Source organism: Haemaphysalis longicornis, unplaced genomic scaffold (genome assembly GCF_048455015.1).
Source record: "Haemaphysalis longicornis isolate Haplotype H1 unplaced genomic scaffold, Haemaphysalis longicornis Haplotype H1 scaffold_2, whole genome shotgun sequence".
NCBI classification, from domain to species: Eukaryota; Metazoa; Arthropoda; class Arachnida; order Ixodida; family Ixodidae; genus Haemaphysalis; species Haemaphysalis longicornis.
The window spans coordinates 103,661,118-103,733,206 of record NW_027526295.1 but is presented as its reverse complement, the minus strand read 5'-3'; the positions used below and the strand labels follow the sequence as shown (position 1 = coordinate 103,733,206).

Sequence of the window (72,089 nt, the reverse complement as noted above, 5' to 3'; positions counted from 1 at the left end):
GTTCATTTTACAGACTACAGTGGAAAATACACAATGGGATGACGTTTTCCGGCCCTAAAAGTTCTCTGGTATCCTTCTGTCTTCCGTACTAAAAGTAAGGGGGTGGTCATCCACCACCAACAAGCGGCCGCGCTACTTCATCCGGCAGTTGTTAACTCACGTTCTGCCGTGATTTCGTTAGTAGAATTACGTGGCAGTACGGCACCTCCTGTATCAATCACAATTCCGATAAGATGTCTTGCGCCTACGCCATCTTTATCCGACGATTTCATCACCTCGGTAATGGAACGGTCTTTAGAACTTTCATCGATCGGACTAACAGTGGGTAGGCTTTCATCCTCGCTGTCAACGAGAGTGTAGGTCGTTGTAGCGTCATATTGGTTGACGGTATAGAGAATTGAGGCGCAGAGTGCAGCCGTGGCGAGGATGGCGAGGGCGAGGCAGACGGTTTTCGCCCGGCTGATGCAGTCCGCCCACTGAGTCCTCACTCCTGATTGGCGGTGGCGCTCGGACAATCCAAGGTAGCGCTCGAGTACGATGAGATAACTGGCTACTGACGGTTGAATCGATAGGTGTTCTGGATCTAGGGGCTGTGAACAGTCAGCCTCTCTCGGTGCGCCATAGATTTGAACCGAATGCGGATCATGCACGCTCTGGTCGTGGACATTCTGCTGGTCTTCCTGGGAGGCTGCCCACCGCTCCTCAAGGCGACCGCACGGATGAAAAGGTACTGCCTGCCTTCGTTGCCTTCGTATCGGTCCCGCCAATGAAGCCAGAAAATGCGAGACTCCGCTTGCTTCCTCGCGCGAGGTTCTCCGTGCTGGCTTGGAGGCTTCAGGAAGCTGCGTGTGGGATGTAGGCGAGCCAATCACAGAGTCAGGACACTCAAATCTGCATTGCATAGCTCGCACTTCAGGCAAATCTTGACGATCTTCCTGGCGCTTCCCCCAGACGTCGCCATCGAGAAATTGTCGTGTGGTTTGTTTCAGCTGCGTCATAGCCAAATCGGGCTTGTCCCCTTCTCGGTCGTTCTCAGCTACGTCGGCTGCGTGGTCGATGACGCTGCTTCGTCGCCCATGCGCAGCAAATGACGCCTTCGACTCGGGATCTGCGATGAGCTCTCGTTGTGTCTTACTTCGCCGGGACAGCGCCTTCGGACAGGAACTCTGGTCCGGTGCGGACAGGGCCAGAGGTGGCAACACACGGTGCAAAGCGCTCTTGAGGATAGATCGTCGTTGTTTCTGCAAGGCCCCAAGGGCTCCATTTGTTTTCAAATGGCTGGTGCACCGCTCAGGTGGTACCTTGAGTGAAGTCTTACTAGGTAAACCATTCTCAAGCTGGCCGGGAGGGCTCAGCTGACCCTTGTCGACGTGGCCTCGCGCAGTCAGCTGTTCTTGCGCTGGAAAGGGCTGCAGTTCGCGGACCAGTCTTTTCTTCTGCTTGTGCCCATGTGTGAGCGACCCTTTCGGACCACCTCTGGTCTTTCCACCTGGAACTCTGGACTTGTTTTTGGGATTTACTTCGGGGGACGGCGAGCCTTCCAACAGCTCACTTTTGTCCGCCATGGCTGTGGTTCTTCTTCCTCCTTTCAAAACGGCCAGTCGTGGTTATTTACGTATAGTTCTCTCAACGAGTACGGGATTGACTAAATCTTCGCAGGTCAATCTCATTTTCTCTGATAGCAATATTGTTGGTTGGAGCTAGTTAATGTAAAATAACTATATAGGGAAAGAAAAGTGTACGTTTTCGACCGATTAATAAAGGTCTGTCATAGCAGAAGTTGCAGTCGTAGCTGAAGTGTTTCAGGAGTATGTAATGAAGCTGTGGGGAGTGTGGCATGAGTTCGTTTTTTTTTTAATTGCGAGAGATTGCCCTACGGCATAACAGGAAGTTTTGAAGGCACAACATTGCACTTGTTTCACGCAAAAATCCCACAGACCGACGCTTAAGATCTGGGGGTCTCCCAGGATGGAGCGGAGGCGTTGCGTACGCGCGTTTCCTAGACCTTAGCAAGTCCACAACAGGTGTCCAACGTAATCTTCTGATGCAGGAGTCACACAGAAGAGGCAGGTGTCCGTGAACGGTGCGTGATATCGGGCAGGAGCAGCAACTGCTGGGGACAACACCACCCAAACTCGAAGCCTCCTCCCAGCGAGCGAACCCACTGGGGAGGTCAGTTCCACACGGTGAAAGTAAAGCCCGCGTAGCGCGGCGGAAGTTATCCATTTTCCACCAACAGTTCGTCCACGGTAGATACTGGAAGTGGTAATGGCCGAGGGAGGTATCTTCGGCGACAGGCGCGATCTGCCGCTGTGTGGGCAGGAAGCACGTCCCGGCGAATCCACGACGCACGGACAGGGCATGGGTAGGTGTCCATTATCGCGTGAATGCATGCAGCCAGGTTTGTACACCGCGCAACGCAACGTAAATCCCCAACTGCTGCCGCTGAGTCTGTGAAAATTTCCAGCGTCCCCCAACTGTAGACACTGTCGATGTCAGCGCCTGCACATTATGCGAATGAAATTAAGCTCTGCTAGCAGGCTAAGTAGAGCACGGAGGGTCTCGTACACGCAGCTTTGATTCTATAGGCACTGTACGAGGGAGACGTCAAGGCGTGGTTACGGCAGTTACGGCAGGCCGCCTGCGAGTCAGCGGCAATGGTTACCAGTTCTTGAGTATATCCGGTGGTGCAGTTGTGCCAAGCCCGATTGCTGCCTCCTGCGCAGAGCTGGTGTCATAAGTATTGATTGTTGCCAAGCACAAGTCATCTCCTTCATTGTTTGTAAAGTTTACTGCGTATTCCCTTTTGACTCTTGGCGAATATTTCGCAGGGTCAACTTATGTAGCTGTGTCACCCTTGCTCTAGGCTCCCCTGCGTAGTAAGAAAAACATAGGAATGGAAACGTTCCTAAGGCGGCCTGGCCTAGGTTAAACTAGCGGCATCTGTCACGGGAGGAAGGAACTGCAGGGCGGCCGTGATCGGCATTTCACTTCGCGGCTACGGAGTGACCTGTGGCCGCTATCATTTTGGTCCGTCAGAGTGCCGCCACCCTCTCCTTCGCTTTGTATTCAGCGTTAGTTTCCATTGCGGCATTGAGAGTTTTAGCTTACCGTGCGTGCGGTGCGTAGCGTGTGTACCGGGACTCGACTGCCAATGCACGTGCGGGCGCGGCGAGGCAAATCACTTATCACTGGAACAAATGCACGGCCAAATGGAAGAGAACCGCCCGTCACTGGGCATAAGCCACTCGATCTGTCGGAATGAATGCGCATATGCGCACAGGGTTACGGCACTAGGGAAATCGCGGTAACACGCTAACCAAAAAATTTCCGCTATCTGGTCGTTCGGCCGCGCCAGCGCAGTGGGTGTTTAGTCTCCCCCCCTCCCAATAGATATTCTTGCCTTGTGGGCTCTCCTCAAGGCCTTTCAGATGGTAATCTGCGGTAGCGAGATTAGTAGCAACGGTTTACCTGCATCCGGCACTGTACAGATGCCGCAGAGAGTGCACAATGTAAGCCTTCATTGGTTGGGTTGTACGTGTCCTCCGATTACCATCCTTTCCCTTTCGCTTTGTGTAGTTTTCCTTGCTTTTTAGCACTATGGGTTATGGTTGGCCATTCTCCCCGGTACGCTCCCTCTTTGTGTACACAAACGTGGCTATATTCGTAATATAGCCTCCTGAAATGCTCCTGTAGGCTGGTATCCTGTGCTGCGATTGTGGCTTCCCAATACCATCGTGGTGAGCTTTTTTTTCCTTTGCGTCGGTTTGTTTTCTCTTTGCTTTATCTCTTCTCCTTCTCCTTCGGGGCATAGGTATATACACAAGGCAGGGTATTGTTCTTCGTCTCTTTCTTTCCCGTCTTCTTTGCGCCTGCAAGCCGTGAAAATTCGCTCTATTCACGTGCTTTGCTACTCCTGAAACTACCGCGGTCAAATGGCTCCTATAGGCCTCAATAATCGTCTCTGATACATGTTTTCATCTCGAGGGACACAACGAAATCACAAGGTCCGCCTGTTTCTAGGTAAAACCAATGCTGGTGAATGTACAGGGGATGCTCGTTGGTCCCACACAATTTGTACCCTGGTTCGAAGCCAAGACCCAAGTAATGTTACTTTTTTTCTTGGCTTTGTTGTTTGAGCTGCCTGCAATTTTGCGAACCATATTCAGGTGGCAACCGCGCTTTCAATGTTGCAATAGTTGAAGAACATTGCAACACGAAGGAGGTTGAAGAGCGACTACAAGAAAGCTCACTCTTGGCAAAAATAAAATGTATGCATTGCGGGACGCCAATAGCAACACCACAAACAATATTGTATTCTTAAAATAGCCTTGGAATTCTACACTAAACTGTTGGCTTCTGCCCCTAAATCAAAGTCAATTTTTCCGTAGCTGCATGGTGTCGGTCAGCTAGGTTCCGCCAATGAGGTTGCAACGGCCCTCCAAGCAATGAAGAAAGGCAAGGCTGCAGCAGAAGATGGGATTACGGCTGATATATTGTGCCTTAGCGGTACGTGGTGCTAACAAAGCTTGCAGCCGTGCTTGAGGTCTCTAATGGGGCCAAAGGTGGAGAAACATGTGAATTTAGGTCTCCTACACAAGAAAGGTGATGCGAAAGAGTTTAAAAATTACACGCCGATCAGCCTGCTCTCCCTTACCTACTAATTATTTATCAAGGTAATCCTCCATCGCATAAGTGCCCCTTTAGACTTTCAACACCCACGAGAACAGGCCACTTTCTTCTCAATATTAGGCCATATTCACGCTATCAACCAGCTAATCGAAAAGTGTCCAGAGTTTAATGCTCCGCCGTATATGGCATTCATAGAATACGAAATTCGACTTAGTGCCCAGAAAAGCAATAACAACAGCGTTCCATGAACATGGAGTAGGGGAGTCATACATGGCGCTCTTCCGAGATATATTCTAGCAGGGCGACGCCTAACCCGTCACACTGACTCAAAAACTGTGAAGTGTGAATAAGTTTGAAATGTGAATTAAGTGTGAAATGTGAACTGAGTGTGAACTAAGTGTGAACTGTGAAGTGCGAAGTGCGAACTATCATATTCTATATACCCCTCTTCCCATCCCAACCCCAACCACCCCCTCATTGGCTATGGTCTTCCTTTCAAATAAAAGCTTCAACTAACTAACTATATACGACGGATGCCCCGTAACTATCCAGCTCCATCACACAACCGTACGTTTCTCATCATACGAAAGGGTGTCCGGCAAAGGGACACAATATCCCCCCAATTATTCGCAGCCTGTCCGGAGAATGTGTTTACACACCTTAGGGGAAGGAAAAAAGGGGTCAGAGTTAACAGGGCATATCTCAGCCACCCAATGTTTGCAGACGGCATCTTCCTGTTCAGTAAAAGCAGCTGGGATTTGCAGGGCATGCGTTGCCAATTGTACTCGGTAAGTATGGCTTCAGGCTTGAAAATCAACACAAACAAAGTAATGTCCAAATCAGCATGCAAAAAGACGAGCCTTTGAGGTAGGCAATGAAGTGTTGGAAACAGTTGGCGAGTACGTGTACCTCGCGAAAATGATACCTGCTGACCCAACCATCAAAAAGAAAGTACCCGCGGAATCAGAATCCAGATATTATAACTAGTACGCTTCCTCTGTCCCTCCAAAAGGTGGTATTCAACCAGTGCGTTCTTCCAGTAATGACGTACGGGGCAGAAACTTGGGGCCTCACTAAGCAACGTGTGAGGAAACATAGATCTACCCAACGGGATAGGGAAAGGAGATTGCTAGGGGTCACGCTGAGGAATGGGAAACCAGCCGCGTGGATAAGGGAACAGGCTACGTTTGAAGACATTCTAGTTCAAATTAAACGAAGGAAATGGACGTAGGCGGGTCACGTCATCCGCGTGGGAAACAACAGGTGGACCATCCGTTTAACAGAGTGACTCGCAATAGACCCTAAACGCACTAGAGGTCGGCCTGCTCGCTTTGTAGGAGCAGGTGGACGGAGCATGCGGCCTCTGTTGATGGAAGACCCCCCGGTCGGTTCCCTGCCCTGGCGGCCACGGTGAACCTGGAAATCCCAGGCCTGCGCAGCAAGCGGTTGATGCCCCACGGCGGAAAGCTGCAGCTGTCCCTGGCCGTTACCTGGGGTGACCTAGAGGGCCACACCATGGACTAATCGGACGGCTCCGAGCGACAGGGCTCGGCCGCAGAGGCCGACGTACTGGTGGAGGCCTTCAGGCAGGCACGGCTGCGCTTCGCCGCGTCCTCAGCCAAGGCCTAGATGGTGGGCGTAAGTCTGCGCCTCTAGCTGCTGCTGGACTAGAGCCAGCCCCTGAGCTCTTCGCCCTGCTGAGCGACTCCAGCTGGTGCTCCTGCAGCGGAGACAGAAGGGCTACCCGCGCTGGCTGCTGTTGCGGGCGTGCGCGCGAAGGCGGCCCGGCTGGCCGATAGGGGCGCCCGGCTGCGGCAGCAGTGGATGCCCTGACACATCGGGCTGAAGGGCAACGAGCGGGAAGACGAGCTTGCTGCCGCCTTCTTTCACGGTGGCCCAGGCGGCTGGGGACGACGCCCGCCTCCTTATACAGCTGCACGCGCGGGCTCGGCAGCCAAATCCGCGGCTGGAGAATGGAGAGGCCCCACCACTCATGCGGGCCCCAAGGCTGCCCCCAAAGCAGCGATCTGGCATTTTTCTGGCCGTCTTTTTTTTTTTTTTTTTTTGCCCTCGACATATTTAGTGACTTTTCGTTTCGTTTGGGTATATTTTTGTTGCACTATTTTTCGAATGGTCTGCATTTACCCTCACGGTGCTGCGATAGAGGCAGCCGCGGCCTTCCATTTATTAGGAGGCCTGTGGAGGAGTTCATAACGAGGATACCAGAGTGCCCCTAATTGTCTTGCTGAGCCCGAGCATTCACGGCTTCGGGAGCAGCTCTCACTACTACCCAGTTTGCAACGTTCGAGAATAAGAGAAATAAAAAAAACCAAACAATAAGGATGCTTTGTACAGTACGCTGAAGGCAGCCAGAAATTTTTTAGCCATCCTTGCTGCGGGCTCTCTTCAAGGTCTTGACCCTGGCTTCCCTTCGTCAATTGTGGCAAGCTTGATGCATGTATCGTGGGACATTTCCAACCATGATGTGTCAGCTCAAGGTGTGGAGGATGCGTCATTTTTGGTTTTGGGCTCTCACACTTGGCCCAAAAAGGTGCAGGGTAGCTTGGCATGTAGTGGTAAGCTTGAGTCTATTGATTTGGCTGGCTTTCTGCACCTCATTGAGCTCCTGCTGCTCGTAGTGCATCCCCTTATGGGAGAAGCTTTTCTGTGAAGGCCTTGGCTGGTAGTCCCAATGCTAATCTATAGGATTGACGATGTATAATGTCAAGTTTCTTCATTTCAGTGATATTTAGCCCCAGGTACACTGTGCCGTAGGTTATTCTAATTACCAGGGCGAGTATCATTCTGTTCCTTGCTCGTCACTCTCTTGATTAGGTGGGCTACCTGGGTGAGTGTTCCACAGTTTTTCGAGGGAGTGTCTTTGATACGTCAGACCCAGCACTCGGAGTTGTACTCAGCAAGCATGAACAAACAATAAAAAAAGCTACCGCTGTCACTAAAAAAAAAAATAGTACACAACCAATGCATTCTGACGGTGATGACATGTGGAGCGGACGCTTCGCACCTCGGCCACCAAGTGAAAAGCGAACTGAGGTCGGCGCAACGGGCGATGCATGTAACAAAGAATGATAGGCGTCACGCAGCTCAAACTCCGTGCCACACAGTGCTTCACCATCGTCGCGTAGGTCCCCTGGATCCTGCTGGTTGAGAGAGCGGTAGCAACAAGGACGGCACGTGGCTACCTGTAAGAAGGCTCCACTCCTGGAAGGCTCTGCCAAATAAAGAAGTTTTTTCTCTCTCTCTCTCCCCTGGAGCGATGGACCAGTGTCCACTTCTACTTTGGTTCACTTCTGTTACCTTTGGTGGACGGTGCGGTTTTCATCCCCAAACTGGTTCCCCAGCTTTACCCCGTCTTGGCTCCTGAAGAGCTCACCTCGAAGCTCTTGAATTGTGTCGGCCGCCCCAGCCGCCTGTGAGCCATGGACGCACCCATTCCCCAGCCCCATGTCTTCAGCCAATGACCCGCCGAGATCAGACGAGACGGGATCAGCCACAATGTGACAAAGATGCCGTTCCCCTGCCCTGTTTTCCGGCGTGTCTCCAGGGGGCATAGGTGGGCATTGCTGGCCCGGGCCCAATGTTAAGCAAGCTTGCCATCATCCGTAGTGGCAAGGGCTTCACTATATATTCCCATCTCCTCACCGTTGCACCCACTCAAGTGCTGTGACCTCGACCTGGCCGGTCCCATTCGATGAGGGTAACTTTTACAGGAAGCAGAAGTGGACACTGGCATATAGCTCCAGGGGACCCTGTGTGGCACGCACTCAGCTCGAGCCGTCATGGCTGCGTTGTAAATGGATTCCTTCTTGTTGTAAATAGATCACTCCACACTAACCATCGATTGTCTTTTAGTCCTGCCGCCATGTAACAATATCATATTAGTTTAAATTAAGAAACAAAAATTGGTTTCCATCCCTCCTTGCGAAAGTGGACATCCAGTAAAGCTGTTGCAAGCCACCGCAAATGGTGATGGAGAAGGATCTGAAATGTTTCTCGTCTCGGCGGGCTTGTCGCTTGCACTCTGCTAGTGTCGCTCTATTGTTACGTGCCACCGTGTAGGTCATTGGTCAGTTCGCATTACGTGACATTTGTTTACACTGCGACGGTTCATGGGCTGTTGTTTATGCATTTTGTTGTTTATGCATTTAGTCTGTCAACTTTGGCAGGCTTATTGTTGCCAGCATTCGTTCTGGCTGCTTACTTAAGGCTGGGTAGATTCAAAAATTCTGCTTTCAAACGTTTCTAGGGCCTCATCAGATAAAGTGTTTCAGTTCAAGGTGTATCAAGTGATGCCCTTTCATTTGGGATAGAGAGCATATACTCCGCGAAATTTGGTGCGTGTGCCTTTCATCTATCCAAGTACTTCGCTAGGAAATCCTTTTCTGCCTGGGGGTGTGACACTTCAATTGTAGCATGGTCAAGGCCTGATGCTCAGGGTCCATCTTGGTGCGATCCTGTTATGACTGAATGTGCATTTGTCATTCAGGTCATTAAGCGGTATGCATTCACAAAGCCATTTGGTGTGTGCCGCCATGCTAACCATCATTAGCACAAATTAGAACACTACAGGCTAGCGAAACGTGTTGGCGCTGTAACCTACCGTATTGTTGTAACCTACTGTATTTTTGCACGTATAACCCGCCCCTGGATATAATCCGCACCCCCACTTAGAGCCCGCCGGAGAAGAAAAAAAAATCCTCGCATAATGCCCGCACACTTGACACAGGAAAGGCTGCACCAAAGCTACTGCTCAAGCAACACATCACATACTATGCAGACAGAAAAAGCATGTATTTATAGCAAGTAGAATACACTGACTGCAAGGCAAAAGTCACGATTCAAAAATAAAATTCAGTTAGAGTGTGCCCATCCTGGTTTTTTCTTCCTTGTCCTTGTATGTTTTGCGCAATCGCTGCCATGGAAGGCTTAGTCGGTGTCACTGCGTAGGGGCTTCACAGCACAACGCGCAATTGCCGTGAGGCTGCACTAAAGGAAAAACACCGCGTAATATCCGCACCCATACTTTGCCACTGAAATTTTGACATTTTTGGTGCGGGTAATGCGCGTGAAAGTACGGTAACTCAATCACTGATCTGATATTCAACTTCGACGGACAAGGAAGTTTTATGTGTATGGTGTACAAAATATGGCAGCCCACTTAGAATAGCCCTAGTGGGGCTCCAACTCCTGTGGATGTCATTTCACTGCAAAGTCACAAGTATATCTTGCGAGAAAGTAGTCTTGTACTCACCTCTGGTACTTCATTTTCAACGCATGACACCTCTGCTGTGGCAATTAAAGAAACAGGTCCGGCAAAACGTCGAACTTTTATTTACTCTACCACTTTTCCGCGAAGAAAAGAAAAAATAAAAAAAAAAGACGCCAACAAAACAAAGGCACTAATATTAATGAAGCTAGAGACCACTGCTAATAATGATACTCATCAATTTGCAAAATAAGCACCCCACAGCTCTGAAATCTATCCCCACAGGGAACAGGCAGCTTGTATCAAAGCAGGCTATGTTCTCAAACTTTCCTCAACTGCAATGCACCGGCAAGGTCACATAACCTGGCAACCCCCTCCAGCTAAATGCATTCCATAAACTCGCAGGGCACACATCTCGTTCTACTCTCACTCTATACAACTACAATAGATAGTAAGAACAGGTCATTCCAGTGCATTCAGCATCATTTGCACACTCACACTTTTTTCCAAAACTTCTCATGACTTGGTCATCTTGCGACAGACTGGCGAAACCTTGTTTGCACACGTCTGCAGACATGCATTCACAAAATGTGGCGGCCCTACGCTACCAGAAAACGTGCGACAAATAAAGAGACTACCTTGATCCAGCTATGCAGTATCAACTTGTGCAAGATGGCCGACAGATTTCCCTTACTGCTCACCGAGACGAGAAGATCCGTGAGACAAATGGAGTAAAATCCTTCGTCACACGGGTGGACAAGCACACCTAAGGAAGTTACACCGTTCGTTGATGGCCTGAAAAAGTCCCAGGAACGTTCCTTTCTTGTTTGCTTGACAGGTAAGCTTCACACAATCCATTCCAGTGTTTTGCACAAACGAACAAAAGGGGACAACGGATTGCAAGAGGAACCCAGGTACACAGGGCAGAGTGTTTGGTGCAGCACGAAATGTCGCGGGAACAAATACACAATTATAGTATACACCACAGTGCTGCAAATTAACCTCGCGTCTTTGAAGAGGCGACACTGGTGCTGAAGACTGAAAACTTGCCAAAAAAATAATTTTTCTGCACTAATCTTATTTGAAGTCCACAGGCCCCAAACAACGTACCTCCCAAAGATTATATCGTGAGTATTAACAAAGCTGTTACACTTTGAAGTCCCACTTTTTGCCTATGTTTCTATGTTTCCAAACATCTTGCCTTGTTTCTTCAGATCCAATAATTTTTTTTAACAAGGTGAACTCTTAAAAACGATATCTTAGTATTCACAGGTAGCGTCCGCATAATTCTTGTTTCATTCAAACGCTTCTGAACTTGACAGTGCAATACAACGACAAAGACAAACAATTTCTTTTCGCTACCACAAAATGTCATGCAGTCTGCTTTACAAAATATCTGTGTTTGCTGACCTGGTATTTATTTACGGTTATAGCTTTTGCTGTAGCAACGTTAAAATTACTGCTCTCGTATAGTAGTCGGACTCTCTAGTCCTTGTATAGCGTTCACACATCTGGGCAGGCTAAAAAATTTGGGCGAGAAAAAAATTGCTCAACATGCTGCACAACTCCAAGCTTGGACCTCATAGGTGAAAACTGACAGCACAATTACGGCAAGGGCATTGAAATTCACTAAATAAGAAAATTTCAATGCATATGTCACAAAAAACAAAAATCAAAAAAAAAAAAAAGAAAAAAAGTCTTCAAGACCAGTGCCCCTGTTTGAGACTTGATGAGTTTGGTGTCATTCCCCGGTATTTTCAAATGATTCAAGCTTCTCAGGAAAGACGCACTGTATTCAGCTATGAAGTTCTCCCCCGCCCTTGATTCAAGTCATCGTTAGAATGAAAAGGATCGCCGCAGAGTCCTCGAAGCACCAGCATACGTCCACTGTCAACATGTGAGAATATCACTGAGCTTCAGGTAGCGTGCTACGGCCCGCCAGCAGTCGACATTGAGGGCGTCGAGCTGTGTGCTGCCGTCGCCCAGCCCGCACGTGACAGACGCGTAGACCACGCCGGCGATGACGAGATAGTTCTCTTGAAGGAACCGCTTCGCCTTGTTTACATCGAGCAGCACCTGCGCAGCAAAATGTACACCACTCGTGGGGGAACAGAAATTGTGGGCTCACCTCTCGTTCCAATAAAAGTACACACAGATGCACACACCAAATGTTCAAATTCGAATTCAAATGTTTGGGGTTTAATAACGCACCGAAGCTACTCCTGGGCTATGAGGCGCGTTATCGCATCGCTATCACCACCAAACAATGGTGTCCATTTGTGGCTGAGTTTGTTTTGTGGCTTGTTTTAAGGGTGGTGCTGTAGGTGCACCTCTTCAGTGAAACTAAGTGATGCGGATGTGTAAAAAATGTCTGGTGTTATGCTTATTTTATAGTAAAATAAATGTTCAAACCCAGCTCCACTGGGTGAAAAGTCTATTGAAGCAAAAACAAGCCTGAGAAATGGTTCATTGTGGTGAGGACTTTGTTCCACTGACTTGTACGGCTAGCTGACAGGGAATAGGAACTATTTCGCTGAAGCAGAGTTTGTCGCAGCGGGGTTCGACCGTACAATCAAACGGAACTAGAGGACCCTCTACAATCGCCCAGTCACGTTTCGTGGCAGTGGCTTTGGTCAGAGGCCCCTAATCGCGCAAACAAGATTCTGTGACGCCAGTGGAAAATCACCCAAAATTGATTAGAAGTCACCACTGCTTAATCTGTTTTCCGTAATAATCCCAATTATTTTTTTGCACCTTGTGATAAAATCAGTAGCATTGTTAGTGGGACCGAGCAGTCTTTCCTAATGAACCAAACTTGTATTTCGTCTTCGTGGCTCCTTTAAGTTCATTACAGGTCATGAAAAATATGAAACATAACTGTTCTGAATGCTTCTCACTGGCGTTTATAGGTACGTGGCGTAACACACAGAAATGGCTTCTGAAACACATTGGTGCAAACCGTGCTTTCAAGGATGGTGAAACATTCAAAATTCACAAATATCCGAGTCAGTAATCTCGAGTTTGAATGGAATGGCACTATTTTACCTTGAATACTCCGTAGTTCAGAAAACTAACATAGCCACAAACTCACGCGTACAACACCTTGATTTATTGCGCTTTCCCTTTTCGTGCATGGACAGAAGCCTAGAACATTCGGAGCTGGCGTAGACACACACAAAACAAGAAAGGAAAATGCTGAAATATAGCGTGATTAAAGGACACTAAAGGCTGAATGCAATTTTGTTTTAACTGAAAGACCCTACATTTCATAGAACTCTATGTGTTTGTTCGACAAGCAACGAAGCACTATTTGCTGAGAAAAAAAAATCTCGCACCCCTCCGTCTAACGACAACGATGGTTGAACGCGAAGCTTTCTAGTGATGGATTCTTTGGTTGGCCAATCCCACACTGCGAATATGTGCTACTCTGGAGGTACACGCCACTTTTCAAGAGTACCCACAGTAACTTTCGAGTGTGCACTCTGTAGACCTAACATTTGGGTTTGGGTGTATGGCGCAAATTGGTATCTGCTGCTTGGCGTTCACTTTGACCATGTCAAAATGAAGCAATTGAATAGGCACCAGCTTCATAACGCAAGGGACCCAGGCTCGGGGGTGAGACAGCTGCATCAGATTTGGGAGCAGTTTTTGGAGCAGCGAAATCTCGATTTTGGAGCAGAAGAACCTTGATTTGGAGCAGTTGACGACATTTATTATGTCACCTTAGGTGCCTAAAAAATCAAATTTTTGGCAACTCAGGGGGGGGGGGGGGGTGCACTTTTTAATCAGTTTTGAACGTACATAACGCTGAAACAGCCTTTCAATAAAGTTTTTTCTACCAGAGTATCACGAGGTACAAACTGCACTACATTTTACAAACCATTTTTAAATTCTTAGGCTCTGTGATGCATAGATAGCGTGGAGTTCCATGGAAAATATCGAATGAAAAAACTAACCAATCGTAAGGCATTTTTATTATCATGCGAATGCCGAAGTTATTATTTTTGTAATCCCAGACTCGGCTTTAGGCACAAGTGTAAAGCCACGGCAAAAGTTGCGCAAAGCGAAATTACAGTCGTCGCACCCCACCAGCACTCCCATTTCAATCCCCAAGGTGCACGTTCACTACGATCGTAATTTGAGTAACGCTGGCATGTTTAGCCACCTCCCTTTTGGCATTAAATTTCACTTGAGATAGTTGAACCATTATTACCAGCGAGCATAATAGAGAGTTTTAGTATAGCGTTTTAGCTGTGGCGTTAACGTTTGCGCGCCGCTATCGCAAACGGATAACGCGTCGTTACGCGACGGTTAGCGTGCCCGCTAACGCTATGGGCGCGCTAAAGTGGTGCTTTCCGCTATACTAAATCTCTCCGCTATCGGAGACTGCTTGAACATTTTGCAGCGATGTAGCCTGCGCCGCCCCTTCTGCAGTGTCGACCGTCCCATTCCCGCCACTCGCAAGCTCGCTGTCAAAGGCAGCAATAACTCGTTTTATAACACCGCAATGAGTCTGAAGTTTCACTTCACGCACCGCGCCTCACACTCAAGGCCAAAACGCGGCAAATTCGTGGGCACCGTTTTTGATGAACTCTGTCTTTCGAGTGGCGCAACTTCCGGTTACAGATCAAACAAATAAATGTAAACCTAGCCCCCCCTCCCATAACCAAAACCACGGTAGAAATCTGCGAAGATAGCTCTGCCTGAACTAGAGTGAACTAGCATGAACCACGAGCAACTGCTTCGCCCGCCGGCCATGTTTATGTTCACCCCACCAAGATGGCGGCGCCCAGTAATGTCGTTCCGGATATAGGTTCGGGAGATACGGCGCTCCAAAAATTGCCGTTTTTTCATCAACTTGAACAAGTTTTGTCGCCTCAGTAAACAAATATTTTTATACAGGACTTTGCAATGGTTTACGATGGGAGAGCTTTAAAAACTTACGGAATATAACATGTGCAACCCGACATTGTGGCTTCCAAAAAAACTATTTCAGGGACAATTTTATAGGGGGCTTTTTATTGAATGATCAATCAATTAAATTTTTCAAACAGCATCACCTTAAGGGTGCTGGGAAATTATGCTGCCAGTAAGTGTTTACCCCCACAGAAACTGACGGGAGCATTAAAATCCTTGGCTCTCAGACTGTTTTAGAGCAGTTTGGCGCAATTTTTGCAATTTTTAAGCTTTTGGAGTAGCCTGGCACAGGAAAACCTATCTGTATCAAAACTGCGCAATATGGGCAGCTGTCTCACCCCTGCAGGCTCGATTGCGGTCACGGGAACCGTTTTTAGTGCACAAGTACTCTGGCGGCTGCTACTGTGGTTGTAACCGAGTAAGCGAAGACAGAAAGAAACGTCAAAAGAAAGTGTAGCGAAAGGGTGAGGGGCAGTATGCTGAGCCTGCACGAGCTGCACGTCGGAGTGTCTTGTGAAAGTGTGAAGGGGAGGGTGGGACGCGCTGCTATGGCGTCATCTCTTTCACTGCCTTCCCCTCACAGTTTCGCCAGGCTCATGTGAACCCCATTTGTGCGGGACGATTTGCAACAACCTGGTCGCCGGAGACTGCAATGCACTGTGAGATAACAGCACAGTAGCATGCGCTGCCATGCGTTCGCTGATCACACCATCACTTCCTGAGACGCAGAAGATATGCGCCATGACCGAGAAGACTACAGTTTGTGCTGCACACAAATTTTGCATTAGGGGGTATAGTAACCGTCAATGCATTTTTCTTTCACTTCACCCACGATAATTCATCATCGTCAGAGAAAGTTGGCTTTCCTGCAGAGCGTATTGGCCTACAATGGCATCAGTGAGGGCATTAAAGCTTCGCATTAATAAGTACATAAAGCTGGCGTTTCTTTTTCCTGTTCCCTTTCATTCTTTTGCGACGCAACCATCGCATCACCAAGTAGGAGCGAGGCACCGGTGCGGTCTGAAGCGTAAACAGTTGGCACTAGGCGCTCTCACGCTGGCAACAGTAGCTTTTACACCTCCGAGTTGTGGCCAACCGCCGAGAACGTTTCTGGCCGGGGAGCTGGCTTGGACTTGGACCAAAGGAACGAGAAATTCCTTTGAACACCCAAGCGCCCAGTCTGCCCACCTACAATGGACACCCAGACCCCATCAAGCCGGCCGCCAGCGAAGCCCCCTTCAAAAGCGACAAGCGCTGCTTCTAAAGGAGCACTGACACCAATTTTCAGCGTTAATATTATTGCACAGTTCACTTCCTTCACTCAACAGAATACCCTGGCTGAAATATGAGCGGCCTGCGACGCGAAGAAGATAGTTCAATTGGATCTCATTTATCGCGCCGATGGAGCAGCGCGCAGAGCGGCACTCAGGAAATGGACATCAGCGTGAGATCACTCCAGGAGAGGAAAAGAAGTGACGCGACAGCGCTTGTCAAAAACTCGGGACGTCACTTCATGCGCGCGGCTTCACGAGCGGCGAGCGGGCGCAACACCCTCTCAAGCGGGCGCCGGTGACGTCGGCACAAAGCGGTGAGGTCAGGCAGGGAGTCTGTCATATGCGCCGTTCTGGATGAAAGCGCGGGAATTAGAAACAAATGATTTTCAGGCCGTTCAATGTAATTCACTATCGCGCGCTGAAGTATTTGAAGTGCTGTTTCAGGTTGGCCAGACCATTAAGCATCGATAAAAGCAATAAAAGTGTAACATAAAATTTTCGTGTCAGTGCTCCTTTAAAAAAAGTAACCCAGTTGTCCCCTTCGGCTCCCCCAAACTAACAAAGGCGCCACAGTAGTGCCTCATCCCCCACGGCCTCAACACAACGCCACCGCCATTGGAGGTGGAGCGAGCAGCTTACCTCTGGTTGGGGCTTCTTGGACAGCCTGGCGAGGTGCTCCAGCAGGGAGGCAGTCCCGCAGAGCTCGTCAAAGGCTGCTGCCCAGCGACGCTCGACCCCCGTGGCGGCAGTGCCCGTATTGACGCTGAACACGAAGCGGGTCGCCTTGTTCAGCAGGCCCACGTTGTGCTCGACAGCGTCGTCAATGGCGGCACTCGCCCGCGCAATGTCGTCCCACGCAGAGGACCTGAGAGACAATGGTGGCACGCATGCAACGGATTTTTATTACTTGCCAATTAAACAGAGGTCTTTGAAATGAAGAAAGGTAAGTGACAACAGATCCTGCCGCTTCACTGGCAAGCACTTCCTCCACAACCAAGCATGTGCTGAAAACGGTGCAATCCAAGCTCAATGCACACGGAACTGACAAAGCCATTCTTTTTACTATCCCATCATAGAGTCAACTGTTTGGTTGATTGAATGATTGTGAGGTTTAACACATTTAAGCTACACCTGGCCTACGAGGCGTGCCGTAGTGGAGGGCTACGGATGAATTTTGACCACCTGGGAATCTTCAACGTGAACCAACATCTCCACCAGGGTGCCCGGAAAATTATTATTTTAAAACCCTCACTTTTCCAGGTTTTCCCAGACTGCTGTAGAGGTGGCAACATATGTAATACAATTAGTGTAGAACACAAAGCACTGTTTTATTTAAACAGTGCAAGCATAACTTATTTCCCCCAAATTTGAGCTGCTGCCTAGAGTGTCTATTATTGCACAAGGTCTGTGTAAACACAAATCTGCTCTTGCTCTTTAAGAGTGTCAGCCACTGCATAACCGTTCTCAAAGCACACCTCTTACTTCTTAATAAGAGCGTCTATTTTTTCTTGCAAGATGAGGACACCAAGCAGCCTTCACTTCTTATCTTCTAGTTCTTTGACAAGAACAGCCACTTTTTTTGTTCTTCTGAACATGTTATTCCCTGTGTCTTTGTCTTCTTTTTCTGCAATTCCTCCCTAAAGACCCTGAAGGAATTGCAAACCATCAGCACCATCTTGTCAGTAATTTCAACTTTGTCCCCTCAGACTGCTGCCAACACAGCATTGTGCACCAGTCGTCATGCTAGGAGTGAGTCTTCTTTCATGTTTTCCACAAGGCATTCTCAGTTGACTGAGAAGCCTTTCTTGATTGATTGATTGTAGGGTTTAACGTGCCGACGCAATGCAGGCGATGAGGCTTGCCATAGTGGAGGGCTCCGGATTATTTTGTCCACCTGGGGATCTTTAACGTGCGCCGAAATCACGTGCGCACAAGCGTTTTTGCTTTTCGCCTCCATCAGAAAAGCAGCCACCATGGCCGGGAATCGAACCTGCATCCTCATGCTCAGCAGCACAACGCCTTAGCCAGAGAAGCCTCTTTCTACGGCAGCATTGCTGTCAGACAATTAAAGGATGATCTTGATAAAAGACGGCAGCTTTTTGTGATCATGCAAGCAGAGATCTAGCCACAGAACGTCCAGCTTGTTTTTTCCTGTCAAAATTTTTCAGTTTTCCCGGGTGAGGCTCAGTTAACAGATGTGTGTGCACGAACGATGGGCTCATTCTGCTTGTAAACCAATCGGCCACTGGTGCTCTGAAAGCACTTCAAGTGCAAGGGTCAGTCATTTTGGACCAGGCTCCGGAGACAGGAACCCCTAGTTAGTTCATATTTCAATGGTGACCTCTCCACCACCTTTTGAATGCACACTAACAAAGGAAACACAGCCTTTCTTGAATCGGAGCAAGAGAGAGAGAGAAAAGACTTTATTGATTAGAAACGGTCCGGTGGCGCCGATGGCGTCATCCGGGCCAGCCCTAGGAGCTTCAGGTCGGGCGTCCGGCGCTCGGCCCCAAGGGGCTCGCGCCGCCTACCCGCTGCCTCTCCAGGGCCTCCCGGACGCACTGGACGACTAATTTCTGGGTGTTATAGTCTGACGAGGTGATGGCTCTTCGCACTGTTACTGGTAGCTGTCGGATGCTTGAGGGTGCGGGGTCTTGGGGTGTGCATAGTAGTATGTGGGCCAGCGTGCCGCGAGTGGCGCGGCAGACGGTACACTCGGATGTCTCGTAGATTGCGGGGGCTATGTGGCGGCCCAGTACTGGTGTGAGCACAGAGTCTGTATTTGGCGATAGAGGGTCCCCTCGCTTCGAGTGAGGTTGGGGTGTGGGGCCGAGAACCGTCTCCTGGTGTCTCGGTACCACCGTAGTATGTGCCATAGTCTTCTAGTGGTGTAGGTAGCGAGTAGGGCGCATCTTCATGGGATCTCCGTCCAGGATTCAAGGGCGTGGGGGGAGACCTCTCCTGGGGGGCCGCCCGACTGGTGAGTTCGCGAGCAGCCTGGTCCGCAGTGATGTTGCGGTTGCGGGCGCGGTCTACCCCGGGGGCCTGCTCCTCGTGTGCGGGGAACCATGGCAGTCTCAAGGGTCGGGTGGTAGAGCCTGGAGCGTTGCTGAGAATTCGTGCCGCGATTGCCGCGACAGCGTTGGTACCGTAGTTGCGTATGGCCGATTTTGAGTCACTGAGGATGACTGCGCAGCCGGGGTCGGCTGCGGCGAGGGCGATGGCGATTTCTTCTGCTTGCGCTGGTGTGCTTGCTCGGAAGCTGGCCGCGGTGACTGTGATGCCTGTGGTCGCTGTCATGACCGTTGCCGCGTACTGCCCGGGTCTGGCGTGGTATGCGGCCACGTCTACGTATCGTGCACTCTCGTCATTGGCGTACAGTCTACTGAGGGCTCTAGCCCGGGCTTTCCTACGAGCGTCGTGGATGCCCAGGTGCATGTTCTTCGGAATGGGCGTGATGTGCAGGCGGCGAATGAAGACCGGGGGTAGAAGTTGTGCTTGCGGTGGGGGGTCGTAGAGAGGCCGGAGTCCTGCCTTGTCGAGGATGTGGCGACCGGTGGGCGTGCTTGAGAGGCGATTTAGCTGGTTCATGCGTTGGGCTTCAGCAATCTCGGCGAGTGTGTTGTGCACACCCAGCTCAAGGAGGCGGTCCGTTCTAGTGCATCTGTACAGTCCTAGGCTCTCGTGGTATGCCTGGCGGAGGGCCGCGTCTATGCGGTGGCAGTTTGGGTGCCTTGCAGAGTTCGTTCTTTGCAGCAAACCCAATGTCAAAGGCAGCTACAGGTACACAGTTCTCGGGTTTTTCCCAGGTAAACCTTCAGTAACTTCTTTCTTTACCAATTCTTGCAAGCAGCGACTGTAGGATGGTCTTCACTGCCATTGAAAGGAAGGTAACCACTGGCTTGTTGGTCTGGAATTCTGCCAAAAATGGTTTCAGTTCCTCATAAATCGACAGCACGAAGGCTAGCTCTGCTGGCAACAGCTGATCACCAACTGCATTCACAACGGCACTGTAGCTGAAGCACATCGTCCACTTGTATGCCTTCACAGAGCACTTTACGAACTTTGCCAAGTTTTGAAGAACTTGTAATGCCCTGGTGATCACCCTCCCCTTTTCGAGCTACCTGACTCCACAGAACTTGAGAGGAAATAGTGCACTCCCAGTAAAGTCGATGTAGTCGGCACAACAAGCAGGTACACGTTTGAACAGGCCATAGCTGCTGTGAAGAAATGCTATCACATCCCAGCCAGTTACAGCGTGGCCTGCTTTGTACACCACATTCATTACATGCAATCCACAACTTCCAGTATCTAGGATATTGCGACTCTCATCTGATTCCTTCAGTTCCTTCTTCAGTTACCTTAACAGCTTCATGTTCACATTAGGCCCATCCATTGAAACTTGTAGTACCTTGGCTTGCTAGCTCGATCTCTTCTGGGGCCTTCCTGAATGCAACTTCCCGATCCTCCGCACAGGTGTGCCCCAAGAAGCATGAAGTGAGGTACTGCATTTTCAGTGTCATCAGTAGTGTCATCTCAATATCGGACAAGCACATCCATCTATTGCTTCTGGGCCACTCTGTCTTGCACCTTGTCAAACGAAACGACTACGAATGGCACACAGGCAAGGCTTGATAGTAGCTTATTCTGAAACTAAGGCGCAACACCATTGCAAATTGTATACCTCACCCTTTCCTTCCCAGCTGAAGTTCTGGGGCGACTTCACATCCCGGAAACATAACAGGGAGGAGTGCGGCCGCCGCCACTGTTGACCGAAGGAATCCATGAGTCGCAGCCATGCTTAAGCACCAAATTATCTCGACCTTTGTCACAGCACTCTTCAAAAAAAAAAAAAAAAAAAAAAAAAAAAAAAAAAAAAAAAGCCCGCTTATTGATGTTTTTGCACTTGTGGTGGCTCCTCGGGTGCACAGGTGCAGTCTCCACTACATTGGGCCAAAAAATGTTCGTTGCTGCCGTTAAAAAGGATAACATTCCAGTTTGCGAAGCGCTTGATTGAGACTTCAAAGCAGCAAGATGCTCTCTGCTGGACGTGTGACTGGAAACTGCCGTGTTTCCCATGTTGCTCAAATAAAATGTTTTGCTACACATTGTGCTCCGAGTACTGCAAGGTTTAATCCAGGGCTTAATCCAGCTTGCATATTCCGAAATGTTCGAGTCCGTCCAGTCCGGATGAAAGGAGCACTTTCTTGCTACCAACATCGTCACTGGAGATTTCCCTTGCGAAAATACGATGCAAACACCACAACGTCGAAGGAAGGTTCCACCGTTCCAGAAACACGACTGAACAAAAACAACAAAAACGTATACCCAGCATACCCAGCTTGCACTGCTAAAGGTTGCCAGGTCCCCAGAGAAGAAAGGCCATACTTGTCAACCCTGCCACTGCTAGAAGCCCCGCTGGCTTGGATCGAATTTGTTCGTGTTGGCTACTCCCTTTGCATCGATTCGGGTGAGCTGAGTCCGCACTCCACTCTACGCAGAATTTATTCCTTTTTCACTCTATGATGTTTTCAAGTCATTTTCCCTGACTGGGTTAGCTTTTCGACAATATTTCCCGACGATTCCCCGATTTTCCCCGGAAGATAACATTCCCCAGACAAGTCCCGGTTTTCCCAGCTGCTAGACACCTTGTTGGCACATGAGCGTTTCCGCTTTCTGCCTCCCCCAGAAAAGCAGCCACTGTGGCCAGGTTCGAACACACATCCTTGGGTTCAGCAGCACAACACCTTAGCCACTGAGCCACATCAGCAGGTGCAGATACAACATGTTCAATGCACACGAAAATGACACAGCTGCCCCTTTGCTATCCTATCACAGAGTCAACTGTTTGGAGACCACTACCAGCTATAACTCCAAACAAAAAATGCATGTGCAGATGGGTTTTCTTTTTTCCCATAATCCCTCTAGGAGAGCCTCTTGTTTCCTGTTGGAACCTGGTAGCAAGGTGTGAGAAATAACGTGTTCAAATACTACCAGAATGCCCAGTGGAACGCCCACTCGAGATTTGGGAGACACATGAGACACATCAGATGATCGCTTCTGCGAAACAGACGGGTCTTGCTCGCTCAGACCACAGAAATAAAAACAGCAGCAGTTTAGCACTCTCGGCAAATGGTCCGCGACGTTTCTTTATAGGATTCAGGAAATACATTTACACTAGCATGCCCACTTACCAGTTCTCGCTGACAGACAGGCAATTACAAGCGTTCGAAAAAAAAAAAAAATGACCCTAGTGCATGTCGAGGTAGGGAAAATTAACATTGACACTCTCTGCCCTCATGAAGAACAAGTTGCGGGGAAAAAAAAAAATGTAAGACTCGTTTGAAGGGGCCATGAAGACAAAATACGACTTTGTTCAATTCGAAAAAGAGAGCCCCGGGAAACTCATTCACCTCCATTCCATACATGACAGATGTCTTTTTGAACAAACAAACAAAAAAAATTACACCATCTTCCCGTGGGGAACCCGGATGAGGATGCGAAGCATCGTGGCGGTTCCGTGTGGTTCCATTGTGTTGCCGTTATGTTGAGTGATCTGGTTTTTACTAGCGCCAGAGGGAATTCCGCGTCCGGGTCCACACCGGTGGCAAAGGCACGCAAGTGCTGTTGTGTTACGGTGAGTAGGTGGTGGTTCTCGAGGCGCCGAAACTCGTCCATCATGTTCTTGTCGATGTTGTCTCTGTGGTAGAATCGGTAGTCTCCGTCAGCTTTGGTGAGGTAAAGGTTGTTGACATTGGTGCACCGGCTGAGAGCAATGTACACGCCCTCCTCTTCGCAGCTTTGTCTTCTCGTTCTTCTTCTTCTTCGGCGGTTCCCCTACAGGAAGATGACGACGGTGGTTGAACGCGAACCTATCTCGTGATGGATTCTTTGGTTGGCCAATCCCTAGGGGCATCCTGCCACAATCAGCATCAGAGGTGCTGCGGACGGGGCTGGTTGAGTTGCAAGGCGCGTGGCGCTTCCCGCCACAGCTTTCCCACGGGAAATTCAGCATCCCCCTCTAAGTTTTCAGTTCGTCGTTTCCGTTGACGTGCAGCTTCGCGTACCTTCGTTGTATCAGTAGCTTCTTGACGTAGTTTGAATGAGGATTTGTAGCGTCGAATGAGAATGAGGAATGAGGATTTGTAGCGTCGTGGGAAGAGCACCGCGTACCTCCCGTTGCGGCCAGAGAGTTGTGGGATCGAAACCGGGCGCTGCTAACTATTTCTTTTTTTTACAGTGTAGTATTGCGGAGCTGTGAATGTAAGGAGGAGAGTTGCGCATGCGCAGTGAGCGTGTGGACGGCGCCGCCATCAACGACGGAGGACCAGGCGAGCCTAAGAAATGCTCCGCATTTAAAAAAAAATATGAAATATTGACGAACTCTCAAATTTCTTGCTAGAGATAAGCACCATCGGCAGGAGTGACGTATTGTGTGCCAGTACTATAAACATTGTTACCAGGGTGCTAAATGCATGTTACCATCCAGGTGATATGATCAAATGCAACTGGATGCCCCACTACAATCACACAGTCATGTTTCTTGGCAATCGCTTACGTTGGAAGCCACAAATCACGCAAGGTTTTGTGACATCATATAGAAACTGCCGAAGGTGGCTGGTGAGTCACCACCGCTTCATCTGTTTTCCTTAATATCCCCCCTAATTTTTTGAAGTCTGTGTGATAGAAATGGTATTCTTCTTGGGACAAGGCAGTCTTTTTAACAAAGTAAACTTGTACTTCATCTTCAGGCCACTTGAAGTGCTCACGATCTACCACTACAAACATGCACCATGCTCTTCACTACCAGAAATGGGCTTTCCTGCACCGCACTGGTGACATGCAGCCAACGGCAAGAGGAGCCACACCTCCATTCAGCGCAAAAAAGCCGAAAAACAGAAGAAAGATGAGAGAGGAGAGAGACAGACTGTGCCTGCTTCTTGTGCAAAATGAAACCATGGATCACCAGCATCAGCAAGCCCAAAACCACACTCCAATAGGCGAGTGGAAGGTGCGTTTGAGGAGCGCCTCCTCTTGGCATAGCGCCCCATCCGTCCTACTGCTTCTCTTTCAGCATCCCAATAACGTGGCTCACTACAATTGCTCTGCTCAACTATCTCTGGATCAGAAAGCCCAGCTACATACATACACAGTGCTTAGATTTTCAATCAAATGATGCACCAAGCATATCTTTTTTATGCTCGTAATATTCCTTTTTTTTTATATCAGACATCGGGAAAACACAACCTTGTTTCGCTTCATCCCTCTAGGCACAACCACAATAATGCTGTCTTTAAGGGGGTCCTGAAATGCCTTCCGCCGATGCATGGATGTACATGTAACCAAATAAAGCAATGTATTAGCAATCTCCTCCTGCAAGAACTTTGTTAAAGCGATGAGTATTAGCTGAGAAATCGTAAATCAAAAACCGCGAATTATCGTCGCGCCGTATTTCCTCCTCCTTTCAACTGTTTCTTCGCTGTTGGCCTCCCCTCCCATGATGCTCCGCTCCTCAGCGGTGACGTACTTCCGCTATTGCGCTCCCACAGACTGCCGTCTGCTACGGGCCAGCTCTTTCGGCTTTTTCATCTCTGTAGACACCATGGACACAGGCTGGAAAAGCGAACGAATGACCTGGCCGCATGTGTGCGGCCTGGCCTTGCCCTTTCGCGGTGTACAGGCGTCCACAGAATAAACCGGACCAAGCGAGCGGCGCGCGATAGCTATCGGTGCGACACCTTCCGGCCCAGCGCCTGCTGTCGAGATAGCGGAGGGCGCATGCGTATCCCTCCCTATAGTTTGTGCATGTCAGTTTCCTTGACTGCGGCTGCAGCACTCCGTTCCTCTCGAATGCGACGCGCGGCGGCGCCTTGCGCGGCTCGCCTACCGAGCGGGCGTGATGCTTGGTAGCGGCCGGCAGCGTGCGCCATGCGCTGATGCCGCGTAACTGTGCGTTCATCTGAGAATGTTTGTTCGGCGCTCTTTTTATCATTTTAATGACTACAACGCAAACTGGCGTTGAAGAAAGGCTGCGATAAAGATTCACACATGACTGAACCAGTGCTGGTCGTTATGCGACAAACACAGTTGATAGCAAGAACTGAATACAGCGAAGGTTTATTCGGTTCGGAACAAACAAACAAAAAAAAACATCGGTAATTGTCCGAGTGGTTCCCCTTATTATTTGTGTGTGAGGTTTCCGTCGTTTTTGATAACTTCACGAATGCGTCGGGGGAGCGACTCATAAAGCGACTTTATGATTTCGGGACGGGGGCGCAGGCGTTCCCATTCATCTTCCACTGCCTGCCACAACTCGTCCGCCGTGCGACCGCAGTCATTTCGTTTGCCGAGATTCATCTTCATAATCCCCCACATATTTTCTATCGGATTTAGGTCTGCCCCGCACGGAGGCCACCGCAGCTGTCGCACCGCGTGCTCCTCGAGCAGTGAGCTCACGGCTCGTGCTGTGAAGACAGGGGTTCGGTCCTGTTGCAGGATGAAGCACCCGTCCAGGACGTAGGGGAGCAGACTTGTCGGAATGATGTTACAGTACTGGGAAGTATTGAATGGCCCAGAAATTCTGACGAGGGGTCCCAGGCCGTCCGCACTCATTGCGCCCCATACGCTGACGGAGCACCTCCCACTGGAAAGGACGCGTTGGATGTAGCCGGGCTGGTATCTAAATACCATCGGGCTAAATACAGATATACATTCAGGAAAGATATCTCCGAGAAAAGATATCTTCGAAGATGTTCGGAGGGTATACTAGATAAATCAATGAAAGGACATTCGCCGTGTTTGATAGTTTACATCGATTGAAATTACTGGCACATTTTTTTAGCGGGAGGCTGCACCCCCACTGCCACGTAGGCGAGCAGTATCCTGTATAAAATTAAGCATCAATTTCATCCTCTTTCCACATCGGGAATTACAAAAGCCCCGTTAGCCGATGCGGGTTACCTGAAGTGTTTCGTAAAAAAACAGTGACAAGAAACGCTTAACAAACGGTGCTTATAAAACTACGATTAAAACGTTTCAAATGAACCCAGCTGAATAAAATTTACAGGGACATTGTATATTGGTTGTATATCCTTCCAATGGGTGACATGGAAGGAAACGCATCATTGCTTTTCGATAGCAATTCACTCACACCGACAGCTGTGTATTTCGGTCTATTTTTCCGAAGCGAATAAACTCTTTCCTTCCTACTTTCTTCCCTCCTCCCATCTTTAAACCGCCTCTCATATGCCGCACGAGAAAACTCGAAATTAAAAAAAAAAAAAAAACATCGCTGTTTTTAGTTCTATCAACTGTAAACTTCCGCAATAAAAAAAAAAAAAAAACTGTGTGTTTGTCGTATAACGACCAGCACTGGTTCAGTCATGTGTGAATCTTTATCGCAGCCTTTCTTCAACGCCAGTTTGCGTTTCAGTCAATAAAATGATAAAAAGAGCGCCGAACGAACATTCTCAGATGAACGCACAGTTACGCGGCATCAGCGCATGTCGCACGCTGCCGGCCGCTACCAAGCATCACGCCCGCTCGGTAGGCGCGCCGCGCAAGGCGCCGCCGCGCGTCGCATTAGAGAGGATCAAAGTGCTGCAGCCGAAATCAATGAAACTGACATGCACAAACTCTAGGGAGGGACACGCATGCGCCCTCCGCTATCTCGACAGCAGGGGCTGGGCCGGAAGGTGTCGCGCCGATAGTATTCGCGCACCGCTCGCTTGGTCCGGTTTATTCTGTGACCGCCTGTACGTAGCTGCAGGGCTGCAGTTGGTATCGGCGGCGAACTCGCAGCCGCGTGGGGAGAATCGTGCGCTCGTTCCCTTTGGTGCACCGCGCACTGTTTATCCAAAAAGCGCGGTCTCAGATGTGGCCCCGCTGGTGCCAGGTGTTATTTTGCGGTGGTTGTAATTCCTACTACAGGCGGCATGTGAAAAAAGACATTTTCAACCGACACAGAACCCGTGCACAAAACGCGCCGGATCGGATCGCTTTATCAGCGGCGATGAACGTGAAGGCGAAGAGCAAACCAACGCTGCACTCGATCAGCGAGAACCCGTGTTCTGACAAGCTGCACCCATGTGTTGCATTCAACACTGACGGGAAAGCGTTTGTTTGCACTTGTTTGGATAGTCGTAAAATGTCCAAACACTCCGGCACTCCGCTAGCAGATCAGCCGGCGAGACATTTCGGAAAACATTTGACAGATGGCGCCGTATGCATTAGTGTGTCGCTACCAACGTTTTTAGATTAGGTCAGTTTGCAAACTGCGCCTCGAGAGGCGGCACCATTTTGTCGCCATTCCGAGAGGTGGCGCTGGCATTGCGTTGAGATCTAGTTTGGGGAGCGAGGCTCGCCCCGGCCATGTGTTTACGCTGTGCTGTTGGCGCATCGCCTGTTCGTCACGTCTGTATTAACGTATTATCTCTGTGCTGTTATCGTGCATACATATTTTAGTGGATATCTGAAGTGTCGGTGCGGTTTGTTGACGTGCTGCGCGCCGGGCTGCCGTTCGGGGTATGCTTCGGAAGCGGCCAAGTCCGTGCAGCGGCATTTCTTCAAAGCGCCGAAGGGTCCTGACGGATTGAAGGCGTGGGAAAGCGCGATTCCGCAGAAAAACTTCAAGGTTAGGCCGTAAACATACGTTTGTGACATTCACTGTGAGCCTTCAGACATCGTCAACTGTTACGAACACGCCGTGAACGGTCAAACTGTAAGGATACCGTAAGGCAGGTGGACTCTGAGGGACCGGGCGGCGCCCCGTATTTTCCCTGACATACCTGAGCATCTGTCGCCACCAAAGACGTCAAAGTCATGCCGAAAACCACCCAAATGGATGAGGTTCCACCTATATAGCGTCCTGCCAAAATGATGGGTCTTTGCGCGAGGAAACTCGCGTAAGTGGCGCGAGTGGTGTAGAAAGCGCCGATGTCAGCATGTACATTGGGAACTGAGCTGTGGTTCGCGGTTATGCAGGAATTCAGCAAATGTCCGACATTTCAATCGTAGAATGTGAAGGCTTCGCCTACCCAGGTACCCTCTACAAGAGGTTTGCTTGTTACGCCGTGTAGCTACAGCGATAAAAATGGGAATATTCACCCTCAGCTGACAAGGCAGAAGAATTTAGAACATTTATTCGCTACATTGTTGCTAGAGATCAGCCCTTGGAACAAATGTTACCTGTTTCCAGACGTTTCATCCGCAACAACTGCCGTGAAAGGGCATGCAGTGTGTGTGGCACAACATATTCACGGTGCTGTCAGATCAGATCCCAACCCGGCGCGGTGGCTAAGGCGCCGTGCTGCTGGGCGGAAGGACTCGGGTTCGATTCCCGGCCACGGCGGCCGCTATTCTGATAGAGGCGGAAAGCGAAAACACCCGTGTGTTCGAGATTTCAGCGCATGTTAAAGATCCCCTGCGTGGTCAAAATTAATCCGGAGCCTTCCACTACGCGCTCCCGTCTACTGTGTTTCTTTGTCCTCGTCCTTTGCACTCTTTTTAATTTTCTTGAAGCCATGAACCAACTCGCCCAAGAGCGCGCGTCCCGTCTACTGTGTTTCTTTGTCCTCGTCCTTTGCGCTCTTTTTAATTTTCTTGAAGCCATGAACCAACTCGCCCAACAATCCATTTTATTAAGTTATCTTCCACTACGGCACGCCTCATCGCCTGTGAAGCGTCGGCGCGTTAAACCTCTTATAAATCAATCTGACTAGTCAAAACTGAGAAGTGTTGCTTATCTGCAGATTGCAAAAAGAAACGAGCAGGAAAAATCAACGCAGAAGACACCATAAGCGATGGCTCAGCGGAAACACTACCAGGCTAAACGCTTTCAAAAATCGGCATATCAGGACTACAAGAAGATAAATTAAAGTTTCTGTGACCCTAACAGATAGTCCATCAATCAGATTTACGCATCAACAAAAAAGAATGGCAGTACGACAAACATTCTCATCCGAGAAAAAAACGTGTCAAAGAAATAAAAAAACACTGGTTTAATAATTGGTTCAATATTCTTTGTTAACAGCGAAGCTGTTTAACAAATCGTAATTTTTCGTGTGCGCAGATAAAATACCAAGAATTTGCTGAGCGCGTACGCGTCAGCACTTGGTTTCCAATCGGCTCAATTGATCAGTTTTGTTGGGGTTGTAAATATGTTCTTGTGAAAACGTACCTACTGCATTTTCTTACACAGCATAAATAAAAATGTCGAGGCGTCTTTTCTTGATTCCAAGTAGATGGCTGACTATTGTAGGCTTTCCCGCAGTTTCAGAAGTGTAAGACGTGTTCGAGTATGCTTTAAACATTATTGAGCTATAAGGGATCCCGTACTGGGGAAAAACTAAATGGAAAAATAAATAAATAGAACGGGAAGCAGCCGAAGACAAGCGGACTGTGCAGTGTTTGCCTTGCCTTTTTTTTCTTCTTAAGTACAGCTTGTTTCTCGTTATAATGTCGATGAAAATGTAAAGCTCTTGTCACTAAAGCGTAAGAGTAGAGCGAAGTTGGATTTCGCATGTCAAAGAAGAACATTAAAGGTGTGCGGTGGTCGTTCACCGGCGCCTTTCCAAGCAAGGAGTAGCAGACGACGCGCCGAGACCGATCTCAACGCTACCGCAGCGCCACCGCCTGGTCGGCGACAGCACCGGCCCGCGCCGCGGTGCTTGGAAGCCCGCGCTCTTTGCCAACTGACCTAATCTAAAAACGTTGGTCGCTACGCAAAACTGATGAGACGCTCTACTAAAACTCCCATCGCGGTGTCACGTAGCGGGACGCAAAAATTTAGCGTTTAGCGTATGCAAAGGCCACAAACGCTGTACTAAAACTCTATTAGCAGCAAAATAGCGTGCGTATGTGAAACCGCTTGCGTTTACAAAGCTGCACGCCGAGCGCGTACGTTTCAAACCTAGTGACATCGTTTAAATACACTGGCAAGCACAGTGTAACGTAGTCAGATATCAACCGTATGCTCAGGCGACAAGCAAGAGCTTGTTTTATGTGGGGCGGAGATTGCGCATAAAGGCCCGTTCGCACTTGCGACGAAAGCGAGTGAGAGCGGCAGGAATTCCGTCGCTTTGTCGCGCGACGATCTTTTTTGTCGAATGGTCGAGACAAATTTTGGTTGCGCGACAGAATTCCCGTCGCTTTCGCTCGCTTTCGTCGCAAGCGGGAATGGAAAGTTCTGCCGCTGCCGTCTGCTACACAGCTCGGAGGTAACCGCGCGATCTGCTCGGGCCGGATGAACGCGCACACTCCCGCACGGCAGCGCCCCAAGCGGCAGATGGCCGCGTACATCGCTCCCGGCGCCCGCCTGGAGCCCGCCCTCGGCACACTAGCCAGTATATTTCAGGCACTATAATGGAGGAAAGATTTTTTGCTTCCGATGAACCTAGTTCTTTGCCCGTGTTTTTAAATACGTGAAGTGGTTAGCACGTTGTCCTCACGCAGCTCTGTCTCGTCGTAGCATCGCTGATTGTCCGAACGAAGCTTGCAGCTAAGCCAATGCAGCGACCGAAGCTGTGCGTGTGTGTGTGCATCGCCTCCTGTGTGTTGTGGACGCGTTCGTTTCGCGATGAAATGCGACATTGTACTTCTGCGGGTGGATAGTGCTTCCCATGGTCTGGATTATCTTTCTCGAACGACGTACCACTCAACCTCGCATGGGGTATGTGCAGTGTGCCTGGCTAAAAGCCTTCTCGCTTGCGCGCCAGAGTTGTGACTTGCTGCTCGTCCCCGCAAACCGGGTGTGAGGTGAGTGCCGTATTTACGACGGGCAGGAGGAGGCAACTCATCGTCTGTCAATCGCGCTTCAGACTTGCAACGCATGTTGTGACGTTGCGTTCGTTCGAAACGCATCTCTGGATTGTTTTGAAGTTGAATAAAATGTACGCGTCAAACCCGGGCATTCGGCTCAGGGCGTTCTCTGCGATTGCACCAAAGAAGTGCCACGGGACTTTCTTTATGGTACGTACTCACGTAAGATAAAATCCACGTCGTGTTATGGCCGTGTTGCATTCAATACAAACGATTAAGCGTTTGTTTACACTTGTTTCGTTTTTCGTAAAATGTCAAAGCACTCCGGCACTCCGCTGGCAGATCAGCCGGCGTGCCGACGCTGAGCAGACGACTCATCTCTTTGCCGGAAGTGCGTGAAAAAGCCGCCCAATAGCAGGATGTCTAGCTCATGACGAACATCTGGGAATCGATGATGTAGACATGTGAAGATGGCGGCGTCCAAAAACACGAAGGAAAGGGTGAGAAAAAAGCGACAAACTTTGCAACAAAAGTGTGAGCTTTCCGCTGCGCGTAAAAGAGTAATACTTGGCACAGGTGACGTTGGCGACCCAATCTAGCGATTGCGCTAGTTCATTTAGTGTGCTCAAAATGCCTTTCAGGGCCCCTTTAAGGGACCCTGTGACACTCTTTGAGCAGTGCAGATAAACCTGCGTGACGCTTAGAATACACTGCTAGGAATACCTGAGCCAAATATTACACCTGCACGTGAAGCAGTGAACTCTCAAATCGCTTAAAAAAAACAGGGGAAAACCAACCGCGCTCATTTCAATTTCCCTCATGCGCCACTGGCACCGCTGAAATAAAGTCATTTGTGCGGTGGTTCTCTTATTCGCTGTCACTGGTCAACTTCGCGGCTTATTTCTCGCATTTTCCTGTGATGATCCGCCATAGTCGGCGCTGTGCACCAAACCTGTACGAACAAGTTTTGGCATTTCTTTTGTGTTTTGAGTGCGCGGAGTTTGAATAACAAACTCATACTCCCCTTTCAACCGGACCACTCGATGACAAATGTTTATTGCTTCAAAAACGCCCTACCAGCCTGAGTGCGCACTTGCGAGTAGGCAGCCATGCCTGCTTTTTTGTGGCACCAGACCGGGAATAGACCCCTCCATGTTGAGGAGAAAAGGAGAAAACTCCCTGGCCTCTGATATATCGAAGGCCACCAAAGAGAACACCACGAGACACCCCCCTCTCCGGGAGAGCGTGCGCAGCTTTCACCACATTTTCCATGGTTGAGTTGAGAGGGAACGATTATGCACAATTTCTCATCGCGCGTAGTTTCGGTGATAGTGAACGAATTTTCACAATTCGTGCGGGAGGAGATTGCTCCAAGTAGTGGATGGCAACTGCTGCAGGGTCCCTTAAAACAAAAGGGCACTGACACTGCACACTGGCAAAACTAGTTTGCCCCGCCATGCATGTTCACCATGTGCACGTTTAGTATCACGCACCTGGGTCAATTTTGGCTATGGCCTCAACTCATTTCACACATTTACATTAGTCGTGAAATGCCCTACGCAGAAAGGATTCTTGTGGGGGACGCAAGTGTGTTTTGAAAGTAAAATTCACACACTGTTGGTGCGGGGAAAGGGATACATGAGCAAAAGGTGGAAGAGGTGTCATGAGGGCATGCCGAGAGGGTTCACGGATCAGGCTAGATGGGGCCAAGTGGTTTGCCCTATACACCAATTCTTTTTTTCCTAGAGCTGACAGGAAGGTACATGAAACTGCCATTTACAGCTTGTTCAAAGGAATTGCGCTAGTCATTTCGTTTGTCAGAGTATGCAGTTATACCCAAATTACACTAATTCACTGGAGCACGTGTGATGACGGTCACCACATGAGATGTAAGATGCCCTGTAAAAAATTTTATACCATATATAAAGCTAACAGTAGCAGGGCACCATGCCGTAGAAAAATTCTGCAAATCCTCTTAAACAACCCTTTTATTTTTATAGATGTTAGTTACTGAAACATGGCTGAGAAACTAAACTCGAGTTTTCTCATTAAAATTTGCTAAATATTAGCTTCGATTCACAGCTATTCAAACAAACTCGTTCTTCACCTTGTATTGGCTTCGAAAGCGCAAATCGCTATTTGCACACCCCTAGAATACTTGCTATCCATATTTGACATTTGTACATGACCGTGCTTTTTAAGTGCACAGCACTTGAAGGGCTCGCCTCGTCGTCGTAGCTTGCTCACTGGACCCAAGTAGAGCCACACACGGCGCTCCGTCGTCGTTGCGTAACCCAGAGACTTCGAAAGCCAAGCAGTTTATCAGCTATAAGGGTTTGAAACTCGTGAACCGCTGGCGCTTGTCATGCATCTCTCTGCTGTTTAGCACAAAGAAAACTGTAGGTACATTTCCGGCAAAATATGCAAAATTAACCGGCGCATTCATTTAATTAGGAACGCTCGTTGGGTTGGTTCGTACAATAGTAGGCGAAAAAAAAAAAAAAAAGTGGCAGTGCATAGTTGGCACGTGTGGGAGGAAGAGCACACAAAAAGAACAGAACTCTCGCTGGCGCAGTTTCAGGCAGGGGGTGCGCGAGCACTGCGAAGGCGGGAAATTTGACTTTCATTGGGTGGTAGCAGTGAGCGGATAACGGTGCTACAGCCCATAATGGTGAATCACTGCTCTGCACTTCTGACAGCTTTCACATTGAGTGGAATGGCTTCAATTTTTTTCTTTCATGTCTCACTGTGCCCATTTTTTCTACTTCCTTTCTTAAGAAACACTTGTTAGTTGCTGCTACGTATCATTATTGCTACATGCTTTCACTTTTTAACAGGTGCAGCACAATGTCTGAACCTACCCACTCCTGCTTGGACCACCGAAAGCCTGCAGTTTTGTACGCCTGCAGTTTTGTACAGATAAATTCTGGAAGCCACACGCATTTGCTGGTGGATATATAAGAAACAGTTTTCACAAATATACAGCGTGTTTCCTGCCTAACAGCACTTCTCCTTGTTTCCACATTGCCCAATTCCTACGCTCAGTGAGCACCGGCAGCCACGGAACCACGATTAATTAACTCTTTCCTGCCCACGTAAAAGCAGCGATTTTGCATTGTCTACAAAATAAATTTTTCCTGATGCCAAAAGAATATAACACATATGTGCATGGTATCGAAATACAAGAGGGAAAAATTTCCTTTGGAAGGGCTAGAACAAGACTAGAAGTACAGGAAGACCATTCCTGTATTTATTTGAATACAAGGCGAGGTTTTTTCCAAAATTCTCCCGAAGTCGCACTTTGCTTTGTATTCAAAGCTTGGTATGGCGATATGGCGATTTCAGTGTGCAGTTTTGGTCTCCGCCCTTCACCCATTTCCAAGCTGCCAAAAGAGCCCGACAACTCTGCTGTAAATGTAGCAAAGGGATTTCAGAATAAAAGGCATAAGATTTTACACACGCAGGCTGCAGAAAGTAATTACTGAGTTTCGGCAGTTACAAGTGTATTGAATAGCTCGCAATACAGCAGACACCACAGCAGCAGATGCCTCGACCATGTCAACAAGTTGAGCCAGCAGTAGCCGATTCAAGCTAGTAGTAGCACCAAAGCTTGTAAACAAGTCAGGATGCCATTTTGCATTTTTTGTTGGAGTGCTTGGAGTCCCTGCTGGAAGATTTTCTTCCTCAGTGCCTGTTTTTTATTTATGCAACCAGCACAATGGCAAGCTGTCATTGCCACTTTGACGCAGCCTTCAAAATAAAAGTCATGGCAGAGACGGATGACACTGGAAGCTGCGCTGTGGGTCGCACGTTTGGCGTTCTGGAGAACGTGCGTCACTGACGCTAACAGAAGATGCCTCTCGACCATCACGAAGGTTTAAGTCCACGGTTGCAGCCGATTTGCTTCTTCTTCGCTGCCGCAACGACCTGCACTCAATCGTTGTAGCTTTAAGTGTGAGCTTCTTTCATTGTAAGTGATAAACATTGGACATCACCTTGGAGGGGCATACGCTATGACTTGTCTTTCTCGTTCTGATCAAGTGTTGCCACGATTACGGCAAACGCTAAAGGTTTAAAGGTCTTTTTTTTTGGCCAACCTTTTGGCCAATTTTTTTGAGCGGTCGCTGCCAGGCATGCACACACGAGCGTTCGGCAATTTCTTGGTGTTGTATTAACTGCCAGGCGGTCGTCGCGAGGCCCACATTTATCAAGAAATGACAATTTCTTGATATATTTATCTGCGGACACGAAAAATTGTGATTTGCTAAACAGCTTCACTGTAAATATCTTTGTGTGCAGATAGTTCATGAATACTTGGTGTCTGCTTTGCTGAAAGGTAAGGAATTTAACTGACTTCGTTCTTAGTTTATGGTCTTATATTGGTAGGAATAGTACTTTTTTTTTCTTTTTTGGCTCTCCAAACTGCACCCCTGCCTTATAATTGAATTAATATGGTAATTCAATCAACAAACGAAATTAGATTCTGAAGACACTGTCAGTGCCGAAAAATGGGACGTGAGAATACACGGGAATAAATCAGACCATTCAGAACCAAAAATGGACTAGGGCATTACAAGGCAGGAATGGCCTGGGAAAGGTAAGAGAGGCCTTGGTCTTGCAGTGTACTCAAATGGGCTGAAGATGATGACAACAATGATGTACTCTAGCCACATCCTGTACATTTAGTACAGTGGCTGGAATAGCAAAGTGTGATTACTGGCATGCAGCGCCTGCAAGGCGCTTTGAGGTTTCCGATAGGGATCCGCGAGGGAGTGCGCACAGTCGTTTACATGTCGCCGCTTTGAACAGTGAGAAGTAGCGCTTGTTTCTTGTGGTGTAGCAAGTTTAAATGTGCTGTAATGCCACGAAAGCAAAGCCACTGTTTTGTTATGGGCTGCACTACAGGGTACAAGTCCTGCAAAAAGAAACTGCCGTTTGGCGTTCCGAAGGACCCGTCCATACTGGCACAGTGGCGACGAGCAATACCGCGCGCTGACAAGCAGCTCCAGGAAAACTCTGCTGCATGCAAGCTTCACTTCGACGAACGGTACATCTCCCGGCACATTGAACACAATGTGAATGGAGGAGCTGTATTAATCGACAAAGACAGGCCTATGTTGCTCCCAAGGGCTGTGGCCATGCAGTTAGTTCCCCAATCTTCAAAAGTATTTGTTGAAACAACTTCCTCCGAGCAGGAAATGTCCAGAAAGAAGCACACCCACAGCCCCCCCTAGCAAGAAGAGCGCCAAGGATGGTGACCCACCCAAGTGTAGAGTCTGAAGAACCCTCGTGTTCATTTTTGATCGAGAACTTGGCCCTACCTTCAGCTGCATGGGGAAAGCACATGCTGAGGGTTTCACCCCTAGCTGTGGCTTACAGCACATGTCGCACTGCGCAAAATAAGCACGTCCTGCTCGCGGACAAGTTAGTTCTGCTTTATTTGAGGGTGGGCTGTGTCACACACGAAGTGTTTGTCAAAGGGGTGAGGCAACACGACGTCACATGTGACGTCGTTGCTACTCAGAAGAGTTGATGCTATTATCTGCTCAGTTTCTGACTGTCCACGAATTTCCATTTGTAATCAGTAGTAACAAGGTTCTGCTCGCTGACAGGGCCATATCGAGCAAGAAATGCTAGGACGTCTCCACTGAAGGCAAACCATGCGTTGTGTGCAAGCACTTGCGAAAAGCGCTTCTGAACCAAAGATCCAGAAAACGTCGCAGCCAGAACGAAGCAGCACATTTCAAAGTGGAGAAGAATGCTAGCACAAACCACTCGTCAGTTGAAAGCCAGGCTCTCACTGTACACGCAGACTATTAAGAAACTCAAGCAACAGAGCAGAGAACTTGAAGAGAGCGCCCTCGCAAACAATTTGGAATCCCTGCCACCAAAGCAGAGACTTGCCGTAATGCGATGCTTTCAAGCAGCTCACCACAAATCTGTCAAAGGAGTGCGGTACAACCAGAATTGGTTGTTGGAATGCTTGATAATGCGCATGAAAAGCCCAAGTACGTATGAGCATGTTTGACGGGAAGGCATACTGATGCTTCCAAGCTGAAGCTGTCTGAAGGTGTTCATGTGCAGGTACAAAAGTGGGTTTGGATTCAACTATGCTATCCTCGCAGGCATTGCAAGGAAAACAAAATTCACGGGTGAATTCAAACGTCACAGCGGTTTTATTGTCGACAAAATGAAGCCGTCCGAGTGCGTAAACATTGGTGCTGGAGGGACAGTGAATGGGCTGGTCGATTTGGGAAAATTCACACTGGAAAGCGACAAGCATGTCCCCTGCGACCATGGTCTCAAGATCATGTTTCAGCCTGTTGCTGGTTCTTTGATTGATTGATTGTAGGGTTTAACGCGCCGACGCAACGCAGGCGATGTGGCGCACCGTAGTGGAGGGCTCCGGATTAATTTTGATCACCTGGGGATCTTTAACGTGCGCCGAAATCTTTAAATCTTTAAATCTTTAACGTGCGCCAAAACCGTTGCACGCAAAACGGTTTTGAAGAATGCCTGCAAAGACTGCTTTGATGAGCTCCTCGCTTCTGCTGACCAAGCCGACAAACAGTTGGCAAGGTTCACCAAGTTCTGCGACAATGGGGGTCGTCTTTACCCCTCCAAGGAGCTCTTCTCATTTGTGGATGCCCTCAAAGCGACATTTTCTCTATAGTTCAGCTACAACGAGCTGCAGGGTGAGAGCTTAGACAACCTTGCTTCCTGCCTCCAGAAAGACGCCGTCACAGTAGGATTTCCACGGCATGGCCCCAGCCTCACAAATCAGGCCATCAAATTCTTTCTGGTCACCCGGCTGCACTTCTACATGAGGGCATTGAACAAGAAGAAGGCATCTTCTCGAGAAAGGAAGAAACACCTAAAGCTCAGTCCCCTCAAGTAACAGCCGAAAAGAATCAAAGGCTGAAAATGCTTTTTTCCAAGTTCCTGGTGAGCAGTCCCACAAAAAGTGCTTGAATTTGTTTACACACACAAACAAATCTAGCACCTAAAGTCAAAGTTCCCTGAGCAAAGAACATTGATGGCTTAAAAGGGTTTGTAATTTTGAATGTAATCTGACCCATTCACTAAAAGTGATCACTTTTTGTTTATTTTAACAAGTTCATCAAAAATAAAATGTATGTCAGTTATACCAATCAAATTTTTGATAAGTGTCAGAGCCAGCTGGCTACATTCGGCTGTTAAAAAGGGCGCCCAATCGGTTCTAAACTTTGATTATTCTAGCTCTCAAGTGAATAGGACACTCATTGTATAGCGATTTGCACAAGCACAAGGAATAGCTATCAAATAGCTTTTGTCGTTGTCGTACTGCTTGCAAAAACAATCATACTCCGCACTACTATCACCGGGCTGGGGCTGTCCGCCGCCGCCGCCACAGTGAACATGTAAGCGTGCGACACCGCCATCTGGCGGTTTTCCTCCAAGGGCGTCACGCGGAAGTGGGCGTGGTCATTCACTTGCCTATTTTAGCCACTGTACCTTTGGTAAGACAATGCAGTCGCCAAGCGGGCTCTGCCAAAATACCCCTGCCGACCCAAGGTACAACAATCCATACCAGATACAGTCTTCTACAAGTATACACCCTGTCTATTTATGACACATTTTTAGAACACCGTCTATTTAGAACACAGCGGTGCACTGAGTGCGCACAGGCTAATAGCTTCTGTCTCTGCAGATTCCGGAAATCATGAGCTGATTGAAAGGTGGAACCTGGACGACGCAACTACCGCAAAAGTGGGCTGCACAAGGCTATCGAGAGACAAGTGAAAGAAGAGCATCTTGGTCCGCCTCCTACGGCGCATGCGGACCAGGCAGCGACGCCCCCCCGTCTCCTACAGAACGCCCGACGCAGTGGCCAGCAGCTTGGTTCTGATTGATTGATTGTAGGGTTTAAAGCGCCGACGCAACGCAGGCGATGAGGCGCGCCGTAGTGGAGGGCTCCGGATTAATTTTGACCACCTGGGGATCTTTAACGTGCGCCGAAATCTCGTACACACGGGCGTTTTTACTTTTCGCCTCCATCAGAAAAGCGGCCGCCGCGGCTGGGAATCGAACCCGCGACCTTGTGAGCTTGGTTCGGAAGCGGTGCACTGACTGCGCACAGGTATGTATGCTCTTGCAACACATTCCCATTTTTGTACCGCTGCCGAACAGAGTTGTTGTGTCTGTTTTTCCTAGTGTGATTCACTGTGCTGGGTACCTTCACTGCAATGCGAGGAAGATGAGTACTCGCGGGGCGAAAAAGGTAGCTGATGGTGGCAAAGTTAACCTTAAGCAAGAGTTTGATGATTTCTGAAAGGAGATGATTGATGAGTTTCGTGAGCTGAGAGATAGCGTAAAATATTGCAGTGACACTTGCAATGAGGTGACAAGAACGAACAAAGATGTGCAAGCTATGACGAAGGAAATAAAGGAACTAATAGCCAGCAATCAAGCATTGAAAAAAGAGAACCGCAGGCTTACGCAGCGAGTGGAAGAACTCGAGCAGCACAGCAGAGCTAACAATTTAGAAGTAAAAGGTATACCAGCCGACCAGGATGCCCAAGAAATGGTTCTGAAAATGCCTGAAATAGTTGGCGAGCCAGTCACTAAAGACGACATTGATGTGCACCACAGGGTTCCTACCGCGAAACAAAACAAGTCAAATATAACTACGCTTTGTGCGTCAAGAGAAGCACAACTCTTTTCTTTCCAAGGCCAAAAAAAAAGTGGATCACGACAACTGAACTTGGCTGCACCGAAAAGGCTCCCATTTACATAAATGAACACTTGACGAGGCAAAATAAACAGCTTCTCGGTGCCACGGTTGCAGAGAAGAAACAAGCCAGGTGAAAGTACGCATAGGCGAAAGACGGCAAAATCTTCGCACGCAGAGAAGATAAGACGCCGATGCTCCGGATTCATGCCCTAAGATGCCGAAAAGATTACTTTGACCTCATGAGCCCCTGGCTTTTTCTTTATAGGGCAGTGGGACCTTCTGATCTGCAAACTAATGAAGTGCAGTAAAGCTTGATGTCGGGCTAGTTGGCGTAACATGCTTTTGAAGGTACGTTGCGCTTGTTGTGAACACAGTGACGGACACTGGAAAGTATGTTTTTTTTCCCGTGTCTGTCTCTGTGTTCACAAGTGCAACGTACCTTCAAATGAAATCCAATAATGCAAAAAAGAGTATTCGCATTCTTCATGTCAATGCGCGTTCATTAGAAAACAAGGACGAAAGTCTTGATCTATTAATTGAAAGTTCTGGCATCCCATTTGATACAATTATTGTTTCCGAAACTTGGTATACTAACCATTCCATTCCTTATTCCTACCCTAACTACAAATGTTTTGTTTTGAGTCATCCAGATCAGCGTGGCGGTGGTTTACTGTTATTAATCAAGAAGATGCAGACCCCTCAGATTGTTGAGGAATTTACCGTTTCCAGCATAAATTATGAAATGTTAACGGTTCTAGACGGTTCAAAAATGTTTTCAGTGATTTATCGCCCGCCAAATGCAGATCCGCAAGCTTTTTTTTTTTTTTTTTGAAACGTTTCTAGATTTTGCATCTATTAACAAATACTCGCTTTTTCTTGGAGGTAATTTTAACATCGACCAGATAAAAACATCCAAACTGGGAAACAAATTCTTATCTATACTTGAATCGTATGGTTTTAAGGATGTAATTACTGTCCCTACTCGCATAACACCATCATGTGAAAGTCTTGTCGACCTCATTATCACAATACAGTCTACGCTCGTTACAGCGGATCCGGCAACAACGGACTTTCGGTTACAACAGACCATTTCTGTTGGTTTGTCTGGTCCCCATGCATTTTAAATGGAGTCCACTCCGCCCACAACGGACCTGGCTAGAGCAGACTGTGACAAGTGTGTGGCGCCCCCCATCCCTGATATTTGTTGGCCGCTAAGTTCAGTGGCCCCACCAGGCTCGGTGGGCAACCTTGTGTGTGGCCGGGCAATAAACACCTCCGAGCACGGCTGCTCGGGGGTCAGTCACCGTCACCACCAGCACGCTGCATGTCGTCTCTCGGCTGGAGGGTACCCCTACCCTCCCAGGTTCACGAACGCGGGACTAAATCGTGACACTGGCGACGAGGATGGGATTCGTCGCCACTGACGCCACTCGTCGCCACTGACACTGGCGACGAGGGAAGAAGCCCGCGGAGCGGCCGAAGCCACCATGAACGCCGCCACCGAGAACGCCGAGACACCGCCCCCTCAAGCCAGCCGCCATTACGCCATGCCGCTGTACGGGAGGCTCGAGCCGTTCGAGGGTGAAGGGTCCGCCTGGCCGGTCTACGAGGAGCAAGTCGGCGTGTTTTTCCGGGCGAACGACACACCCGAGGCGAAACAGCGCGACATCTTCCTGGCCAGCTGCGGGACCCGCGTCTTCGCTCTCCTGCTCGACCTGCTCAAGCCGGCCACGCCGCACGAGAAGTCGCTGGGTGAGCTGCTCGCGACGCTACGCTCGCACTACAGCCCGGCTCCGTCGACGTTAATGGAGCGTTTTCGCTTCAATAACCGGAGCCGCCGAGGCGGAGAGACGCTCGGGCAGTTCGTCGCAGCGCTGCGAGGGTTGGCGAGCGGCTGCGCCTTCGGGGAGCAGCTCGACTCGCTGCTCCGGGACCGTTTCGTCTGCGGCATCAACGACCCCGCCATGCAGACGCGACTCCTGGAGCTTCCCGACCCCTCGCTGGACGACGCCGTGAAGGCAGCGCTGGCGATGGAGGCTGCGGCCAAGGACGCGGGCGAGCTAGCGCGTGCGGCCGGCGCACCGTCGGCGGAGGCGGCGGTGAACAAGATGGCGGCACGGCATGGCAGGTGCGTTCGCTGCGGTGGTGACCACCCCCCTTCACAGTGCCAGTTCGCGGAAGCGGAGTTCTTCGCGTGCGGACGAACTGGGCACATTGCTCGGGCGTGCCGAGGGGGGACGACGGCGGACGGACGGAAGCAGCAGCCGGCGCCGAGCACAGGTTCCGCGCCAGCCCACGGCCGAGGGAGTCGGCGCAAGGGTAGGCGGCGGGGGCGTGCGGCAGCAGCTTCGGGTGCAGCGGCTAGGCTTCACGCCGTGGCCGAAGACCCGCAGATTTTCGACATGTGGCACGCGGCCACAGTGCAGCCGCCGGTGCCACCATACTGGCTGACTGTCGAAGTCTGCGGGCGCCCCATCTCCATGGAGCTGGACACAGGGGCCAGTGTGTCGGTCATGGCCGGGAAAGACTTCAAGCGCACCTTCCCTGGTGTGGCCGTCGAGGCGTCGGGCGTCATGCTGCGCAGCTACTCCGGACAGCTCGCCCAAGTCGAGGGTCAAGCCCAGGTCAGCGTCCGCCTTGGCGACAGGGAGGCCACCCTTCCCCTGTACCTGACCAAGGGGCCGTCACCGACGCTGCTGGGCCGGAACTGGATCCAGGCGTTGGGCGTGAGGCTGCCGGAGTACCAGGAAGCAGTGCATGCAGTGGCAGACGTCCCCGGCCTCCTGACCAAGTTCGAGGCCCTGTCCCAGCCCGAGGTGGGGACATTCACCGGCACGGCGGCAAGCATTGAGGTGCCAGAGGGAGCACTGCCCCGTCCAGCCCGACTGCATGGACGGCGTCATCGAGCAGCTGCTGCACCGGCAAGAGGCCGGCACCAACGGCGGCGGGGTGCTGGGCACCAACGGCCGCCTGCTGCACCTGGTGGTGCTGAGTGCCAGGGCCAGCGCCCAGCAGGTGGCGCATGCTATGCGGCAGGTGCTCCCGCAGGGTTTCCGGCTCGACGACAAGGCCCAGTACGCGCTGGTCGTCAGGATCATCATCGCCGGCGACGTGGGCCTGCCGCACAACTTGTTCCGCACGGAGCCCCACGGCTGCCTGTGCGTGTACACCAGCCAGCCGGAGCTGAAGTACATCCGCGAGAGCCTCGAGAAGACCCTGCTGGCCAACCTGGAGCAGGAGGACCGGCTGCCCTTCCACGGCCTGCCCCTGGTCATGGTGTTTGCGGGCCAGGGGGACTGCCTGCGCGAGGAGGGCATCAACCGGGCCAAGAGCCTGCAGTGCCCCTTCGTGGACGACGGCGGCGGCCTGGACCCCGTGCGGCTGGAGCAGGCGCTGTGCGCGCTGGTGGAGAGCATCGAGCGGCGGGCGGGCCGGCTTCACATCTACCAGGCGCTGCCCGCGGTCGCGGGGCCCCGGCTGGACATGCGGCTGATGCTGTGCATGCTGTGCGGGGACCCGTACGCGCCCGAGTAGGTGCTTGCGCCCCTGCTGGCGCAGCCGGGCTGCCTGGCCACGGGCCCGCTGCACTGCCTCAGCCTGGACTCCTTCAAGGGGAGCCAGCTTCACCGACCGCTGCCAGCACAGCACCAGGGGCTGGTACTACTCGCGCCACTGCGGCACCACGCGCAAGTCCTTCGACACTGGGAAGGCTGACAGCTGGTGCGAGTGTGACACAGGCAGCACCTAATGCTGCCACAACGGCCTCGACACCTGTGCTCCGGCGGAGTGAGAGGCTGCGGAGACCTCCGGACCGGTACTCGCCGGGGGGACAGGTGTTGTTTTGTGTTTGTGTAGGACAAACAAACTTGGGGGTGAGGGGTGTGACAAGTGTGTGGCGCCCCCCATCCCTGATATTCGTTGGCCGCTAAGTTCAGTGGCCCCACCAGGCTCGGTGGGCAACCTTGTGTGTGGCCGGGCAATAAACACCTCCGAGCACGGCTGCTCGGGGGTCAGTCACCGTCACCACCAGCACGCTGCATGTCGTCTCTCGGCTGGAGGGTACCCCTACCCTCCCAGGTTCACGAACGCGGGACTAGATCGTGACACAGACTATCGGCTACAACGGACTAAATTTTAGGCGAAAATTGTTTCGACTGAACGTTTATAGCGGACTTCCGCGGGGCTGGCACCCGATGTGCTTTTTTTTGTTTATTTTGGCGAGAAAACTATTATGTCTGGCAACATTGCTGGCAGCCGGGTCGTTGGCGCAGCCAAGCCAAGCCAGTGCCAGTGGCTTTTTTTTTTTTTTTTTTGTGCGACCAGCGGCATGAGCGGCAAAGTAGCTGATTTCACTGTCGGGTAAATTAACGTAATTAATGCTGTTGAACATGGGGAAAAACAGGCCGACATCGCCAGAAGTACAGGCCTGTCTAAGCAGAGTGTCCGCTCTACGTCAAGAACAAGTCCGCTACCGATAAATGCGACTCCGGTGAGATTGAAAACAGGGCTATCGAATACTCGAAGTGGTGCACTCGGAGGCGAGTCTGCCCTCGTCAGTTTTTTTATGTAATAAAAAACTCGGGTTCAGTGAAGTTCGGCTTTTATTATTCCCACGCATGCATCTTTCCCGTTCCGTTCGGTGAAAAAGGTAAGAAATGCCTCAAGTAGGGGTTGTTTCCCATCCATTGTGTGCAATCTGCCGGTAACCGTGCGCAGTCCAACTGGTCTAACTTTCGATTTTACAGCTGTCCGTCATCAGATTATTTCATTACAGCTGTTTCAATGACCAGAATAAAATCGCTAAAAATGTGGAAGCTGCCTTGAGGGAACGTTAGGCAGCGATCCGATTTGTTTGACGAACAGTTTCGAGAAAACCTGCCTCATCGTGAGGGGATTTAAAAGAGCCTAGCTAATGCTGATGGGCACGACTGATGTTTTATAGCTGGTTTATAATTGCGCCTAGTTATATTCTTGCTTTATTTGCTCAGCTTATTTTGTGTCTTTACACGCTTGACCGCATGCGCTAGGCCTTTTCGAAGTGCCGGTGCTAAGTTTTGGAAACGGTGTTTACGCGATTCTTTGCGCTCGCGCGAACACTGTGCAGAGGTGCTGCAGGCGTGTCGAAAGAACAAGGTGTATGTACTAGGCATGCAATATCGGTCAAAGTACCCACTGTAAGGCTCATAACCCCCCCCCCCCCCCCCTCCCCCCCGTCGGATACTGCATACTTCGGCTATAGCGGACGTTTTTTTCCGGATTCAGAGGGTCCGTTGTAACGGGCGTAGACTGTACTGGTAATTTCGTTGGGAACAGTGGTACTCTAGCATATGAAATTAGCGACCACCTATCTTTGCGATGATTCACGACGATAAAGAAAAGATAGCGGAAGGAAGGCCTCCAGCACGTTATCAAAGCATAACTAGTGTAACACTGAACTCATTTCGTAGGGATATCCTGAATCATGACTGGAATGACGTGATATTAAAAACCGACACATACTGAATGTACAATGCTTTATTGTCCGATATTGTTAAGATTTATAAAACGCACTTTCCATAGATAACTGCCTCTAAGCTCAAGAAGTGTCGCAAGCCTTGGATAACCAACTGTTTTTCATGACATTAAGGCAAAAGGACTCAGAAAAATGGCGTATTTTCTAACAATGCCGACACAAACTGAATGCTAAACTACGAGCAGCAAAACTTGACTACTCTTCTGCCTATTTTGACTGCGTTTCAAACAACACTGACAAGTTATGGAAGAGGGTTAACTTACTTATACGACCGAACGTTGAGACACCTGTTCAAAGTACAACAGTAAATAATCACATTGTTAAAGGCAAAGAGCTTTCAGATCTACTAAATACATATTTTGTCTTGGTAGGCGACCCAGGAAGCTGTCACATAAGCAATTATCTGCATCTGCATAGAACAGCAAACTTCACTAGCAGTATGGCACTTTTTCCCACCAATGAGACTGAAATCATAAATGCTTTTAAGGGATTTAAAAATTTCAAATCAGAAGATTCTGACGATATGCAGATGGGCCCAGTTAAGTATGTTATTGACCTTCTAGCTCCGATTCTGAAAATGTTGCACAATTTAGCTCTAGAAACTGGCTCCTTTCCTTCTGACATGCAAATAGCAAAAGTTATAGCAATATATAAAGGCAGTGACATAAATAACGTGAGTAACTTTAAACCAATATCTTTTTTGCCTATACTGTCCAGAGGTTTCGAAAAAATAATAATTCTCATTTGAGCGAGTTTTTTATGAAGCATTCACTTCTTTCCACTGATCAATACAGTTTTCAAAAAGGCAAATCTGCCGAACTAGCCTGCTAACAAAAAAAGCTTGCTAACAAAAAAAAAAAAAAAGAGTACATTTTAGGTGCATTTGAACGAAAGGCTGTCGTGCTGGGGTTGTATATTAATTTTTCTAAAGCATTTGATTGCGTAAATCATAAAATACTACTATACAAATTAGACCAATATGGTGTACGTGGAAAGGCAGACGAACTTCTGGAGTCCTATGTAAAATATCGGAACCAGTATGTTAGCCACCCTAACTAATGTGTCCAATCTGACACACCAAGGTGTCCAATCTGACAAGAAACGTGTAACCACCAGCGTACCTCAGGGGAGCACTCTTGGCCCTCTTCTATTCCTGATACTATGTCTAAACGACATTTTTCAACCTTCAGATGACACCCTTTAGATAGGCTATGCAGGTGATACATCAATTATGTTGTGTGGGGTAGATCAAGATAGCTTAATATGCAGGGCCAATAAAATTCTAGAACGGATCTCCAAATGATGTGAAGAAAACTTTTTGAAAAATAATAGTACCAAAAAAACGCAGGCAATACTGTGCCAAGCAAAGAATACAGCCTTAAACATAAGATCATGGATATATTTAAATACAGATAATATTGAAATTGCTGATTATGTTAAAATCCTTGGTGTTATATTTTCTGAAAATGTAACATGGGATTTGCACGTTGAACACGTACGCAGCACATTAAAGTTTCTGGAATGTTAATCAGAATTGCGACGTTTTTCCTTTGGCCGTAAAACGAGTTTTATATAATGGACTATTTTTACCCACGCTCAATTACTGTCATTTAGTCTGGGCAACTACATCTAAAACAAACAAACTAACAGTGTGTCAAAAACGAGTGATACGAATTATTGTTAACGCCCCCTACAATTCTCATTCACTATTTTTTTTCCACTCATACAATATTACCAGTAGACTATTTTTTCGAATTTTGTCTCACCTGTACATATCGAACATGCATTCGAATGCAAAATAAGCTGTTCACAAATTTATTTAATCTTGTCGAACGCCACTATGAATACAATACCCGAGAACAATACCCATGGATTCAGCGTTTGTCACACATCCTACGGATTGCAGTTGTTATAACATTGCACTGCTTCCAAACAACTTTTCGTCAACGGATATTGATATTCCTACGCTGCCGACTCATTCGCTACTTATGCATTTTCTTTCTGTTTACTTATCTCAGAATAGGTAATGCATAGTTTTTCTTGTTGCAGTTTTGTTGTACTGTTTTTTTTGTTATCTTGTCTTATTTTTTCTCTCTAATTCTTTTTCAACAAAATGTGTGAAATGATGGTACATTATGTGCATGAAATACCCATTATTTACTCCATAACACAAGCTGACCTAATTCTTTGAGCTATGTTAAGCATACTTTTCTCCTTTATTCTATTTTGTAAATAAGCATATGTGTATAGATGCGGATATGTATATGTATGTGTGTTTGTATTGCATTGCCCATAGTTTTTTGAAAATCTGTTATGATGTGTTTTACTTCATATTCACCAAAACTTCCACTTTGTTTTTTTTTTCATTGTTTTCCCAAGTTGGAAAATACTTGTTTGTACAAAATTGCGTGTACTCAAGACGCTACGCAAAAACTATTGCATATTACAAAACTGTACGGGACAAAACTAAATGGGGGGTCTTGGGCTCCGGCAAGCTGCAAATGCGCAGCTTTTTCCCTTTTGCTCCCCTTCTCTCTCTCAAGAGAAAAATAAAGATTTGATTTCATTTGGTCGGAATGGAATGGATTCCAGCAAGAAGGCTAGAATCCAGGCTAGAATCCCTGCTGTGGGAAATGAGAGTCAGGGTGAGACGATTCAGATTAAGCCTTTTCCCGGCACCTCAAGCATTCATATGTGCCCGTGCGGTCTGGTTACGCCCATAGGAGTTCCTCACGCACACTGGTAAAAGTGGCAAAGGCACTCTGAAGTGATGAGATGATGATTCATCAGAGCTACCACACATCTGTGCCCAAAGACGTGGATACAAAGGGCCCAAGCTGGGCAGAGGAGGGCGCACCTGATGGTCATCTTGGAGAGGAAGGGGTTCCGGGCAAGCATGTTCTGCAGCACGCTGATGGAGCTCTCCGGGATGGCGTCCGAGCTCTTGATGTGCACCTCCACCAGGCTGCGGCGGCACTGGCCCACCAGGATGGCCAGCAGCTGCGCCGTCAGGTGGTCCAGCCGGGGAACGCTCAGCGTCACCTGCCTGCAAGGCATGACGAGGGGGAAAGATGGGGGAAGGCGTTGAGGCTCGAGCACCCACCTTTGCATCGCAGAACACTGCCGCGAGCCACGCCTTCTGTTCTGTTCACTTGTGTGTTTTGTTGCCAGCGGCTTGGCCATGCCCAGCTGTCTTATCTGTTTTCAAAGGGAAGCGTGTCTTTCCCTCCCTTTATTTTGTATGCCATGCAGAAGGCTATTTGATTTGATAGGGAGAGTGTGTCACCCTGTTGTGATGGGACTAGGATGTTGTTCTTTGATTGCCAGTGTGTTCTCAATCTATAATTCGATATTTCTGGAAATAGTAACGCGGACAGATAAATGCCTGAAGGGCAAGCGACACGACTTTCAATTCGCCGTCACTCTACTAGCGTGTGTGCTGCTCCTTCGCCGCTCCTTTGCCACTTGTATTTAGTTCTGGATTGTTGTGGAGAACAAGTTCACTCCAGTAAACCTTGTTTACTGGAGCGAACTTGGCCCTGTGTCGTTCTTGGCTATGTGACAATACGATGGCATGACGCCTGGTTGGTCATTGCACGTCACGGCACAGTCCTTCCCACAGGCCGTTCGTATCAAAACCCGCGATTCTATTTCTAGGCTATCGAGGCCGAAGAGCGGAGTTATTTCAGCAGTTGGTAAAAAGAATAGGAGGGGTGTTCAAAGTGAACCACTAGATTGCACTTGGTGCATACAGGAATGCCAGGATTGTAAATACCTGACACTAAAGGTTGATGTACTAACGGTTCGACAGTTGACGTGCGCAACTGCTGCTGCCCATGTTTCTTATGTCTCCCACTTATGCTACGAGTGCAAGTCAAACCACCATATAACAAACCTTGAAATCTAACAATTCTTTTCATTTCTGGCTCTTCGCCCCACTGAAAACCATGTGTATTTTTTCACAGTGTCTGGAGTGCCATCCGACGGCAACTGAACATTTAATGCTAAGGTTGGAGCAAGACAAGACATCTGCCGTTGTGCTCACTTATTTTTTTTTTTTCCATCTTCAGTTCAAATTTTAGTTTTTATGGCTTAGGTTAGTTTTTGTAATTTCAAATGATTGCTTTTTCGTGTTTTAGTTATGTTAGCTTAGGTTACATTAGGTTCGGGAGACTGATGTGGTGCAGCATTTTATTTACAAAACGCCAGTGAACATCACTTTAACCCTTTGAGGGTCACGGCCCACAGCCGTACATGTACGGCATTGGCAAACACTTTCAAAATAGTGAATGACGTTCATGCATCGCTTGTATCTTTAAAAAGCGCGCCTTTTTCGCCAACTTCTCTTGCTTGGCATGTGCTGCCACATTGCGGAAATACGTCAAATTTTTTTCTTGCACCGATGCCTCTTCTTTTTATTTTTTAATGATTTACTTCAGCGGCCCGCTGGCGATCGCTTGTGCATCCGCTAACGAGGGGGCGCGCTGCGTATCGCCCACCGGGTACCTGGGCACCTCTCGCTTCTTGCGCCTGCCACAGACCAAGGTCACCTGCGAAACTGATGAGGCTCTTTTCTCGTTTTCTTTTGGCATTTTATGAGCGGTGCGCCGCCTCTATCGCTCCCGCATCCGGCCGTGCACGCCGGTGCACGCCGGCGCACGTTGGCGGGCGTGCAGCAGCTGGTTTCGTTATCGTCCTCCGGGCGCTTCCCGCTTTTTGCGCCCCCGAAACTGATGTCTATCTGATTTTGATTCACTGAAAAGGTGCCGGCTTGTTACGCTCTCATTTTTATTTAGAATTTTTCTTGAGTAACGCCGTAATCAACCACATGTATGTAACAACACAAATTTTTTTGTCACTTTACGGTCACCCAAAAAAATTTTTTATTATTTTTTCTCGATATAGATTCGTCCGTAGAATTTAAATCAGTAATAAAAAAATCGACCCTGGGAGGACGCATTTGGCAAAAAAATTCGACCCACAAAGGGTTAATGGAGTGCTTATGTATAACAGCATCGGACGGTCCTGCAGACACAGCATAATTTTTTTTTTGCATTTCACCTACTTATAAATTTTTTTACCACACTTTCCATGAAACGAAGTCTCCGCACGTGTATGCGTACCATTGTGACGCACGGGTACCACATTTTAGGCCACGTGCCACGCTACAGCCAATGGCGTGCACCCCAATGTTGCGGCCACAATAAAAAACTAGAAATTTTCCCCACACACCATTTCCCGGCCACTTGACCCCATAACACAACCTTCCAGTCTTTACAACTATGCAGTATCACACGAGCTACATCGCATTTATTCTGAAAACGAACATACATACAAGCAGTTCATCCCAATTTCATTTACCCACACACAAACCATGCGTCAACCCCTCTTAGGGGCCATGAAGACAAAATACAAGTTTTGTTCCCTAAAAGGAGTGCTCTCTCACAATAGCAATACAAATTTTATCACGAACTTCAAACAAATACTACAGATATTAAGGAAAGCATGCAAGGCAGTGGCAGCCCCCCAGCAACTTTCCCGCGATTTCTTTCATGTCACAGGATATTGTGTGATTGCCGGCCACCCACCTAAGCCACCACCAAAAACATGACTAGGAGATCGTAGTGGGGCCTCTAGTTCAGTGTGACCAAATCACTTGAATGCTAACGTGCAGTTGCCAAAGTGATAATTACGTCTTTAGTGCTGGTCCCTATTACGTTGCTTGTGCCCACAACACGTCACTGTAGAGCAAAAGCTAAAAGTTTAATGTTTCGTGTATTTTTTTGGTTAAAAAAAGTGTTTCGTGCTGGAATGGAGCTGAGTGAGTGGCCCAAGGCCAGCCAGTTCTTTTAAACTGAAGAAGATCGTATTTTGTCTTCACAGACCCTTTAAACCAGAAAAAAGGGCACCTAAAAACCTCACTGCTATATGGCTAGGTACTTCTACCAAACTGATCACCCATTAACAACCGCTAGGGTTAGGTAGCTGCCCCTTCGTTTGTGTCAGCGGCAGCACCCGGTATTTAATCTTAGGCACAATTCCACTAAAGATAGGATACCGCCATGTCCCCGACTGAACAGAAAACTTCACTTTGAGTTTACTTATCACCGTAAGCCAGCTACAACAGAAAAGAGAATGCAATGGCAGCTCTGATGAAGCACGTGTTACGAAGCGCCATGCACTGCAGTGAAGCAGCACTACAGGGAAGAATCTGTCTATCACCAGCACCCCACTTCACCCTTAACCTTTTCACTGTGGGGAGTTGCTGGCCATTATGCACCCGCCCTCCCTCCCTGTTAGCTTGGTTTCAGGAGTATCAGGGAATAAGCACAGCTATTTGATTATGACTGCGCCCAAACATGACGCGTCAAAACAAAACACCGTGGGTGAGAAATCCCCTTATTCAATGGTTCGCATAAAAAAAAAACAGGAAAAAAGATGCAGGACACGAAAAGATGGAACAAAATTGTGCCGCTAGTTTGCTGCGCACGTTTCCCGGACGTCAGCCCCACCATTTCAATATCAGAATCTGATGCTGTGGAACTGACCCCTTCCTTGAATGAGAAACTCTCAGAATCCAAATCCAAGCTTGGCTCATACTCGGAATCGGAAGAGCCATCCTCCAATCTGCAGTCAAAGGCCCCGCGCGATCAAGCCATCCAAAAAGTGACCACACGCACGGAGGGAGCACTTTCAGTAGCCCGCACAATGCACAGAAATGGATTGATTGATTGATTGTAGGGTTTAACGCGCCGACGCAACGCAGGCGATGAGGCGCGCCGTAGTGGAGGGCTCCGGATTAATTTTGACCACCTGGGGATCTTTATCGTGCGCCGAAATCTCGCACACACGGGCGTTTTTGCTTTTCGCCTCCATCAGAAAAGCGACCGCCGCGGCCGGGAATCGAACCCGCGACCTCGTGCTCAGCAGCGCAACGCCTTAGCCACTGAGCCACCGCGGCGGGTTGCACAGAAATGGAACTTTGTGAAATCAAGAAGACAGATAGATATGAAAAGTGGATACAACATGGATACAATAAACTCGCTGCTGACAGTGGCAAGCGAGGGCGCAGCGAGTAAGCGAAAGCTTCAATTGAGTCCTGTTTCATTTATTTGAGAGGCAATGGCACGCGACTAACTTGAAACGCTGTAAGCAGACGCACGAACAGAAAAAAAAAAAAGTACAAACTTGCGGCAGATGGCAGAACACCCCTTGCATCCGCAATTGCACGCCCACCAAGGAGTCACTCAGATAGACAGAGTAGAGCGCGTGGAGTGACCACACTTCCCAGCAAGGATGGGTGGGCCCCATCACTCCGCACTCTTCAATATGCGTTTCAAAATAGCATGGTAGTGCAATTACAAGCTTTTAACAAGATTCGTCAGATGGCGCAAACAGTCCAGGCACACCAGCTTTGCGCTTGGGTGCGAATTTTTAAATGCGCAATGGAGACCATACCGGTACCGTATTTACTTGAATCTAGGAGATACCTTTTTTAAAAAGTCGTTGACCAAAGTCGGGGGTCGGCTTAGATTCGAGGATGCGGCTTTCCTGTTACCACTACACAATCAGCGCCATCTCACGACCACAGGCTTGCAGGTTTGCAAGCTCCATTTTGTTTGTTTGAATGTTGTGAACCCAGCTCTCAGCATTCCGTGCTTGCTTGCGTTTGTTGCCGCATGACCTCGAGAAGTGCCAGTGTTCGTAGCACAATGGCACCCACCAAGCGGTGCCACTACACCGCGGCTTTTAAGCGGATAGTCTTCGTGGCCAAGACAACTTCAAACCTCCAAGCACAGCGCGACTTCGGAGTCAATGAGAAGAATGTGCGCCGATGGCGGAAGCAGCGGAACGAACTTTTCAACTGCACTGCCAAGCGAATGGCCTTCACAGGAACCAAGAAAGGTCGACAGCACGAAGTGGAGAAGGAAGTCGCTGACTTTATCTGGCAGCACGGAGAGGGTGGAATGCCTGTGACGACGGAGATGATACAGGCGACGGCGGGGGAGATCGCAAATGTACAAGGCATTGCGAGGAGTCAGTTTAAGGCCAGCAGAGGCTTATGAAGCAGTTTATGAAGCAGTTTGGGTTCGGGTTCACTCGCTTTATGAAGCAGTTCGGGTTCAGCCTGTGACGGCGAACGTCTGTGTGCCAAAAGCTACCCCCTGACTTTGAGGAGAAGCTACGGTAGTTGCATTCCAGCGCTTTGTCATCAAGAAGCGGGTGGAAAAAGAGTACCAACTGGGCTAGATCGGTAACGCCAATCAAACCCCGGTGTATTTTGACATGCCTGTGGCCTACACCGCGTGAATGACAAGGGCACGAAAGAAGTGAAAGTAAAAACTGATAGCTACGAGAAGCAGAGCGCCAATGTGATGATGTGTTGCACGGCCGATGGGCAAAAGCTGCCACTGTACATTACTTTTAAGAGGAGTTGTGCGAGCCCACGAGAATGGTTGGATGAGTGGTGCCCTCGTCGAAGATTGGGTCAAGACTGTTTGGCAGCGCCCATGCCGGTGCTCTGCTGTTTCAGGAGTCACTCCTGGCTCTGGACTCCTACCACAGCCATTTGACACACGCCGTTAAGTCCGTGCTTTTGGAGGGAAGTACGGACATTTTGGTAATACCCGGCAGCATGACGAGCCAGCTACAACCGCTAGGCGTGGCCATCAACAAGCCATTTAAGGACAGGCCGCGGAAGCATTACGACGAATGGCTGACGCTGTAAGATCAGCAATTGGCACTGACCGGGCGCATCAAGTGTGCTTCGCTCAGCCAACTGGCAAACTGGGTTGCCGTGGCATGGGACGAAATTCTGGCCTTCTGTGCCTTCCGGCCTTCTGTGCAGGCCTTCTGTAAGTGCAGCATCTACAATGCACTGGACGGAACTGAAGACAGTGCGCTGTGGGAAGAGGACAGCGATGACGACGACGACGAGAGAGCATTTAACAGGCTATGACAAGTGCGCAAGCATAATAAAGTGCATGTTCTGTACTCGGGGACAACTTTCTGTGGCAATGGAGAGAGAGCTATGGGGGGAGGGGGAAGGGGGAGCTAACTGCTTTGTGTTACTGCGCCAAAGTAGTTCCTTCCCAATAAACTGGTTTCAGTTTCAGTTTCGGCGTGACAGATGCGCATTGTTACAGTTCATTTCTTCGCATGAGCTCTGTGGTTGAGTGTGCTGAACCACGATCACCGGGCATGCAGGAATATTGGCGTCTCTTTCCCCATGCTTCATTTGTTTGTAAACACAAGCCAATGCTTTAACCGAAGAACTCAGACCGACCGTGGACGATGCCATTAAACTCTGTATCGTTCAGGAGCGAAGTGAATTTTCTCAGCGCTGCACTTTTGATGGCATGCAGTGATTTGTAAACTCTTCTGGAGCTCAAAACTGGGCAGCACCACCGATGTGTAGTGCACTTGCAGAGCACGGGTGCGGTATACCGAAAGAGCAGCATGCACACACGCTCGCTTACACCGGAAAACTGGCTATCCGAATGGATTGCGGAAACGGCGGAGAGTCCCAGTTGCATCAGTCCCACTTGGGCGTAATCTTTGCACACCACTTGCTTCGTTTGTTCGGACAGCGAAGCTTCTTAAAAATCCTATGCGGAGAATGAAGTGGCGAGCTGCCAAAGCAGCGGACAAAGACGCCATGTTTTTTTTTTAATTTGTTTTCTGGAAGGGAACCATAGCGACCCCAGTGGCAACAGCTGCAACCAAAAAAAATCTGAAAATTTAAAAATATTGCTCTTGGCTTCACATATTCTGGCTAATAATTTGGTGGCATTATCAACCCAAGGCTAAACATAAGAACTATATGTTTTTGAATTGCCTATGTTGCCGCCAAGCAATTACTTTTGTTGAACTACTTCCAGGTGTGTAGTGAAAAGGCGTAAGGGGGGGGGGGGGGGGGGGGGGGGGGGGAGGAATGCAAAAATGTACCGGTACGTCAGTGACAGCAAAAGGGTTAAAGGGATAGAGAGCCAAATTTTTTGGAGTATACGCTCTCTATCCCAAATGAAAGGGCAGCACTTCAAGCACCGTGAATCGAAACGGTTTTCCTGATAGGGCCCTGAAACGTTTGAAAGCGGGATTTTTAGACCCACCAGACTTACGTATGCTGCCAAAACAAATTCTGTCAACCACGACAGTGAGCTGTGTGGCAACATACTTTTAAGTGTACGCGAGATGTAAAGAGGTATTTAAAATTTCCCCGCATTTCCCCGAGGGGAAGAATGTGAAAGTGCGAATGCACGAGTTGAATTTGCGCGGTTCGGTAATGTTCGCGAAAGAGAGATCACACACACAACTACAAAGAAAGAAAGATGCATTTATTCACAGACACCTATTTGTGTTGTCGTTGTACTTGATTGCTAGAGCGGATCTCAGCTTTGAAATTTCGTGTCAGTACTCCTTTAAGCGGGTGCATTAGCCCTTCTCACGCCCGATTCCTGGCCAATCCCCCACGTGGGTATGTGCCATGCCAGCGGCCAGGCAGCGCGCGCTCATCTCCCCCCGTTGCCAAGGAAGACAAGGAGATTCCTGGCCAATCCCCCACGTGGGTACGTGCCATGTCAGCGGCCAGGCAGCGCGCGCCCATCTCCCCCCGTTGCCAAGGAAGATGAGGAGCGCGCGCACCCGCAGCTGTTGTTATGTGGACGGACGGCGGTCGCCGGAATTCAGGGTCGCTTATAAAGTGCATTCGCACTTAAAACTTGTCCCCAACTAAAACAACAATGAAGTGCAGTCTTCCTTCCCATTCCTTTATGGGGGTGTTGAATCACCGAAAAGTGCCAATATCTTGACAAAAAGGCGTCAAAATTCTTCCCTCTATCAGAAAAACAGCTGTCGCAACTGGGACCGCATCCACGTCCTTAAAGGAGTACTGACACGAAATTTCAAAGCTGAGATAACTATGTAAAACGCTTCCTTTTTATCAGGAGATATCTCCCAGCAAGTTTGAACAGCAACCGTTCAGCGAAACATATTTAAAATCCATTTTAATCTTCGCCCGCACGAGAAAGCCCAGAGCGGGCCAACGTGACATCATCTGCTACGTGCCCCAAACTGCCGACGTCGGGGCTCCCGTGACGAAGCCGACGCGCTGGCTGTGGTTGGCGCGCGCTGCTCGGGCGTGTGTACACGTCATGGTTTTGGGACTGACGTCATGCTGCCCGGGCCTGTGGGGACGGCGAAGACCTCAGCCGGTCTGGGCGCGCGCGTGCGCTCGCTCGCGCGCGCTTCCAGAGAGGCAGCGATACGGCAAGAATGGTGACGCCATGTCATACATGCTGTCATGGCGGCCGCTCGGCGTTTTTTTGTCGAAACCGAAACTGGCACGAATAAACGACGCCGTAAATGAATGTTTACGCTGCGCTCGACCGTCTAATCTGTCATTCTATGATTAGTGGGCTGTTAGGCACGCATAGCAGTGAAAAAAACGTAACATAAAAATTTCGTGTCAGTACTCCTTTAAGATCCCGGCACAACGCCTCAGCCACTCAGCCACTACAGCAGGTAACAGCCGTTTTTTTTTTTCCCTGTGGTGATATTCGGTTCCCAGACGGGTGCAAGCCTCGTACTTGCGGTGTGACCAAAAAAGCAAATTAAACACACTGATAGACCATTCACTGCCCCAATACTAACCTAATAGACAGAAAACGTTCATTATTTGTAGAAAGTATGCAAGGAGATGACCTTACAAGACATTTCACAGTAAAAAAAATTACTGTTCTTGGCAAAAAAAAAAAAAAAAAAAACATTACACCAATGCTGAGGCTCAGGCCATTCGCATAAGACCAGCAATTCTATCCCCAGGCTATGACGCAACACAGTGGAGTTGTTTCAGCAGTTGGCGAAAAAGAATAGGAGTGTTCCAAGTGAACCAGTAGTCTGTACAGAAATGCCAGGATTGCAGCTATCTGGGAACAGACTGCCGCTTTGTTTCTCACGCTGGCCACAGAGGTCAGTTAAATTGCCGCTTTATAAGATCTCCTCATCCTCTCCTGCCTACCGCAGAAGAAGGATGATGATGATGGTTGGGTATTAATGGCGCAACGCCAACTGGGGCAAAGAGTGCCAAAACAGTTGTTATATATGAGAGATGAAGACGTAAACACTAAAATCGCTCAACAATAACAAAAGTAAGATCAGTGAAAGACAATGAGGATGGCTGGTGTAGAAGGCCAGTTTGTGATTATGCGTGGTATGAAATTAGGTCTAAAAATTTTACTTCCGCTAAATAGTTAAAAATGCGCTTGACAGAAAACACGGGATCATCAGACAGGAAAAACGCTGGGTGACCACAGAAGAAGGACAAAGCGGAAGAGGGGAGGCAAGGATGACGCACCTGAGGCAGGGGCCCGAGGCGAGCGCCGCAAAGATCTCAGACAGCGGCACGGAGTCCTCAGAGTCGTCATACGCCCGGCGCACGTCGAGGCGGAAACGGCGCAGCCCCTGGCTCGCCTTGAGAGCCGCACAGAGCGCATCACCCAGCTCGGTCACGTTGGCCACCTCGTCCTCCATGTCGTCCTCAAGGCCGCCGGGGCCCCCGCCGCCAAAACTGGCGCCCCCGCCCACGTACTCGACGGTGAGCGAGCGCAGCGCCCGGTTCGAGGCCAGCGTGGCGTACACCGACCGCAGTGCCTCTCCAACGAGCCCCCAGTGGCAGACCTGCACGTCGGTGGCGCACGACAGGCCGCACGCCAGCGAGGGCGACACCGATGCCGGCAGGTGCAGTGACAGAGGGAACTGGGCGCGAGGCTCCAGCTTCAACGTCTCCAGCAGCACCTGGTCATCCCTGCAAACGGGAGAGGGGGAACCGAACACTGATTGCGGTGTTTAATGTGCCAAAGCTACGCAGCCGATGAGGCACATCGTAGTGGAGGACTGCGGATTAATTTTGACCACCTGGGGATCGTTAAAGTGTGCCAAAATCTTGACACATCATGCTTTCGCTTTTCAACTCCGTTAGAAAAGCAGCCACCGCAGCAGGGACTGAACCTGCGTCCTTGGGCTCAGCAGAACAACGTCTTAGCAACTGAGCCCCCACAGCGGGTACAAAGCAGTCAGACCGCAGTCAGCTCAGTTTGCTTTGTGCCGCATAACACACTGTTTACGCCAACCACAGTGTTCAGAGCATTCCCTCAATGCAAAAAGAGTAGTCTGTAACTGTACATACATGCACGTCTCTCTGAAACTCTGTGCCTCAATAAATCCCAAGATCCAAATTCAACAGCAGTGGCCAAAATTTCGTATTAGGAAGAATTGCAACCGTCAGCGAATTTTTTTGTGTTCATTCTTCAAATTGTCCAGCCTGCCCTTTGACACTAACAAGGAGTCCGCTGACAACATGTTCTTCGAATGCCATCGTTTTAACATTTCTCATAGAAGTGTACCTGATGGTGAGAGTACCATTTGCCACTGTAAATGAAGTGTTGTGAATACTTGATCTCTGCTGAAAAATTGGCTACACGTCTGCTCGCGTTGCTGCAAATGTCGTTGAAAGATGATAGTCGTTTGCCGCCCCTACCATGTAACTGCCTCTCCTGTCTCAATCCATCTATGCAAGGCATGCAGAGTTCAATTTTGCTGCGTCCGCAGAGCTGTCACGCTATCTGTTGGGACTTGGCACTCGGGCAACAAGCGTGCGTCCTGGGCACCAGTGTTGTTTGCACTTTGCGGTTAAAACATCGCTTTCAACGCATCTTTTTTTTACGCGCTATCGCAAAAATTAAAAACATTTACTGTTAATCAAAAGAACACTGCAAAAACCAATTGCGTATTGACATTCTTCCTCAAATAAGCCCAACAGCACATTTTTGCCGAACAGGGTAGACAAGTATGGAGCATCTTTCTAGATATATTAATACTAAGTGTTTTGCTTATATAAATGTCTCGCTCAGGAATTCTTTCAACATTAACCGTGCGGCTGAACCGTGGGACAAACAGACAGATCAAAATTTTGCCATTTCAATAGCCCAAGAAAGAAAGACTATTCTTTACAACTATCCCAGCTGTGCATACAACTGAGTGTTTGCACTTGCAGCACTTGTTACCCTTACAGCATAGTGCGACTACTAGGCAGTGCAGCCTTCATCGTATCCATCAGCACACGCTAATCATCGTCCCACTGTTAAGACCACTGCCTCACAAGAGCCGCAGGCAAGGTGCTGTTCACTCTCGGGTAAAATGTTCGGTACAAAATTCAGCTTGCCCAACCAGAAGTCTGTCAGAAAACAATTCAGCGTTTCCAGAAGGTCTAAAATAACTCTTCAAACAGCCGGACTGATGCAATATAAATATTTTCCAGTTAAAAAAAAGTGGTCTCTCTCATGCTCTATTAAATTTTTTTATCCCTCATCTCGGACGTATCAACTGTTTCATATAGAGCTCTCTTTGGAATCATTGGTCACAATACTGCTGTTTTAGATGTCCGCAGCGCACGTAAAGAATCCCAAGGTAAAAAGCAAGAAATACGGAACTAATGGATTCTAGACTTAATAACAACATGCAAACCACACTTGATTGATGAGCTAATTTTAAAAAATGAGTACACAGGGTAGTGCATTCAAGGGACCTTATTCTTGAAAAAAAAAAAAAGAGACAAAAAGATGGATCGGTTTATTCACAACATATAAGAATGCTGCGCAAGGTGCTGACTTCTGGTGCACTGACAAAGACGACAATGACATTCAGCTTCTAAGCAATTCTGCTACATCCCCAGCTGTTTCGGCATTGCTGTACAACCATTGTTGCAAAGAGGTGTAGGCAAGTTCACAGCTTTCTGCATAAAATTCAAATCCTTGTGTATGGGAGCAGCCATGGCGGTGAAGTGACCACATTTTGTTTTTGCCGACACGATTCAGCAGATGAAGTGCCTGAGCTCAATTAAGTACCTGAATGCACAAATTAAGCGAGTAAGCGATTACGTGCAAACAAGGTTCTCTTCATAAATTAAGCGAGTAAGCGATTACGTGCAAACAGGGTTCTCCCCACGGCGGGCGGCAGTGTTTGTGGCCAATCGCCCACATCTATTACCACCCGGCAACCACCGCCCGTCTCTCAGGCTTCAAGTCTGCTGCACAAGCGGACAGCTTTCTGTGGCTATGCAGTGGAAGCTATGAGCACGAGGGGCCCACTACCACAAGCGCACTGTTACAGGAAAGCACGGACGCCGGAGGGAAGCGGCCACACATCTTCATGAGTCACAAACACAGGCCATGAATCTGTCGGGAATTACAGACGACATGACCTCGGTAGACTGCGAGAGACTTTTCAGCTCTAAAACTCATCTAAACACAACTGAGGAATCACCTCAAAGAGAAGACACTAAACTGTGTCATTCGCTTCGCCGTTGAAGGGCCTGATGTTGAGAGCTTCGTACGGGAAGCTGGGCCAAACTGAAAAATTGGAGGCTTAAAGTGTAGGATGTCGGGAAAACGGAAATAAACTCTCTCGCAGTGTTTCCTGGGTGGAATTGCGCTCGAAGGGCTATTATCTAGTCATTTTTCAGTATGCGCCTGTCAACTCCCCCCCCCCTTGTGTCTTGATATGTCCACCTCTGAAAATATTCTGGAGAGAACCGTGTGTGCATTGTGGACCCAAGACACAACGCTTAAAAGCTGCAAAACGGCACGCATCTGTGACAATCTTGAACCACTGCTGCTCGCTATTTGTGATCTAAAGGCGTGCAAATCACAAGTTTAGTGGCAACGTTATGAAGACACCGAGGCACCGACCATCACCGCCCTGGAGCCATCACCATAACCGCCCCGTTATGCAAAAGACAGAGTTGGAAAGGTACAGCTGTCACTAAAAGAGTTTGGGAATATTTGCAGTTGATTTCACTGCAAAGCAGTATACCTCTACCAGCCAAGAAAATTTTCCTGCCTGCATCAGGAGAAAACTCCCAGGCTAAATAAAAAACTACCTGCACCGCCGGGGATCAAATCAGGACCCAAATGCAGAAACAGAGCAAAAAACCGACGTCTTATAAATTAAGCTGCGCCCACACGAGGAGACAGACGGTGTACTCAACAAGCACAACAGCGGGTCTCTACCCCCTGTGCTCATTAAAAGCCCTCGTGTGAAGTGCACACCGCATAAAGTATCATGACAGCATTCATATGGTTTTGATTACTGGCAAACTGAACCACATCTGGGGAAATTATCAAGGCCTTGGCGGAGACGCATGAAACAACAGTGAGGGGGTGGCAGTGAGAGAGATGATGCCATAGCCGTGCCTGCCGCCCTCCTCCTCACCCTTCGCCTGGCACTCCTCTCCATTTTCTTTCCTCGGTCACTGCTGCATTCAGAACTCCGCCCTAGCGAAACTCAGGTAATGGTAGCCAGAGTCTCTGGTTTCACTCTTTGTAGAGCCACATGTGCGAATTCAAGTGACACCGCATGTATAATCATTGCGGGTGTCGTTTACAGCTCCACCATCCAACCACTTTGACAGCACGGACTGCAGCCAAATTTTTCTTCTACACCTGAAGCATTCCGAAGCTTTACTGAAATGTTTCAGGGCTTCCTTGACACGGCAGGGTGAAATTTCAACGTGCTATCCGCATTCATCTGCTGATCAAATGATAGGACTCTGTATGTGTAGGTGGCCACTAAATAAAATGGACCAAGCAAGCAGTGTGCAAAAACTGTTCGTGAAAAACCTTCTGGCACCTGCTGTCGAAACAGCTGAGTGCATGCGCATCTTTCATTAGTCAATGCATATCAACTTTCTCAGCTTTACCCACAGCGGATTTCCATTGATTGTGGCCTTGTGCAGCGCGCAGAGCGAGCAGCTTGCACACTGCGGCATGTGCCGATTACATTTAATGATTCACATTCAGCATCGAGTGATGTGCACCGGGAGCTTATTGCCATTTTATTTGTGCCATTGGAGCAAGCAGGCAATGCAAAATATAAGGGCTGCCGGTTTATATATCAGCTGTGTGTTCGTTGCATAGACACTAGCAAGGGCTCTATCATGCGTGAATCTTCCTCAGCGACTAACTTTACAGTCAACAGATGGTATTCACTGAAAAGTTGAGCGGGCGATTTCTTTGCTTGGCAACACTGGAAACCGCTATGTCTGTGCCAGCTGTGCCTGCGAATGCACTTTGCGCCCGCATCTCGCAGAAAAAAAACCCCGGTGTGCGTCATCTGCTCCGTTTCAACCAGATTCTCAGCCGTAGCGCGAACAGATATATTATTGCTCACACTCACATTACGCGGTGGCGTTCTCCATGCCCTCAAGAACTCCACAACACCGGAGAACGAAAACGCGGCTATGAACGAAAGCGACACGGTGTACAAGAGGCTGATGATTCAGTTGCCTACGCCCATAGATGTTCATATAAATGCCCTTTCATTAATGCGCGGTTCAGTGCAAGTACGAAATAATGGTTTTGAGGAAATGTTTCACGCGTACGCCGATTTAGATACGACAATAGCGTACCAGCTGGTACATGCAAGGACGTGTCCCGCGCTGTGCTCATCAGTCAGCACAAGTGCTGGCGAATCGCAAGTGCCCTGTGAACAAATTGCTCGAGTCTGGCATCCAGGCGGCAAAATTTTCAGCCCCAATATTTCCATTTTTGTAGGGGTGATCGGCTTTCACTAGCATATGCGCGCAGCTTGGTACATCACGACGCATTTGTACGCATACGTACGATCTCAAGTTTTTACCACTCTGCCTAGTCATGCGACGATTTCAACCATGTCTGGCAATAGGTAAATCGCAGGGTGCTGCATGGAACAGTAGTTGACGTTGAGCTATTACTTTGCATTCGGTGGGGCAGAGTTTAAGACATCAAACAGCTCTTGCCATTGTGTGCCGTGCCTTACCAGGATACAATACGGACAAGTACCACCATCTTGTAGAGCCCCCAACGTAATCAGCGAATACATGATTTGGCAGCGTCGCCTTAGCAACACCGACGCTGGTGGCGCACACACATGGTACCCCGCATGCGTGCCACACCAGTGAATACAACCTATAAAATAAGAACATCATGAACATGCTATGCCGAATTTGAACGTGACGGTTACACAGCTTCACTGCATGCCAGCCACTGTAAAGGATTAACTCTTTCGGGACCACTCCCATAGGCCATTGATCACATATGATTGATGGTTTCGCACGCCTGCAGAATACAAATTTTCACTCAATTTGATTGATTGTAGCGTTTAACGCGCCGACGCAACGCAGGCAATGAGGCGCGCTGTAGTGGAGGGCTCCGGATTAATTTTGACCACCTGGGGATCTTTAACGTGCGCCGAAATCTCGTACACACGGCGTTTTTGCTTTTCGCCTCCATCAGAAAAGCGGCCGCCGCGGCCGGGAATCGAACCCGTGACCTCGTGCTCAGCAGCGCAACGCGTTAGCCACTGAGCCACCGCGGCGGGTTTCACTCAATTTTCAATGGAACACCTAGCGACATCTAGGAGATAGTTTGAAAACTGGAGTTTTTTCTTTTGTGAAGTTTCTTCTTTTAATGCCAGGCGGCGACGCATCATATTTTATTCTGACGGGCAGTGGTTTCGAATGTAAAAAAACATGGTGTCATACCCGCGCGCGAGCGCGATAAGAAATCCGCGTCGTCTCGCCTCGCGTATCTTGGCCTTCTACTGTGGATTTTAATGATGAGAGTGGCAGTGAAAAGTCGGAACAAAACTTTAGAGATCGGATTTCAGCTCGAGTGAGGATTCGAGTGTCGATCAACCTGGCACAGCAAATCGCGCTGGAAGGTGGCTGTTGGTTTCGGTTTCAATTGGCTCTGGAGTAGGTATGTGCGCTCGAAATATGTTCTGGCTGGTTTATATCTGTTCGCTAGGGTGTTAAATACCTATGGTGGTGATCTCCTGCACACCAGCGCAGAAACGGATTGAGTTTTCGCCAAGACGAGAGCCCAACGTGTACCTGGGCGACGACTTAGCCATGGCCCTAGTGCCAAAGAGATCACACACAAACAAAAAACCGGTTACACCTAGATGCATCAAACTTTCGCGATGAAGAAACAAAGCATTGTGTCAGATTTTGTATAACCTGAAATAATTTAATTCTTTTTGAATATTTTTATATTTATGCTTTTTTCTATCTCTTTCTGTACGTTTTTAACGAAGTTCTTACTTTTGGATTTTTTCGTGGTGTTATCGTCAGTATTGAAGCAAAACATGGTATTGTATGTCAAAGAACACATAATTAGATGCATTTTGGTATATGCTGAAGCAGGATGGTGCCTTTGCTTCATGTAATAAAAAATTTGTGCCGAGACTTCCCTTTTTCATTCCTTATTCCGGTGGTCCCGAAAGAGTATTATAATGCTTGCAGTCTAGAAAAACAAATCGCTGTGGCCGAAATAATTGATATTCATTAGCTAATGAAAGATGTGCAAGCACGTTCAGCTGTGTAGACAGCAGGTGTTGGGTCAGAAAGTGTGACGCCAATGGCTTTCGAACACCGCTTGCTCGGTCTGTTTTATTTTGTGGCTGCCTGTACATGCCCACATTGACGTAAAACGTTAGGCCAAAAGTATATGTCAAAACAAAAACTCCAACCACTCTCACTAGCAAAAACATTTCCCTTTCCAATGTGTGTTGCACAATTTAAATTTCGCATACTCACTCAGCATTATGCGATGAGCCGAGTACCTCTGGTAACACAAGGGTCTTCAGCGTTGCATTCGAACTGAGAGCATGGCACAACCTTGCAACGACGTCGCCTTCAAAGGACGAGTCCAGCAAGCTGAGCGACTCCAACGTGCAGTTTGTGAGGAGAGCTTCAGCTATGTGCGTCGCACCTTCACCATCAATGCTGCAGTTCTTAAGCGCCAGCGTTTCGAGGGGATGATGCCTCATCAAGAAGTGCGCCAGGGCTTCCCCGATTGTCCGCCCTACGTTTGTGGACTCCAATGTCAGGTGCTGGAAGGACAGGTTGCCCTCCAGAGCCGCAAACAGGTCGGTGACACAGTGGAGGCAGACGTGGCGGGAAGTGGCGTGCCCCCGGAGAGCGGAGTGCTTGCAGGTCGTTCCAGCCTTGCAGAGCCCGAACAGAGCGACCTTGCGGATCACTCGGTTGCTGCGAAAAACCTCCGCCATGGCGTCGCACGCCGAAGACCTCACGCTGTCCTGCAGGCTCAGCTCCGTCAGCCGACGACACGCTACAAGCGCGAGCAGCAGCGTCGCGGCAGATTCGGGCGACAACTGATTGCCGACGAGTTTGACCGTGGCCAGGGAGGCAGCGTTGGCCCTCAGCACCTCGGCCACCTTGGGAGCGAGGGAGTCGCCGATGTGCACGTAGGAGAGCTCGAGGTCGCGCAGGCACTGCGGGGGACCGAAGGCGTCCAGGAGTCCGCACTCGGGCTCCAGCCGGTACCGGGGTCGCACCACGACACGCTGCAGGTTGGGGGCGGGACCCACGATGAACGACGCCACGAACGACAGCCGCTCGACGTGCACTCGGTCGTGCACGCGCACCTCGTGGATGCACAGGTGCTGCCTCGGCAGCCAAGCCATGAGGAACGCGCCGTCGTTCTCGTTGCCGCCGTTTCGAAACCGAGCCCCGAAGTCGTCGCGGTCGTCGTAGGAGCGCAGACATAGCTTGCCGGGCTCGAATTCCGTCAGCACTAACCTCGCCGGACGTAGGGCCTGGTTCCAGGACGCGAGGTCGTCGATGAGCCAGCACTCCGTAGAAGTGTCCGCCGAACAGGCCCGCTCCGTGTTCAGGCCCCGAAGGAGACGTTCGAGGCTCCATCGCCACGGGTAACGGCTCGACTCGGTGGCTCCGGCACGTTGCCGGAGCTGTAGCGGCCGCAGTAGGGCGTCCATGCCGGTGGCAGAGGGGTGGTTGAAAAAACGGCGACGACTCTGCGCTGCAAATAGACGCTAGATCTTACGAGCGTGCGTTAGAAGAACGCACATTCAATGAGCGCATATGCGAGGGTCCAATTGAATGGAAGCCGCGGTACTCGCCGCACCGCACCAACCCTAGCAGCCCGGCCTAGGGCCATGGCGATCTCATTCGCGCCATTTTCACGGCAGATTACACCCGATCACACCGCGCTGCTACTAGCTGGCTAATGTTTACACTACAGGCGCGTTATCTCGTGGGCACAGGCCGAAGAGTCTGCTCAACACACAAAGGCTTATACGGGCACAACGAACTAACGCCGCCTCAGCGAGTTGGCCATTTCACAGCTTCGCAACCGGCTAGGCTAGCTTTGCCTTGGCTTGGCTAGTCGCTGGTTGTTTGTTGTTTTGGTTTGCCTGTTTGTTTTGTCCATCGCCTCCTGTATTTTACAATACAGGAGGCGATGGTTTTGTCCAATGTGCTTCTAACCCATAGACCCTGGTTATATTACTGATGTCAGCCGGAATATCTTCTTGCTTGTTGAGGAGCCGAGCGTTTGATACCGTTTGCAGCCGAGCACCGAGCTCTAGGGGTTTCTCGGTGTTTGCCAGATCAACGCCGTTGGCCAGATCGAGGACACCGATGGCTGCTTTGTATGTCTTTCGTATGGCAGCGTTCAGACGGTTACGTTCATGTAGTAGCCATTCGTGGAAAGCCGCGGCGTGAGCAATGTGGCTGATTGCGAAGGACTGGTTCAGCCGTTGCAGGCTATCCTCTTGCATACCAGATCTTCTATTTGCTACTCGCTTAATGAGCTGCGTAGCCGCCGCGAATTTACCAATAAGACGGGTAACTGTTCATTGTTTCTACGGTTCCTCTCAGTCAAGGAAGCCCAGAACTCTGATCTTTGTGACCTCAGGGATCGTTTGCCGGTTGCTAGTTCGTAGCACAATTGATGTTGCTCTCTTGCTTGAGCCGTGTTGTCGGTTGAATGATCAGTAGTTCTGATTTACTGGGGGAGTAGACCAGGCCCATGAAAAAAGAAAAAAGATTTTGCGCAGCGAAAGACATGGAGAGTGAACGGACAAGACGGGCGCTAACTGGCAACTGGATTTTTTTTTTTTAATTTTCGTGATGTTTGTTGGTGTGTGCCGTCACCGGATGCCTGTTAGTTTTTTGTACACGTGTGTGATTCCCCCGAAAGTATATATGCGTACCATTTTTTCAAAACCCACTTGCGAGTTAGCGCCCGCCCCGTCCGCTCACTGTCCGTGTCTTTCGCTGCGTTAAATCTTTTTTGTGTAATATTCATAAACAGCCTGGATATTCTTTGAGTAAATACGGCATGTGTTCTTTGAAGCGAATTCTAAAAGGCGTCAAGTATGAAGAATGGCGAGAGGAGGCGGAAGGGGGGGGGGGGGAGGGGGGCTCTGTTTTTTATCCGTAGCCTCGGCACTATTATCCGGCCCTGATTACGAACCACCAGTCATAAAACACTAGGTATATAAGACAGGGGATTTCAATACCTGAATTGAACAATTAATATTCGCGCTCTTTCATACTGCTTCGTTTGTAAAGCTACCCAGTCTCATGGCCGTAATGATTATGTCGTAATAATAATGCCGTAATAATTACGTCAGGGTTAAAAACAAAACGCTGCATGCCGGCGGGCAGCCACTCCCAGCGCCAACTGCAGTTCAGGAAGCCATGGAAATCGACCGATTGAGTGGCCGCACTATCCCACCGGAGAACCCTGGACCGATGTCATCTACTTACGCCTCAAGTCTTCAAAGACACCGCTCAACGCCAAGCCAGTCTTACCGCCGCAAAGCGGTGAGCCACCTCTTTCACCTACCCACTAGCGTCAACACTCACCGCGCACCGTAACCGCGGTTGCCGAAAGACAATTACACCGTGGTGTATCGACCCCGCTAGGGCCACAGCGTCGTGGCCTGGGCGCCTCTCACCCTCCTTCAAAGCCCCGCACCGGCAAGTGCTATTCCCTAGCAGGAATGTCATCCAAATCCAAAGGCCTCAAAATTTATGTGCCATCACGCTGAGCAAGATTACATCTTTGAAAATTGATGGAGTACAATACGAACTCGTGCCATGAAGCCACCCCCCGACACTTGCCCGGGAGTCATCCCCGGCTTGGACCCGGAAACAACAAATGAAGCTCTCGGCGACCTCATACAAGCCAACAAACCTCAGCTCATACATGCTCACCTCATGGGGCGTACCACCTCGGCCCTTCTGACCTTCCAGGGCCCTTACGCGCCCTTCTATGTGGAAGTCTGCAGCCTGCTGTACCGCTACCGCCCACTCCGCTGAACTGTACAAGTTTGCCAACTGTGCGGGTACATCGGCCACAGGCAAGATGTCTGCCCGCATTCTGACCGCCCGCTTGTGGACTGAGCAATCCTCCCGCAGACCATTCGTGCAATTTCCAGGAAAAACTGTGCAACCTCCTTCATGTCACCGCAATCAAAGACTGCCCTTAGAGACTCATACGTGCACCTCCAATCACCAAGCCGCACTCCACCCACTCGGGACAAACCGCCTCTCCAGCAGCGGACGTCAGCAAACCAGCTGTTGTATCACCCTCCAATTCCGCTGCCCCCTCTCCCCACGCTACCTGCGGCACCCTCTCAAACCACACTCCCACGGTTCCGTCCACAAAAGAACAACTTCTATCCGAAATAAGAGAACAGAATGCCGCTACGCTCCAACGTATTGAAACCCTTGAAAACGTCAACCACCTCTCCCAACAAGCCCCGAAAACCCTATTACCTGCCGAGACAGTCTCTCCAACTGTGCACCCTCCCTCTCTGACCAGCCAAAAGATTCGTACGCAAGCCATGCAAGTTGTCGACAAACAAATCACCAGTGCCTCATGACTGCTCTCATCAAGACTATTACCGACGCTGCCCAGACTCTCCTTTGGCTCGCTGACTCTCTCATCTAGCGCATGACCACCCTGGAGCAGGCGAGCCAATCCAACTTCACCCAGGCTATCCTGCAGCGCCTTGATGCCTTCGAGGGCGACAGGTCTCCTCAGCCAAAGAAGCCGAAGATACCTCAAACATCCAGATGCCCAGATAGCCGCCGCCATCCCCGTCCCGCCGGATGATGAGGGACTCTTCCGCGATTACCGTTTATCAATAGAACTGCCGGTCATTACCAGCAAAAAAGCCCAGCTCGGTCACTACATAATCTCCTCCGGACGTTATTGCCCTCCAGGAAACCGATACCCCAACTCCAACGCTTCGTGGCTTCGAATGTTTCACCCAGGATCCCTCTCTTCGCACAGCAGCGCCGTGTCTCTAAAACATTCGCGGCGCAACAGCACGGTATCCCTTTATCCATTAAGCACACTTTCGTCGAGATTCTCCCCACTAACCCGGGTGAACACAGCCTCTTTATCCTTAATGTGTACAGTCCCCCGCAACACCCGCTTTAAGGACATTTGACAGTACAAAAAGGGTGCCGTAACCCTCTTCTGCTTGGGGATTTCAATTCCCCCACCACTTATGGGGTTATAACGAAGCTATGCAAGAAAAGGTACTGCCCTCCTTCACGCAACGCAACACCATGCATTAACACTGTGTAACGGCTTAACCCTCACTACCCGTACAAGAAACAGTGTTCCCGCGACAACAACCCGGACCTGACTTTCGCACGAAATGCCCAGCATCTCGAACAGCAGAGACTACCCGGTACTTTGGGGAGCGACCATCACAGTCTCGCACTCTCTCTTCGCCGCTTTCCTCTCAAGCGTAAAGTCGGTCACGCTACCCTCACCGGTTGGTCCTCGTTTCGCAAGGATCCCACCTCCCTGCCTGATGACATCACGGATCTTGAAGAATGGACATCACAGCTCCTCTCCTTGGTCCAGAAGCCCACGACCATTAATCCCCTCACTACCAACAATTCCTCTGTGGATTCCCATCTCTCACATCTGTGGGCGGCCCGACGAGGCCTAGTAAACCTCTAGAAGACGCGCAAGCACAATCGCTCGATAAAGCGCCGCGTAGCTGAAGTCACCCACTGCAGCGTGCAGCGCAATATGCTCATACCCTAGAAACTCAAAAGTGGCGCTCATTTTGGGATGAGCTGCAGGGTACGCTTAGCACCAAGTGCGCGTGGCGTATTCTGAAACACCTGCTGGGCTCAAAACCCTCCAAGACTGCCACGAATCACCACATTCAACGTATGATTCATAACTTCCCCCATCCCCCAACCCGTCTTCTAGGCACCATACGCATGAATTTCGGGCCCCGCAAACTCCACCACCCGTTCCATCAGACGACTACAGGGGTGCTGCGAGCCCTGCGCTCGATTCCCCCTTAGCGATTCAAGAATTACTGCAGGCCTTCTCCCGCATTACCCGCAATACCAGCCCCTGAAAGGATCGAATAACCAACAAGGTCCTACGCAACCTCGACGAAGACACCCTCAACTCCCTCCTTATACCTCTTCAACAAGCAATGGTTGGCCGGCACACTTCCTCCTCAATGGCGCCATGCCGACATCCCCCTCATCCCGAAGCCGCGCAAACCCATCTCGATTGATAACCTTGGACCCATTTCCCTCACCTCATGCCTAGGTAAACTCTTCGAGAACCTCGTTCACTCCCGGCCTTCTTGGGAGGCAATACCTTGGCCCTCCCACCATGTTTGGGTTTCAGGCACACCTGTCTACCAAAAATGTGCTTTTATAACTTAAAGAGCAAATTATTCACCGTTTAAGCAAAACACACCCCAGTTCCGTATTAGATGTAAAAGGAGCCTTTGACAACATGTCATGCATGCGGCAATGCTCCAAGGCCTCCAAACAAGAAACTGCGGGGCGGCCACATACAACTTTGTCCGGGCCTCCCTCAAGAACCGCACCTCAACCCTTCGCATAGGTCCCCTCCAATCTGACCATTTCCGGACTCCGCCTAAAATGACACCACAAGGTTCCGCGATCTCCCCTCTACTATTAAACGTAGCCCTTCTTCAAACCCCAGCACAGCTTTCTGCCATCCCCAATCTTCAGCACGCTTTCTATGCAGACGACATTACGTTCGGGAAAAACACTGGATCCCCCGTAGAGCAACAAGACATTCTCCAACAGGCCATTGATTGTACACTCAAGTACCTGCAAGAGAGTGGCCTGTCATGTGCTCCACATAAATCCGCACTCATCGTTCTTTGAATCCGCACCCGAGGCCGACCCGCAAACCTCACTTCGGGCCCGACCGCTACGATCGATTCCACGCCCGTTCCCGAAGTGCCCTTGCCCCGTATTCTTGGTGTGACGTTCCAAGCAGACGGCTCTGGGGCGGCAATGCTCCCACAACTTCATGTCACAGTCACTCAGCTCACACATCTCATCAGAAGAATCTGCAACCAGCGCCATGGCCTAATAGAACCAGACACCTGCCGTCTTTCTTTTGAACAGCGCAAGTAGACGAGGACGAGAAGTGGACATGACACAGCGCAGACTAACAACAGGCGATATATTGCACGAAAATACTTGAATACATATCTCCGTTGCAACAAAGCAGGGGAAGGGGGTGGGGGAAGATACACATGGGGGAAGGGGGTAGAGGAAAGATACACATCCATTTTTCGAGCCAACATGGCGGATCACGTTCATTAACAAGATAAAGCGATTTCTTTGTCGGTTAGCATGACAGACGGGCAGCTGACGCATACGTCTTTGTTGGAGAGGATTTCGTAGGCTTCAACTATCTCTCTCGTCAGTTGATTATTGCTTTTATGAATTATGGAGCATTTTTGCAAGTCAGGGTAGCAACCACATTCTTTACAGTGCGCGCCTAGATTTCCTTTATCTTCTTTCTCCACATTATTGCGATGCTTGCGTAATCTGTCATTTAGACATCGTCCTGTTTGCCCTATATACCTCTTCTTGCACTTATCTAATGGTATTGAGTATACCACGCCTTCCGAGCAATCCACAAACTGCGTGCGATGCTTTGTGGTGCACGTATCGGTGAACACGGAGCACTCATTCACTTTTTTGCAGAGTTTTGATAGCTTTTTAGGGGCCGAGAAGAGCACGTTTACGTCAACGCGCTTTCCAATCTTTTTCAGATTATGTGAGATCGCGTGAATGTAAGGGATAGTGGTGCATTTCCTTTTATCTTTATCTCTCGGAGCATCCTGCCTGCGTCGTTCATTCATCACCTGTTT

General features: G+C 49.3%; 1 protein-coding gene and 1 pseudogene across 1 annotated transcript; both read right to left on the bottom strand.

The window, feature by feature from the left end:
• Positions 1-11,565: 11,565 nt before the first annotated feature.
• Positions 11,566-66,253, bottom strand: LOC144169085 (uncharacterized). The gene is made up of 5 exons (XM_077698090.1): positions 64,666-66,253; positions 57,388-57,837; positions 47,890-48,078; positions 16,690-16,915; positions 11,566-11,935 (listed from the first exon to the last, which is right to left on the bottom strand). The coding sequence occupies exons 1-5, from the start codon at positions 65,865-65,867 to the stop codon at positions 11,750-11,752; spliced, it is 2,253 nt and encodes a 750-aa protein (XP_077554216.1). The 5' UTR covers positions 65,868-66,253; the 3' UTR covers positions 11,566-11,749.
• LOC144167280 (uncharacterized) lies at positions 19,381-21,270 on the bottom strand (annotated as a pseudogene).
• Positions 66,254-72,089: the final 5,836 nt, after the last annotated feature.

Excerpts from the sequence above, each read along its gene's own strand:
- LOC144169085 (XM_077698090.1), bottom strand. The coding sequence starts at position 65,867 with ATGGACGCCCTACTGCGGCCGCTACAGCTCCGGCAACGTGCCGGAGCC. Across the intron at positions 48,079-57,387 it reads GCCTCGGGCCCCTGCCTCAG|GCAGGTGACGCTGAGCGTTC; the intron begins GTGCGTCATCCT and ends CATGCCTTGCAG. Across the intron at positions 16,916-47,889 it reads CTCTCCAAGATGACCATCAG|GTCCTCTGCGTGGGACGACA; the intron begins GTGCGCCCTCCT and ends ATTGTCTCTCAG.